This window comes from Tenrec ecaudatus, chromosome 2, assembly GCF_050624435.1.
Source record: "Tenrec ecaudatus isolate mTenEca1 chromosome 2, mTenEca1.hap1, whole genome shotgun sequence".
Lineage (NCBI taxonomy): Eukaryota > Metazoa > Chordata > Mammalia > Afrosoricida > Tenrecidae > Tenrec > Tenrec ecaudatus.
Window position 1 is genome coordinate 16,416,074 of NC_134531.1, and position 72,089 is coordinate 16,488,162.

General features: G+C 38.9%; 2 pseudogenes; one reads left to right on the forward strand and one right to left on the reverse strand.

The window, feature by feature from the left end:
* Positions 1 to 18,078: 18,078 nt before the first annotated feature.
* LOC142439764 (nucleolin-like) lies at positions 18,079 to 28,707 on the reverse strand (annotated as a pseudogene).
* A 5,779-nt stretch (positions 28,708 to 34,486) lies between these two features.
* Positions 34,487 to 51,797, forward strand: LOC142439771 (eukaryotic translation initiation factor 3 subunit H pseudogene; annotated as a pseudogene).
* Positions 51,798 to 72,089: the final 20,292 nt, after the last annotated feature.

The following is a 72,089-nucleotide window of genomic DNA, read 5'->3' on the forward strand; positions in this document are numbered from 1 at the left end:
CTAGTGAAGGCAGAGAGGAGAGAAAAGAAACAAGAATTCCCTGCTCAAAATCTACTGGGAATTATCTGCTTCCAGGAAAATTACTTCATTTGAGAATGAAACCATCAGGTTGTCACCATTGTGATAATGCTTATGGCTCAGTCACAATGCCCTGGTGACCTCTTAAGAGGGGACTTAAATGAAATCAATGTTTTATTAGCTGCACTCTGTCTCTGAAAGGAACAATTCTGCTGGAGACCCATCGCAGATATCGTTCTGAATCTTTACAGCTTTTCACCTTATGGGAGCTCTTTCTCATGACCCTGGCTAGATTCCTCACTAGCCTTTCTATTCTTTCTATCAGAGAAAAGGGCCAGTCCCTCCCAAACTGTTAAAGTCTTGATACTGCAAGGACAAGACGCCACCCTGCTCACATGCTGGCTGTTGGCATTTGGGAGTTTTCTTTAACTACAATGTTTATAACAGGCACTGAAGGGCAACAATAATAGAGCCAACATATTTTGGATATATCAGTAGCATTTTATTGATATAAAACAAAAGAGAACCAACTAGAATTAAGAAAGACAGGAGCAGAACATACATTTATTTAGATGAGCATTAGCATAGGAGTAAAATAAATTTAATTATTTAAAGTTATTCAACTCTTCAAAAAATGTTCTTACTAAAATGAAACTCTTTTCCCAGTCACAAAGGAGCATTTTAGAATTTTGGAATATATTTGGTTTTTAATGGTTGTGGTTAGTTGCCCTTGAGTCAATCCCAAATTATGGTGACTCTAAAAGTGTAGAACTATCAATCTTTAACAGCTTTAATCTTTTGTAAATTTGTGGTCATGTTTTTGATCCAGGTGTGAGCATTTTTGTTTTCTTTACATTGAGTTATAAACCATAATGAAACTCTCATTTCAGATCTTCATCTGTAACTTAATTCCCCCTCCTCTGTTCATTCAGCAAGCAAGGTCGTACCATTAGAAAATCACATACTTTTGATGAGCCGTCCTCCAACCCTGATGCCACATTCTACTTCATATAGGCCAGCTTCTCAGATTATTTGCTCAGCAGACAGAGTTAATGAAAATGAAAGGATACAACTATTATTCCTAGTTTTAAACTACACGGTATCTTCTTGGTTTGTTTAAATGACTTGTCTATTAGTTTGTGTACTGGTATCAAATATTCTAGAATTGCCATTCTTCGCAATCTTACCTATAGTTTGGTATTATTCACAGAACTGGATTCCTTTGCATAGTCAATAAAACATGAGTAAACATCTTTCTGATATCTCTACTTTCAGCCAATATCTAGCTGATGTTAAAAATGATAGCCTTCCTTACATATCTTCTTCTGAATCTGGCTTCAATTTCTGGCATTTCCTTGGGAATGTATTGCTGCATCCATTTTTGAAGAATGTTCAGCAAAATTTTACTTTCATGAAATATTAAGGATACTATACTGTTGGATAATTTCCACATTCTGTTGGATTACCTTTCTGTGGAATGTGTACAAATATGCGTCTGTCCAGTTGCACACCAATAATTATCACTGTATCCTAATTACATGTTTCATTGGTTTCAGACTGAAGACATTGTCAAAATTCTTCCATTTCTTCCTCACGAGCCTTAGAAGTTGGTGTGGATATCTCAGACACATCGCCATTCATGACAGATCTTGAAATGTTCTTTTTGACAATGAACTTGTCATTCCTCATACAGCAAAGCATCTGTCCAGTTTAAACGGCCAATTACAATAAATTTCAATTCACTAATGTCTAGGATATAAATATTTATGTGTTCCTTTCCATTTTTAAAGAATTCCAGTTTTCCTCTCTCATGTGTCATATGTTCTAGGTTCTGATTGTTAATATATGTTTGCAACCGTTTCTCTCAATTTGAGTAGTGTTCACAAGCAAATGAAAGTCCAGAAAGAGTTTCTCCATCCCCATCATCACAGTCAACTCTACTTTCAGAAGGCAGTCTCTCCTTGGTCATCTTTGGAGTACCTTTCATCCAGAGAGGCTCATCTGGCACTGCACATGATGAAATTCTCCTCCCATTCAGAAGGTTCTCAGTGGCTAACTCCTCAGAAATAGACAAGATATTTATTCAGAGTCTGTTCTTAGTCTGGAAGCTCTGCTGACCCTATTAATTTGGGTGGCCTGCCACTGAAACACCAGTGACACAACTTACAGCATCAAGGCAACACAAAAACCACCTCAATATGATAAGCTGAACAGATTTAAATCCATACAAACTAATGACAGAAGACCTGATGAGTTATTGGATGGATGACATCAAGAATATCACACCTGGTGGTGGTGGGGGGGGGGGAGCCAAAAGTTCATTGAAAATACAGAAAACAAATAAAATATAAACATTTTGTTAGAAGAATCTAAAATTTGCTTCTTATCATAGAGTAGCTGAAGTAAATGGAAGAAATTATGAAATTTAAGAACTGAGCAGAAAATTTCAAAGGGAAGCTTGAGAAGACAAAAAAATATTTTAATGAAATGTGCTAGACCTGTAGTTTGAAAACCAAAATGGAAGAACATTTTTAGCATATAACAAACTGAAAATAATAAAGAAAGAATTCAAACCTCCAGATGCAAAACTGAACTGTTCTCTGAGTAAAATATTGATCAGTGCAGGAAGCAGCAAAAGAAGATGAGAGCAATCCACAGAATCATTTTGCCCCAAAGAACAAAGTGACAGACAATCATTCCAAGAGGTGACAGATGTTTAAGAACCAGTGGTATTGAAAGAAGAAGTCCAAGCTGCACTGTAGGCAATAGCAAGAAATAAAACTTCAGAATTGGACAGAATATCCATTGAAATTTTTCAAAAAGCTGAGACACTGAGAGCACCCAATTGCCAAGAAGTTTAGAAGACAGCTACCTGGCCAACTGATTGGAAAAGGTTCATATTTGTCTTCATTCTGGAGAAAAGTAACCTCAAAGAATGCACAAATTGTAGGACATCATTGACATCACATGCAAGTAAAACTCTGTCGAAGCTCATTCATCAACACCTTATCAGGGAGTTGCCAGAAACACCAGCCAGATTCAAAAGAGGATGTATCAAAAGGGTTATCATTGTTGATGTCAGTTGAACCTTGACTGAAAGCACAGACTACCAGAGAGATATGTTTTATTGATCATTTCGATATTTACCTCTTTGGATCATAGGTAGGGATAACATTTTGAAGCATGTGAATTCCAGAATACTCCATTGTGCTCGTACGGAACCGGCATACAGAACACGAGGCAGTTGTTCCAAGAGAACACAGCTGTATCGAGTGGGTTAAAATATGGAAAAGTTGTACACTTTCCCCATACTTACTCAGTTGGTCAGATGAACAAATAATCAGAGAAGCTGAACTCCATCAAGAAGGACACGGCACCAGGGTTGTAGGAAGGTTTATTAACACAATGCCAAAACCTTGCTTTCCAAAGTGACGAGTAATGAGAGTGCTGACTGATGAACATCAAGTTTAGCTCTCAGCATGGATTGCAACCTAATGTAAAGAAAACCAAACATCCTTGAAACTGGGTCAAGGCATCACAGTTGGATCAAACATCAATCATGATAAACAGAAAAGATGGAAGTAGACAAGAATTTCACCTAGTTTGGCTTTACAAGCAATGCTCACGAAGCACTAGGCAAAAGTTCAACTGACACATTGTGTTGGACAAATCTACGGCACGAGGTCTCTCGAAAGTGCTCAAATACAAGACTGTCACCTCCAGGACCCAGGTGTGCCTGACTCAATGCATGCCCTTTTCAGAGCTGGAAAGAACCATAGACTGCCAGAAGAATGAAGAAATCCTTCTTGAAAGCAGTACAGTGAGGATGGAGAGACTTTGAATCCCATTCTTCGGGCATGCTATCAGGAGGGAACAAGCCCTGGTGAAGGAAATCTTGGTAACCTAGACCAAAACAAAACAAACTCACTGCCATCAAATCCATGTCGATTCATAGCAACCGCATAGGACAGGGTAGAACTGCCTCTGTGAGTTTCGGAGACTGTAACCATCCACAGGAATAGAAAGACCTTTCTCCTATGGAGCCACTAGGGGTTTCTAACTGCCAACCGTGGGGCTAGCAGCCCAACCCATAACCACTACACCCCTAGGGCTCCTGATAATAGAGAAGGGAAGTGAAAAATAAAAAAGGAAGCCCCTTGAAGAGATGGGTTGACCCAGACAAAAAATTAAAGTGACAGACATTACATTAAACTGGCAGGCGTTCCCTTTTCCAGGCGAGAGAAAATGTTTCACTCTCTCAATTGAGAAAAGGCATCCATTTTCTAAATACCAACTTCCCATTAACTGAACTAAACAAACCCTCTGCAAGGTCAAGCCCACCTCAAGAACTGTTCAGTAGGGTTTCCAAGACTGGAAGGAAGCAGGCTGCGTCATTTTCCTCGTGTGGAATGTCTGGGGGATTGGATCCACTACTCTTTGGGTTGCTTTCTCTATAGAGAGCACAATTTACCATGAAGACGTTCCTGTTACAAACTAATTGGTGAATCTAGCACACAGAGAAATCGGTTTTATTTATGTCATAGCATAACAAATCTATTGAGTGGCTCTTGTTCCATTAAGTTCCTGCTATCCTGCCTGGAGAAAACCTTGCCTGGAAAGGGGAAGTGTCTGGTGACTGGTTTTCTCAGGCCAGGATCATGGGTTTCTATCACATGTTCAGATATTTCCTGAAACATGTTCCTAAGCCAGGGCAGCCTCTCCAGCTTGGGCTCTCTCACTCCTACTGCTTATTTTCGCAGAAGCAGTCCTGGCATGAGGCCGGAATCACCAGCCCATTACAGTCCCCTCAGGATGACAATTTTTTTTGGGGGGGGGGCTCTTGATGGTCTCTTCACCCTTGTAGTTGGTGAAATCTCAGTGTTTTGAGGGGGAGTCTTAGTTTTCAATTGCTCTTTCTTCATCTTGGCCTTGGTTCAGTAGCCACAACGAATACATCAACTCTTTACAAAATGTGAATTTTCCATTTGTAACTCTATAATAGAGTTTGAATCATAGACAAATGGTATTACTTGTGAATCTATTTATAATTTAGAGTCCATCAAGGAGAATTTTGAGAGCGTAGGAGTAAGAAGGGGTTATGATTGTGAGGTGCAACTTTCCAAACTATAAGAAACACGGCAGTGCCTTTAATGAATTGTTAGGCGATTTTCTAAGAGCCCAAAAAGGAAATGCTCTGCTTTTCGGTGTCAGAAACCCTGGCAACCTCATCTCAAGAACTGGACATAACTTGTCAGTTATTCCACTCATCTTCGCCATGATCCACATTCGTTTTCAGAAACAGGAGAGGCAATTTGAAAGGAAATATAACACTTAATGGAAATGAAAAGGCATCGGGGGCCAGCAGTAACTGGCGAGAAGGAATACACGCCAGCCTGCTCTTCAGAGAGCCTGCCCTTTGCAGCTCCATGACGTGCTGGAAGTTGAACTCATGCTCTTTACTTCCCTGGTTGGAGCTGTAGGATTGCTGGTGATTCTTCCTCTTTAAGTAAAATGGAAATTGCGAAACAATCTAGTTCTCACCTCTAGAGACTACTAAGGGAGCCAACCGCAGATCAGAGTTTGCCTTCTTTCTACTGAGCAATAACTAGGTTTGCGAGACGAAATCTCCCGTGCAATATAGGAATTCTGTAAGCATTTCGATGTGTTACATGATTCTTTAATGAACACTAGGATATTAATCTTTATTTACTATCAAGGCTTTGGAGAACATTATTTTATAACAACTGTACAAAAAATTAAGAATATTTTAATTTCAATCTTTTACATTTAACTCAAGCTGTCATCCAAACCTGGTCTACTTCTCTTCTTCACCAAGTAGCTATGACCTTCTGCATTCATGACAGAAGCCTTAAATGAACAAATTCACGTAATTTTAGCTTCACAAGTTATACAAAATTTACACATTGATCGTTTTTCTACAGCTATTTTTCAACCGAGGTGAATTAAGAGAAAATTTTTATAGAGAAGCCACACCGTTTTGCCATTTTTGTTGTTCTTTTTCTTGTGCCCACGTTAGGAAGATACTCTGCTAGCATGTACCAGAGGCAAACACAGAGCACACTGCCCTGCTGCGATCATGTATGAGGAAAGGGAAGCTTGAGCATCCCAGATATTCTCCAAAGATATTCTTTAGAGTGCTATTTAAATGTGGTCCTCACCTCCTATCTCAGAGCTCATCTGACGTCATCACCCTTGCAGCAGGAACCTATTTCCAACCAAATTAATGTGACATCCATTTCTGCCTGTTTCCTCAGTCCCACCGGAGGAAAGACGCTCCCTGAAAGAGTCAGTCACTCAGCTCCTGCAAAGTCCTTGTCTTGTCTATGGAAGAGTTCACAGGCTGATTTTTGGAAACACTTTTTACCATAGAGTGATGTAACACAATTTCTTTTTGAAATGGTTTCATACAAAATGAGAAATTTCTAAGAAGACACTGGTCATTGTTGGGGTTCGCTAAGTAGCCAGTGAAGTTTGTGAGCTTTCTTGAGATTTTCTAATCTTTTGATGGGCTGTTGATACATTCAACATTTTAAGTCATTGAATAAATTGCTTCTTTATTCAACGTTAAACAACAAAAACATGTTAGAGCCTTGCAATAGAGACTTAGATGTGGAGGGCATATTTCCCTTTCTACAGAAAATCAGCATTGTGCTTGCCATCATTTTCTTCATGACAATTACAGAAGAAGCGATGGTTTGGGTCAACTTAAATAAAGTGACCAATGTGTTCTTCAACTTCGTAAGGAAACAGCTTTGTAGCACATGTTCAGCCTACTGTACAGCACACATTATGCTTTATAAGTTATGTCTTAAAAACACGTGATAATAATGACAATTTTGTTGGAATTCTTTGTAATCCTAGTTGTTTCAATGGTATACCAAATGAATGTTCCCAATATCATATCATAAGAAATCTCTGACAGTAGAGAGTACAAAACTAATTGCAAAAGTTTTTAGAATCAAAGCTCTTCTTTGCCCTTTACCATGTTATATCAATATGGCAGTTGATTTTCATTCTGAACATCAGCAGAAGTGATGCTCAGTAACCATTATACCAGGAGCAGCATTTGTATGTCAGGGATTCATGTACTCCAAAGTCATGAAGCTGATTCTGATTCATAGCACCCCTTTCAAACTTTATGGAATTTCCAGCAGGGCTTCCAGGGCTGTGCTCTTGACAGAAGCAGTCTAAAAGTCTTTCTTTCATGGAATGGCTACTGAGTTCAAATTGCTGAACTTTGGCGAGCAGTCAAGGTTTAACCACTGCTGTCACTAAGGTCTCTGCTCAGGAATTTAACCCCAGTAAATCCACAAACATGAAAGCACATTTAATGCTCAGACTGTCACTGCTAAAAATGTTGTTGTGGTTACACACTGTCAAGTTGGTTGTGACAAATGTCAACCCTATTTACCACAGAATGATATTCTGCCCAGCCCTGGGCCATCTTCACAATTGTTCTTATTTTTGCGCCCACTGCTGTAGTCATTGTGTCAGTCTATCTTGTCAAGAGCCTTCTTTGGTCTCACTGTCCTTGCACTTTACCGAGCACAATGTCTGCTATAGGGACTGGTCTCTCCGGACAACATGTTCAATGTGTGCCTTCCTAGCCTCAAAGGAACTTTTTAGCTGCACATTTTCCCAGATAGATATGGTTGTTTTTTTTACTCTCTGTAATCAAAGTGAATAGAATGAACACATTCTGGATACATTTAAATAAAATGTGAAGCAATTATATAATGATTTTAATAATATTATGTAAGTGAAAAACTATTGTTAGCATTTGGCAAGAAGATGAAGAAAATGCTAGATTTATCATTATTGTCTAAATGTATATATCATTTGTGATACTATATATGCTCAAGTATAAGCTGACCCAAATATCAGCTGAGACACCTAACTTTACCACAAAAACTGCATAAAAATGTGCTGAAAATTTTGGCTATACACGAGTATATACAGTAATTATATTTCTGTGTCAACTTGACTCTGCCTGAATTCTCAATGGCATGAAAATTTAGACCGATCAATCACCCATGATGTAACCTAACGTGATATAAGGAGCTCAATAATGAGATCCGATGTGAGCAGCCTCCAGCGCAGGACCTCGCAGTGTTCTGTTATGTTGGACTTAAGGGCCCTCTGGGAATCAACCGACTCCATGACACCTAACAACAGCAGGATGAGCCAATCAGGGGTGAGGAGATTAATATGGGCTGCAGTTACCTTCCTGAGACCACAACCTTGATCCAATCAATCAACAGGAAGTGCCCGTGAGTATGTGGCCTGCTTTTATTTCAAGTGGACTCTGTGGAGAAGTTCCCTTGCTTTTTGCTGGGTTTGGATATTGAGTCAAACTTCTCTTCCACCCTCTGGTTCTTTAGATTTCAGTCAGTGACCAACCATGTTACCTGCTGCTCTTGGGAGGGGTCAGAAAACACTGCCGGTATTGGTGTCAAGAAATGCTGCCAATCTGACAAGTAGGAACTTGCTTCCCTCTACAATGATGTGAGTCATTTATTTGATATAAATGCCTCCACACATATACATATGTAAGCTTTAATGGTTTAGCTTAAATAGAGAGCCCAGAGTATTACACATTTTAACCATGTCAATATGTATTTTTAAGAAAAATATTATGTGAAGAAAGTAAATAATATTTATTAATACATTTCTTTATTTTAAACTGATGAGTAAATCATGTACTGGTTAGTAGTGTAGTCTCAGATTGATAGTTTTATAGAGCACTAACACAGATGATTAAATTATTGAAAAAGATACTCTAATTTAGACTGAATTATTTATATCTCTTTATATTTCAAAGATGGCACTTTGATAACTTAGGTGAACCTCACTCAAGTCATATTTTTCAATCATCTTATGTGCATATGAGAGCTAAACAATGAAATAAATGAGGACTACCAAAGAAAAATTGATCATTTGACTTATAGTGTTGGTAGAGAATATTCAACCTAACCTGGACTGCCAAACAGTCAAGCGAAGCTGCGTTGGAAGAAGTATATAGCCAAGTATAGAAGTGGAAATGTCAAGAATTCCCCCTGAGATGTTATTAGGAGTCATCAGGACTTGGAGAAAGACATCACGGCTCTGTAAAGTAGAGAGTTAGCAAAAAGAGCAAAATCCTCAACAACATTGAATCACACAGTGGCTACAAAATTGAGCTCCAACATAGTAACGGTTGTCAATACTTTTCCGGAGTAAACAGTGTTTCGTTTTGTTGTACATAGAATCTCTAAGAGTCAGAAGCAATTTGATGGCACCTAACAGACACAAGCTACTTTCATTGGTACCAAAATATTTTCATCTAGTGTTTATTGTACAGATATTCCTAAATACTATGAAAAACTTCTTGCCCTTAAGAGTATACATTCTACTGGCATATTTATAACCCAAATAAACACATTAATGAATAAATCCATAATTAAAATATCCTGTCAGAAAGTTTTAAAACACTTCATATAATAATTTGTCACCAGGACAAAAAAAAGAAAAACACATTGCTCTAGCAAATCTTGGAGGAAGAAGTGAATAAATTTGTTTCGGTGCTGAAACTCATCTATTGGGAGATCACACGACCCTTGACTTAGATGCCATTAGTTTTGTTAGCCAGAGAGATAAGGAAAACAGAAAACAGAACTGGTAAATAGAGAAATGTTTCACTCCTGTAAGAATAGTAGGATTTTCCTCTGTCTTCAATCAACCCTTCAGTAAAATTATCCAAACCTTCTAAACTTTTGAATGAATAGTGTGTGTGTGTGTGTGTGTGTGTGTGTGTGTGTGTGTGTGTGTGTATGAATGCCAATTAGGTACTGAAGTGCTTTTTTTTGGTTATATAGGAAAATATTAGGATTCAAATGCATCAGAGACCAAGAGCATGTCAAACTCCTCATCCCTTGCAAATAATCAGTGTTCTGAGAGGAAGTTTTACATTTTTATGGTCCCTGGAATTGGCAATGAAAGCTGTGATTTTCTTGGTTTCATGAAACAAGAGGAAAGGACTGCTCTAGATGAGATCTGGATTATGTATTCAAGTGATGAACTAATTTGTTCTTACGCAAATTTTAAAAAATTATTGCAAGCAAGATGCATATTATCTTTCATTCTTAACATTATAATATGCATATAGCAAAACCAAAACATTTCACTGCCCTTGAATCACAGACTCATAGCAAGCCCTGTAGGACCCCTGTGAGTCCCTCCTGATCACAGGAAGAGAAGCCCCATCTTTCTTTGTGGTGTTGGTTGTTCTAAACTGCCAGCCTTGTGGACGGCAGCCCAGGAGGTAATCACTACCCCACTAGTGCCCCTAAGATGCATTGACATGTTTCTAAATCCATCTCTAAAGGGAGCTCTATGATTCCAATGAGGTTTTATAAAAGAGTCAAATTGCTAATCTGGATATAAAGAATATTCATTTGTTTATGCAGCACTTCTGTTCCCAGGGTGTCAAGCAAGAATGGGAAGTGACACATTTCTTAGATTCCACAACCTAGAAGAGATGTTTGTTTGTGGGAAGAAACTGCATTATCTTTTAATATGGTCTGTTAACCGGAACAAAACTACCACCTTTCCACAAATTCTATGTTTCTCTAGCAGAAATAATAGAATCCTTGCATCAATTAATTCTATAAGGCATGCTTTTTTTCTACTCTTGAAGGGATTTTGTTACAAAACTTAATTATTTAAACAGTCTAGATTTAAATAAAAACTGACAGCATTTTACTGACAGCCTAGTAGCATTCTGTTTCTAAGTGTGTCTGATACTGTCATAATTCCACGCCATCCAGTATAGACTATGTTGAACCATTATGAAAATTAATTTCCTGGATTTTCTTTAGTGACAACACGTACGCACATTTTATCCATTATCCAATATCCATGATTAGATTTTTGAAATGTGTTCAGGAAAGTGGCTAACTTTCATAAGAGAAAAATAAAACAATTTCTACTTGGTGGTCACCACTCACTGGATAAGCAGTTTAGTTCCAAAGGGGGGTGGGAGTTACTGCATTGTCTGGTAGCAGTTATCAATCAATCCCTGAATGGAACATATGACTTCTGTTTCGTTTATTATTCTTGATGAGCCCATAAAATGATAGAAAAAAAGATACAGGAAGGAAGATGTATTTACAAGGCACAAAGTGCAAGTGAACATCCTGTTGACTTCAGTTCAGTGTGAATGCAGGACAGAGTCAACCAGATTCAAGGGAGCAAGACTTTTGTGCATGTGGATGTGGGTCAGAGAGGGCATACAATATGAGGATTCTTATGCTCGGCTTATTTTGCTCAGCATATCTTCAAGCACCATTCATAATGTAACATAGATGAAGATTGCACTTATTCTACAATTATTTCATTGTAATTATGTGCCATTTAAACATTTTAAATATTGATTTAAAAATATAATCGGATTGGCATAAATTAAGGCATCATATATTTTAATCATTCAATCATATTAAGAATTGTGCAATCATCACTCAAATCAATTTCAGAAAATGTTCCTTTTACTCTTACTCATTGTTGTTAGCTCCCCATTCCTTACCCACCCTCTCCTGCCAGACCCTTAGGTAAGTATTCATCCAGTTGCTGTCTCCACAGGTTTGCCTATCCTGAATGGCATGTGCAGAAAGCCAGACATTAAGACACAGTTATGAAACAAACAAAAAACCACAGTGACAAAGTAAAACAGAAAAACCTCAATTGAAAAGAATGTAGACAATATTAAACAAACAATTTTCAAGGGTATCAAAATGTAGATCAAATGAGAAGGTATTACATTGTACAGTGAAAAACGTGAACCAATGGAGCACTGGAAACACACTAAAGAGGAGCCAGTCTCCTAAGGTTAAGACCAGGAAGCCTTTTGAGACTGAGATTTGGGGGGTTAGTAAAAAAATTAAAAAGAAAGAACATTTTCTGTACAAAGAAGTGAAGGACAGATGAAAGAAAGTTTAAATAAGCATGGCAAGATTATAAACTATAAATAAGTCCCTTGGCTGGAGTGTGGGGTTCAGAAAGTTGCACAGTAAACTTTGTAAACTAAGCTGAGATATAGCAAGTTCATCTTACGGCCCTGATAGAACCTACTTCACAAATAAGTAGGTGATGTGGAAAGCATCTTTGCCCCTCTCTGTCTAGCTCCTTTACCTTGATCACTCTCTTCCAGGTCTTTGGATCAGAGTCAACAGCCCAGTTCCTTTTGCCTGCTGACCCTGATAGCCATCAGTCCACGTTCTGACCTGCTGGCATCAGATTCATCCACTCTGCATTCATCAGCCTTGTTCTTCATGTTTTCTTGTTTGTCTTCCTACTGCCTGGTCACTTTCTGCTTCCTTGTTTATTAGAAAAAGCCTTCAATTTTACATCTGATTCAGGAAACTATACTGCACTGGACACACCTGCTGCTACAACCCTGTGAGGCTCCTTCCGATGTAAATCTCTCTCTTCCTTTATTGTCATGCTTATTGCTTTCTTTCTTTATTACACATACAAAAGCATCACTGGTCTTGCTTCTCTAAAACCCCAGCCTAATCCTCCCTCCACCACCCCCTACAGCAAATACAAATGGGACAAAAAGCTGGATTTACATAGAGTGTGACATAAAATGGTATCGAGAAAATGAGTAGTATAATGTCAGATGCAAGTAAAGTATTGTGGTTGAGATGAAAGACTTTAACATGTTGAAACTTTTTGTTAGGTTCCTTTCAAAATAGGCAGTTATCTTGGAATATTTCAAAGTAGCAGGGAAAATCCATGAACAGTGGCTACTCATTGAATGTGCTGAGCTCTGTTTTTGTCTTTCTATTTCTCTAGGTTTATTTTACCTCATACAGATTTAGATGTGAAATTTCCCACATTTTCAGATCATCGAGAATTCATCTTCTGGTACACGGACTTCAATTCCCTACTCATCAGTAACTTTGTCCTCTGCCATCTTGCCATCATTTTCGGTTCCAGGAATTGGAACACGTAATAGAGATTATCTTGGGCATTAGTGAACTGAAAATGGATTTGTATTTACCACTTTGAATTGGACAATCATGGTTTATTATCAGGAATGACAAATTTAAGAGGAATAGTATCACATTCATAGTAAAACACACACACACACACACACACAATGCGCCCACGCATGCACAATAAACCCCAAGACATTTCAAGGTTTATTATCTGGTAGGATAAGATCTATACACTTACATCTACACAGAATTCCGGCTACCACAACCATCATGCAACTTTATGCACCAACCAATAAAACTAGTGATGATGGAATTAATGAATCCTTCAGTCTGAACTTGATAAAACATACAATACAATTAGGACACATTGATAGTGACTGGCAATTGGTAAACAAAGGTTGGAACAAAGGGGAAGTAACAGTGGTTGGAAAATATTATTTTGGTGGGAGAAACAAGGCTGTAAATTGCATGATGGAATTCTGGAAAACCACCAAAATCCACATTGCAAATAGGTTCATGGAACACAAACCAGGAGGACTCTACAGGAGATAACAGTGACTCTATCGACGGACTGAAATGTAACAGTTTTGACGAAGACATGCCCTTGAGCCCTTTGTTTCAGTGTACAAAGGAAGACCGTGCGGTAGAACCGATTGTGTGGATTCTAACAGAGGATTCAGTTCTGTATGAAATTTGTCTTTCCTTGACTAGGTCTGTTGGACTTTCTGAATGTCTCTGCAAAGATGTTTTTCATTCCTTAATTTCTGCACTCCTGTACATAAGATGAACAGTGGTTTGGGAAATCTAAGGTGTTAAGATGAGTGTTCGTCATAAAGGCAATTACAAGGATACCAACATTGCACCTGAAATGTCTGAGAAATGGTAGGGCTTGTACATCCAAAAGCGGAAATTCCGGGATGGCAAAAACAAGGTAGTGCTGAAGGTTGGGTGTTTGAACTCGCTCAGATTACTTTGAGAGAAAAGCCGGGTCATCCGTTTCCAACAGGCCACAGAACGAAAAGACTGCAGTACCGAGTTGTCGTCCAAAACTCGAGTGACATCCTGGGATATTTTAGTTTTTTAATTTTATCTTTCCAAAACAATAGTGTAAAAAATGTTCTGTGCTTCCGCAGCCCACCATTCTTTGGGAAATCAGTAACTCTTTTCCCAATATGTTCTTTGAAGATTTTAACATTTTAAGGAACAAACAGTGCTCATGGAAGCAGCTGTCAGGATATAAAACAATGCCTCACATTGGCTAAATCTGCTGCACAAGCCTCTTGAAAGTGCTGAAAAGCAGGGACGTTACTTTGAGGATTCTGGTGCACCTGACTCTAATTTTAATGCCTCGCAAGTAAGTGACAGTTGGATTTAGAATAATGATCTGAACATATCTGTCTTGGGAAAATTACAGCCAGGATGCTCTTTAGAGGAAAGGCTGGCAAGACTTCATCTCATATCCTTTGGACATGTTCTCAGGAGAGACCAATCACTGAAGAAGGGCATAGTGCTTGGTAACACAGAGGGGGCAATGAACAAGAGGACGGCCCTTGATGAGATGGATTGACAACCTGGCTGCAACAATAGACTTAAACATAAGAAAAATTGTGCACATGGTGCAGGACCAGGCAGCGTTTAGTTCTGTGGTGCATCAGGTCGCTATGAGTTGGGCCTCGCTTGAGGGTACCAAACCACAACAATGACAAGGAACATTCCCAGTCCTTATGGCACCAATATTCTTGCCCTTCATCTTTGCCAAAATGTGTTGAGTTTTTACCCACATAATAGGGATTCTCTTACAGAACATCTCTGAAAAGTTCAGGAGAACAATTTGTCAATATAGTTTCAATAAACAGATAAAATTACTTTATATATTATTTGAAGAATTGAACTACCTCCTTCAGAAATTATCTTTGCTTCAATGACTTGTTCCCCATACCTATTTAATCTCCAAAGATTCCGGAAAATATTTAATTTTGTCATCATCTGTGATGCTAATCATTTCAATTAAAGTAATTGAAATTGATTTAGATCCTTAAGTTGCTTATCACATTTTTCTGGCTATATGACATATCACATCCACTTCTGTGCTATTGAAACTGCTTAAAATGTTAAAATGGGAGGAAGAGCTTTTATAAAGAGTTCTTCATTCATCATGTTATTTTCTTAAAAGCATTTTGTGCCTCCTATCGACAAAAATGGAAAATATATCTTGATAAATGAACAAGCAACACTATTATATGAAAAATATAGACAAAAAGAAAGTTTACTAAAAGGGAAGCTTAATTGGAACATTGTACTCTCAATATTCAAAAAGCACTATTTTTCATAAATATATCTTTCATAGTAAAACCAGTTATTTTAAAATTCTTTGTACGCTAAGACATTTCCATGCTAATAGCTAGTCAGGATGCTGTGTGAAGAATCTTCTTCAATATGGAGTTTATCTTAACATTAAAAAAACAACCCTCAGAGTTAGACTAATATGAAACATGGAGAGAATGCTGAGATTGTTAGATTTCATTCTATTTGCGTCTAGATTCAGCATTCATTGAAGTGTTGTAGTTGTCATTGTTTAGATGCCACGGAATCTGGCTGGACCCATATGCACAACAGAACAGAACACTGTAAGGTCCTGCGACATCCTGGCAATGGTCCCTATGCCTGAGACCGCTGATGCAGCCACAGTATGAATCCATCTCATTAAGAGCCTTCCTCCTTTCGCTGCCCCTCCTCTTTATGAAGCAGGATTTCCTTCTCAAGGTTGTGGTCTCTCTTGACAATATGTCCAAAACATGTAAGACACAATCTTGCCACCCTCGTCTCTAAGGAGCATTCTGGGCTTGCTTCTAAGACAGTTTTGCTCTTGTAGCTGTGCATGCTACTTTCAACCTTGAATTAGCACCCAAGTCAAATGACGCACACATTGAGCAAAATTCCAACAACAACAACAACAAATTTAAAGTGCTAGAAAGCAAATATGTGCCTCTGAGGACTAAGGAGCGTCTGATCCATTCTATGGTGTTTTCAATCTCTTCACATGTGGCAAAATCGGGACAAGGAAGAAGGAAGACTGAATACGAGGCGATGTTTTTGACACATGGTGTTGGTGTAGACTTCTAGAAGAATGACTATTTCCATTAAAAAAAAACATTTTATTGGGGGCTGGTATAATTCTTATCACAATCCATACATACATCCATTGTGTCAAAAACATATGTACATTTGTTGCCATCATCATTCTCCAAACATTTGTCTTCTACTTGAGCCCTTAAGATCTGCTGCTCATTTTCCCCTCCCTCCCCACTCTCCCAACCTTGTGAACCCTTCATCATTCATAAATTATTATTATTATTATTATTTCGTCATATATTACACTGTCTGATGTCTCCCCCTGCCCTCTTCTCTGCTGTCCCTCCCCCTTTCCACCCTACATTCTCTCCACCCTCCAGGAATCACCGCTCCTCATCACTGGTTCTGGAGGAGTCATCTCTCCTGGATTCCCTGTGTTTCCAGTTGCTATCTGTACCAATGTACATCCTCTGATCTAGCCAGATTTTCAAGATACTTTCCTACATACAATACATCCAGAAAGCTTTGTAAAGCAAAGGCAATGTGACTTTGTGTTTGGATGTGTTCTTAGGAGCAGCCAGGCTCCGAGGAAGGACATTGTGCATGGTAAAGCACAGGGTCAGCAAACAGAGCAAGGTCTCCAAAAGATGGATTGTCACAGTGGTGCAAACAATTTTAGGGAACAACTTCAACCTGTGCTTTCCAAGTTTTTTTCCTCCCATGATGTCTTTACCAGATTGTTTCAAAGTATTTAATATACTTTAGTCAAATGTGATTTTGATAATTATAATACAATATAGGACGTTAAGTTTGAAAGCTCAAGTCAATGATAGAATATTTTTTGACCATATAAATCTTCATAATACCTAAAATGATGAATTCTGGAGAGCTTACTCTTTTGGACACATCTGTGGACATGAATGTGGGCAATATCTACTAAATATTTTTATAATACTGTATATGCATAACAATATGCATAACTAAATGACAACTAACCTTTGTTCTAAGGAGTTTGGACAAAGAACCCTAGGGGTTCTATAGGGTCAAAAGGCCTTTCTGGTTGGATACAGTAGTATTACACATATAAAAAAGTTTTCATAGTATTTCATATTTTCATGTGATCCTACAACTAATGTTGTAAATATAAAACTTACTTATTTACTGTATTATGGCTACTGAAAATATACCCCCCAAAACATACACTAACTCAAAAAATTTTATATAGACACTTGATGCCACTGATTAATATTTTCTCTTTCTGTAATCATCCTCAACCTTGTTTTCTGAGTTGCTTGTTTCCCGTTGCTATAAAGTCAATGACCCCAAACTTCTCCTGGACCTTTTGGGTTGCTGTTCTCAATTTGAGCAGTTACTGGCAGTTCGTGAAGGAGGCATAATATTCAAGGCATACATTGTTTACTTAATATGTACACTGCTCGCTATAAAGAAGACTTCAGGTTGACTTTCTCAAGATGATGTCATGGCAATTGTTCAGGGAATTAATCAACCCTAACGGTCCTAGAAAATCTGAATTTCAAAAGAATTTGGAATTCGGTCCTGCATTTTCTTCTTTTTGATCAGTCGATAATTTTATAGTCATGTTGATCAAAATGTTCAGTGGTGGTAATCCACCACTAATCGATTCTATGGCTGTATGCAAAACTGTTTGTTTGTGGGAAGAATTAGACATGCAGTCCATTTCCTCCTCCTGTCTCTATGCTGCCCCAGGAGAATAGAGACTAATTGTTTAATTGTACCTTTAATTGTCAATTACTCTCTGTGTGTGTGTGTATTAGAGCTTAAGATTCCTTTCTTTGTACCAAAGTCACTGGAGCAAAAATCCCACCCCCATTCACACAAATGGGGGGCAGACTACCTAGGACAGAAACTTGTCTGTACAGGGCTCTGTACATGGGAAGTCTGACAAAGGTAACAGTAAAACCCACAGACCTTCTTCTTCAAACAAGCAGGAAAGACAGGGGCAGAAGACTTATTCAAATGCCCTCATCTTTCCTTGCGGCGTGTGGTCTCCTCCTCCTCTTCTTCTGCTTCCTCAGAAGCCACCTCGCGCCTTCTAAAGCCTCCTAACCTCTGCTGCCGAATCCAACTCTGCCTCCTCCACTCTTGCCACCTGGATCTCAAAACCCTCTTCTGCTGCCACCTTATCCCCAGAAGCCACCTTCACCTTTGGGCTTGGCAAGTTCAGGGTGATTGTTGCCACTGAGTTCACAGTTCCCCACGGTCTTCTTGGCTGCTTTAGCATCCTCCCCACTGGTCTAAAGCCGAACCATTCAGAAGAGCAGTTTCCTGGTCGGTGACTGTCCTGACCCTAAAGAGCCATCAAACAATTCCTTCAAGGTCTCCTCGGTGGGTTGTGCAGACAGACCTTTGACAAACAGGACTTTGGACCGCTGGCTCCATGTGTTAGCTGATCCTCTGGCTCCTTGCAACTCCAAACAGACTGTCCTCGATTTCTTTTTTATTGCAAGAACTCACAGCTTCGTTGGTATCGTCAAATGAAGTAAGTTCTAAGATTCTGGCTCTGGGTCCCCTGCAGGCTCTGGGTACCCCTTGATAGCAGGTGCCTTCTCCCACACCTTCCGCACTCTTCCTTCTGCTGCACTGGAGGAGAGGTTGCCTGAAAAGAGAGGTGTTGATTCATGGCTCCAAATGTGAGTCTTTCCCACCTCCAGGGTCCTGATATGGACCCTTCTCCCCAATGTAGTCCAGGGATATGGACTGACCATCGAACTCTGACCCCTGCTTTTCTTCCAAGGCTTTCTCCCCATCAGCTTCTGTTTTAAACTCGAGATATGCTCTCTTTACTCTTCCCGTCTTTTCTCATTAAACCAATCTCCAGGGCACAAAGACTTCTTTCAATTCATCCTGAGTGACTTTGTAAGGTAAACTTTTGCCCCAAAGTATCTTGGCATATCGATCTTTCTCATTAGTCTCTCTAGTTTTATCTCCTTGCCCCAAACTTTTAAGCCAGTGAGTCCCAAGGTATTTTCCAGGTCATCAGGAGATGCAAAATCCACAAAGCAAAACTTCCTCATTCTACCAATTCTGATGTTTTTAGCAAAAACAAACAAACAAACAAAAAAAAAACAACACAAAAGAGAAAATGTCACTGAGAGCAGTTTTCAATCCAGGAGCAGATTTATTGCGTTTTGGTTTCCAAAGACGGAATTGATCGCTGTAGGTGGTTCTATGGTTTCTACTTCCTCTTTCTTGCCTTAGGGAGCAGCTTTCTGCTTGGCCATTTTCTTCTTCCATTTTCCAGGTACTTCTTTCACTTGTCTTTCCTCTTCTTCCTCCCCCTTCTCCTCATCATCCTCCTCCTCATCATCATCCTTACTCTCAAGTGCACTCTGGGCTTTCACTGGGACTTCTTGGCTTGAGCTATATGCCTTTGACTGGTGTGACCTCCATAGCCTCTTCATCATTATCATCCTCATCTTCCTCCTCCTCATCTTCTGAGGCAGGGGCAGGGCTGAGGTCATCATGGCACACTCTGCTCATGCTTGTCCTCATCCTCTTCACTGCCATCTTCACCCTTCTCATCACTCTTATTCCATTCGATATCCTTGCGTCCTTCACCCGCTTAGCTGGTAAGACAGCTTACTGCTTCCTGCAGGTGGCCACCCTGGCTTTGCCCAGGGTGGTGTCTTTCTTTCTAGGTATTGCTACTGCTGTGGTTGGTGTCACTGTCTTCTTGGCTGGTGTGGCCGCCACTGTTGTGCCTGGAGAGAGACCTCCTTTCTTGTTGTTGGAGAAAGCCTCATCAACTTTGATGGCACTGTGGCATTCTTTTTGTCTTTTTTCTGAGTAATGATAACCTCATCCCCCCCCCCCCCCCACTGCCTTCTTCATCTTCTAACATGTTCTCATCCTGACTTCTACCTCCTTGGGAGGAGCAGCCACTTCTTGGGATCACCTGGACTTCTATGGGTCTTGGTGAGCTTCACCATGTTGGTGGCTTGGGATGATGGAGGGTGTGCAGGGAGAATGGCCCAGGTGAATCTACAGGAATTCAAGCGACATGAATGGCAGCCACAGTGCTATAAAATAAATTTTAAAAATATGTGTATTTTTGATAAAATTTTACTATCTATTGAGGTTTCTCATTTTCTGCATGAATTGTCAGTGATATTAGTTACATTTTTCATAATGGATCGACATCCTTTTTCATTGCGTTTTGTATCTTCTATTTCCTATAGCCTAGTTTCTCTGCCCAGTCTCTTCTCAAATTTGTTTTAAACAATCAATTGTTGACTCGAGGCTTATACACAGTGCACAGGCTGGTGTATATGATATGGTAATGAGTCAGAACAGACTTGGTGATGCCTAACAAGCAAAAATAATAAAAAGGAAACTGCCTCCCCCCTTCATCAGCCTGGAAGTGATAAGTGATTTCAGTTCTGGTTCAACTGGTTTGAAAATATTCCAAATATAAATGGATAATAAAAGGAAAGCAACTGGCTATCAAATATTACAAGGGGCAGTTAGATGAATAATTAAAAAAACACCCTCACTGCTATCACATTGATTTCCAACCCGTGATGATCCTATAGGACAGCTTAGTAACCCACTGCCCTGTGGGTTTCTGAGACAGTAACTCTTTATGGGACCAGAAAGTCTTGTCTTTCTCCTGCAAAGTGGCCAGTGATTTCAAACTGCTGACCTAGTTGTTAGCAGCCTAATGCATGACCTCTACCCTACCAAGGGTAATGATTATTTTACCAACTTGTTATGAAAATTTGCAAAAGAGATACTATTTTTGAGAATAGGAAACAAAGGGACAAGTAGTATGAACAATTGATTCATTTTATGTGTAAGTACTGCATTATCACATAAGGTAATAATACAGTTAATCAACTAAAGACATTCCTATTGAATATAGATTTCCTGGTTCAAATCAGGTAGAGTATGAGTATCTCCATGCAGGTGGATTTTTTACTATTAGCTCCTTATCTTTTCAAGGCCAGTAATGGATTCTTATTGGAAATCCTTTAAGTTGGTGGGAATTGAACCGAATATCTCATCATGGAAAGTGATGAAATCAATTCAGCTATAGAAAATAATCTCATTGAATATTGCTAACAATCTCTTGAGTTTCCCTTTCCAATCCAAAAATATTTCATAAATCTTGTGCTGAAACAACAGTTGATTAATTTATATACTTCTCAGCAAAATAGATTGAGTTTCTAATATGGACAAGGTACTTTATTGAATGTTGATTAGTAACTTTGTTTAGAAATCTGCTCACACCAAAAAAACAAAAAAAACAAAAACACAATCAGTATAGTTCCTGTAAAATTAATCCTGACTCTGAAAGTTCAAAGTATTTTGGAGTCTGATCTCAACCTTATTTTTGGTAAACTTGTCTCTTGCTATTGTAGATAGATATAAGTAATTCTTCTTTCTTAACAAATGCCTTCCCAAGTATTTGTCTTGACTCAGTCTTTTCTCTCCAGTCCAGTTTTCCAGCATTTTATCCCCCCAATGATCCATCCAATCCCACTTTCTGCAACCAGGCTTTTTCTGAATCTCCAATGTCTGTCATCTCTCTCTTCCTCAGCCCCAGTGATTTTCCTTCATATGAACTGCAGTCAAATTTTATTTATCGAGCTTCTGTGATGTTTCCTGGTTTCTAAGTAACAGACAACCTCCTTGGGCAATCCATCACGTAACAAGTGGGTCTTGGGGTACAATTTTATCTCTTAATTTTAAAAGATTATGTTTAATGGTCAGATTAATAAGTAACAGGGAAGCTACAACATAGTGTCATAGAAGCAGTATCACACCAATGAAAAGAGGTTTCAGAGACTGAAACATGAATTGCTAACACAAGGTTGCCTGTTCTAATCCACTGACTGTTCTTTGTGAAAATGATGAAGCTGTGTACTCCTATATTCTTGGACACCCAAAAGGGAAGCTTTATCCTGTACTACAGGTTTGCTGTGAGTTTATATCAAATAAATGGCAGTGAGTTAAGTTGTTGTTTTAAGTTTTTAAGCCTGATAAATGGAATGTCCAAGGAATCAGGTTGGAGCAACAGGTGTGGAGACGGAAGAGGAGCTGTGTGCCATAAAACAAAATCTGGGTGATTCTCCTGGCTCTCTGAGGGTAAGTTAAAAAAGAACTGGGACAAAAATCATAAAACCTTTACTAAACAAATTATAAAAATGCAAAACTATTGTTTCTCAATATGTTCTCAACCAATATCTATACACTTCTGAAGGAAATGTTTCCAGCGTTTATCCTTCCATGCATAATTCTGTCCTCTTTGATTTACATCCCCTGTGGACTCAGCTCATGTTCCTATGGAAGGTTCTTTGAGTTTTGAAGTTGGGTGGGTCAAGAGTAGGGCTGTTGGGTAGATAAGGTGAGGTTTCACCCTGAAATTCTTATAGGGCAAGTCTTGCTATCTTCAAAGGAAAAGGAAGTACATTGTTGTGGGGAAGGGGGAGGGTGAATAAATATTTTTAAGACAATTTTCCTAGTTTTTCCTCACCAATGCAGTTTGAAATTTTCTTAAAATTCTACTTATGGGACCTGTTCGAACACTTTTTGTTTGGAATAAATCCACACCTATATATATGAACTGGAGACCTATAGCAATATTTTTTACTTACCTTCATACATTATGGTGCTACCACTAAAATTTTTTTCAATAACAACAACAACAAAACCCTCATTGCTATCAAATCAACTCTCACTCAGAGAAGTCCTAGAGGAGGGCATAGAATTGTTCTTGTAGTTTCTAAGACAGTGACTCTTTCCTGGAGCAGAAAGCGTCATTCTTCTCTCTTGGAGCAGCTGGTGGTTTCAAACTGCTGACCTTGCCAACCAGTGACCTTGTCGACCAAGTCAATGTGTACACACCATGCCACCAAGACCGCTAAAACTCTTCTTTCCTACCTTGTAAACTCCTTAGGGATACACTTCTTAACTGGTGGATCTTTGGTTTTCAACCCTGTTGCAATCAGGTTTAACCATTATTTCTTTAAATAAGGCATCAGAACCTGCTTGAATATTCATGGACTGAAATGTGCTATAAAATTTAAAAGAACTTCCCAAAGCTAAATTTTAAAGTTGTACTGAAATCAAACAAAATGAGTTGTACAAATGAGGCCAAGATTCAATCATTATTCCATCACATTCTCCAGGAAGAGTCTTTGTTTCTGTGATGAAGAGGCACAATCTCAATCTTCAGAATCAATTAAAACATGCAAGAAGTCAAATCATTTTATTTTATTTCTTTAGTTCTGAATTCTAAATTGATAGATTCTCCCCAACCCCCGATGTTATAGAAAACATATTCCTATCACTCTTCAAAGGACCACATTTAGGAATGAAATGTAAAATGATATTTTGCAAAGTTCCGCTAGATAGAAAATGTTGTCCATAGTTTTGCTTTGAACTGCCATGGAATCTGTCTCCTAGGAACCCCATTCACCAGGGACACCATGAAAGACCCACAGCAGCCAACTGTAAAGTAAGTGAAAGATACAGCCATCAATAATTCATGTTATCAAGCCTATTGGCTGCAGAACCCTGCAGAAAGATAGAACAATATCTATAATAAGTATATAGAGTAAACTAGTGTACCATAAATAGATATGTATATATGTATATGTAATTACACACACATCGGAGCCCTGGTGGAGCAGTCATTATGGACTGGGCTGCAAATGGCAAGGTAAGCATTTCAGAACCACCAGCTGTTCTTTGGGGCAAGACTGGGCTTTCTACTCCTGCAAACAGGCACAGTCTCAGCAGCTCTCAGGGGCGGTTCTCCCCAGTCCTGCAGGGTCATGATGAGTCATCATTGCCGTAATGGCAGCGAAGTATATGTATCTACATAGGTATAATCATATGTATATCTATATATTGCTTAAGGTCTCTTTGGGTAATGGATTGTGTATTCATTGATGGGCCATGGGACCCAGGTGTCTGAGCACAAGATAAAAGACCACAGATCCTTCTCTTGATGTCTGGTCCCCACTTTTGCCTAGTGGCCATGCATGACTGGGAGGTCACCTAGTCTGTAACATGGTAGACTCAGGCGCAAGCTCCCGACCCCAGCCCTGCTCAGTTCTCAAGACTTGACCTTATATTTCACCAAATGTGATATTATAGAACACCAGTAGGGATGTATGTTCCCCAATCCTGGTTCGTGTGGGCCCCCTTGACCCATTTCCCCTCCCATCTTAGGAAGTTTATCACTGGTGAATTAACCTTTCAGCTGGATTGGGAAAGATGGAATCAACAGATAGGTGTAAGCTGGAAAACCAGCCACTTAAGATGTCTAAAGAGGGAGCTATCTACCCTAAGGCCAGGCCACATAGCTTTCCACAGATCAACATAACTTGGAACTGCGTGGCTTTCGAACAGCGGTCTTTACACAATGTCGAAATCACCCCGCACCGATGTCACAGAATCGATTCTGGATGGTGAGCAACCTTACTGGCGTAGTGAGAAAGACGATGCGAGCTCAGTGGTTTGAAGCTACTAGCTGCTTCAGGAAGGAAAGATGACACTTCTACTCGTGTAGAGATTCACAGTCTTAGAAACCTACAGGCAAATTCTACTCTGTTTTACAGAGTTGCTATGGGGGTCAATTTTATAGAATTGTCTTGGTGTCGGTGAGATTTTTAAAAAATTATGAATTGTGTTAGTCTGGGTACATTAGAAAAACAAATCCACAGAAACTCATATGTATAAGAGAGTTTTACATAAAGGCTAAGTGCACATCAAGAAAACAGCCAAACCCAGTGCTGCCCAGGTCCACAAGTGCAATATTAGCCCATATGTCTGACACCGATTCTCAAAGTCCTCCTCCAATTCGCAAAACACATGCAATAATGCCAACTGCAGGAGGAAAGCTGAGTCAGTGAATGTGTAAGCATCTCAGTGCTGGCAGGAGTCTCCATATGGCTGCTCCAGCACCCAGGGCTGTATTGGGATAGGTCCATGTGGCTTCTCCTCAGGGATGCCTTGCAGGAAGTGAGCCTTGCCAGCTGAAACAGGGAACTGCTGAAGCAGCTGCACCCTGGTCCGACCATCATAAAGCAAGAGACCTGTGAACTAGAAAGGTTTGGCTCACCAAGCCATTTATCCCTCTGCCCTTCAATTAACCTCACATGTGTTTATTGGCCAGTTTGGCACAATAAACTAATTACCTCATAAATGGTAAGTGATTTGTATTTGTGTGTGTATCTATCTATATTTCCAAATAAAACATATATCTGTATCTATTTATCTTGATCTATCTGTATCTACCTTTCTATCAATCTAACTTTGCATACATCTACCTATGTTGTCTTTTACTAAGAACCGATCTCTCCTGATGTTGTTGTTGTGAGGTTCCATCCAGTGTGTTCTGATGCAAGAGTAACCCTATGAACAGCAAAACGAAACACTGCTCAGGCCTGCCCATCATCACAATTGTCCCCATGCTTGAGCCCATCTTGTAGCCAGAGTGTCAGTCCATCTCCTTGAGGACCAGCCTCTCTTTTGTTGTTCCTTTGCTCTGGCAAGCATGATGTGCTTCCCCAGTGACTGATCTCTGCTGATAACATGTCCTAACTATGTGCAATAAGTCACAAAACTCTCCTCTCTAAGGAACGTTCCTGTCGTACTTCTTCCCAGACAGATTTGCTGCTTCTTTTGGCAGTCCCTGGAACTGTCAGTATTCTTGACTCCCATAGAGTCCTCTTTAGTCTTTCTCACCCATGTGCAACTTTCATAGGTCCGTACGAGACCACGGAGAATACCATGGCTGGGGTCACGCACCCTCTCCAGTCTTAGAAACTCTCTGCATTGTTGCTGTGAGTCGAAGAAAGCAGATGCGATGAAGCATAATGCACTTCCCTCCTCAATGGAATCGCATGAAAACTTTTTAATGAATGAAGACACCCTATTTTAGATTGTGTGATCAAATAGATGGAGAATTTAAAGAGCTGAAAATAATTACCTACGATGAAAAGTAAATACAAATGGAAACGCACTGTCGTGGCGTCAGTTCTGACAGTGTCCTGTGCGTAACTCTCTGCTGACCTGCAAAAGCCTGCTAAGATGAAGACAAATGAGCAACGGGAGGAAGAAGAAGTAACGACTGACTATACCAAAATGAGTCCTGTGGGAATTATTTTCGTTTTTAACATTTTATTAGGAGCTCTTACATTGTATCATTACAATCCATAGTTCCACTAGATCCAGCATAGTTGTAAAATTGCTACCATTATCATTTTCAATACATTTTATTTCTTCTTGAACTTCTTGATATCAGCTCCCATTTATCCCCTCCCTCCCCAACCTGCACCCTCCTGAACCCTTAATATATTATAGATTATTATTACTGATTTTTGCCATAATTTACACCATGGAATGTATTCATTTACCTAAACTTTGAATGATGTTTTCCCTAAAAAGAGGTTATGCAGTCATTGTTGCTATAGGTTCTCTCTCCCCAGTCACTCTCTTTCCATTCCCTCAGAGAATCATTACCCCCATGACTGTTTCTGAGGGATTATTTTATCTTGGATTTCACTTATCAAATTACCTTATTTGTGCCAACATCCCTGTCCAGCAAGATTAGTGAGGTAAAACTAATGCCATAATAGCTAAAGAACTAGAGGATAGTTATGTGTCTCATCGGTGCTCTGCTGCTCCCTGCATATATAGCCCCTTCTGAGTGGCTCTTCTGTGACGGACTGCCTAATTATCTTACAGGTGGGCCTTGCTCTCCACTTTGTCTGTGCTCCTCAATATTAATGCTATAGCTTGTTTTAAAACTTCTGATACCTCTTCTCATCCACACCTCATGATCACACAGGCTAGCATGCTTCTTCCATGTGGGATTTATTGCTTTCTACTAGAAGGCCGTTTTTTCTTAACTTTAGGCCTTCAAGACTCCAGACATTATGTCTTTTAATAGCCAGGCACCATCAGCGTTTTCATCACAATTGCTTATGCACCCATTTTGTCTTTGGCAATCAAGTCAAGAAGGTGAGTATCATACATTGCCACATTAATAGGACAAACTGTTCTTATATTGAGGTAGAATCTAAGTAGAGACCGATAGTCCATCTACTTCCTTATTGTATGTACATACATACACATACATAGATAACTACATCCATCATTTTATAATTAAAAATATACACATCTACATGTCTACATAAAATTTTTACTTCCTTGTTTGCTCTATTTTTTCTTTACTCCTGCCTGTGGGGAGGATTTAACATTATTTTTATGCCTTAAGAGTACTCAGGAAAAGAAAATAATCTCTCAGATTTTATTAGGCCACAGGAAGGGGAAATATGAAATAAACCTTTGAAGATGATTACCAGATCCTATGGACACTTATGGAAGGCCTGAGTGGTTTCTCCCTAAGGATCCCCACCATAGGACATTTGCCATGCTGAAGGACAATTGTTAATGAGCTGTTTCAACAAGTTGCAATAAATATCAATTGACGGCCGAATCTGACCATTTGTGGCTTCTGAAAGGACACATGTAGGGATCAAATGTCTGTGGACATCCTTCTTTATCAAAATGTCTTAGTCTCAGACAGGATGAGAAGGTGCCCCATCCTCTTGGTGCTGCTTCTGTGTCTCTGTGCCACAGTGCATGATGCATCTGGTCTTGGCTGTCTCCACTTCTTCAGACAGCAAATATGCTCTAACATGACCCTGAAGATTTCCCTTTCCTGCTCCTGCTTCAAAGATGATTCTTCATTACAGCCAGGGAAGTGGTAAGGAAAACGGTTCAATCCCTTCTATTACTGTTAATATGAGTATTTGCATTGTCCCACCCAATTACTTGGAGAGAGTTATAGGGATTTGAGTAGAAGAGACATATTAAGAAATTTCACTCTTCCCCTCTAGGGAAATTATTGGGAGGACTAAAGTTAATCCTTTAAGTATGAAAGAGTCAGTGGCTTTTTTTTCACTATTAACCCTTCCCCTAAAAAAAAATCTCAAACTGACTGCAATCAAGTCAATTCCAATTAAAGCAACCCTATAAGAAAGGCTAGAACTGCCCCTGTGGGCTTCCAATGCTGTAGCTCCTTACAGTTGTAGAAAGCCTCATCTGTCTCCTGCAGAACGGGGACCGGTGGCTTCAAACTGCTGGCCTCGCAGTTATCCACCCAATACATAACCATGCCACTAGGATTATTGTCCTTTATTTTGTGATATACTGCGATGTCTAGCCTTTACACTGGTGGTTAAAATTCCATTTGTCAGTGAGTTATCTGTCAACACTATGAGGCAGGATTCAAGTGAGTTACATTTGGAGTCTGCACTTCACTAGAGGGTGTCATTCAAGTCACTACCCTTCGTTTCCTTGGACCTGAGGTCTGTAGAGCAGCCATCATTTTTGACGTCTCTGGTAAAATAAACTAACCTCTGTTTTTCAGCTGTTCTCTTAATAGTAAACTGCCATCTGCCTGCTTAATGGAGAAACACCAGAGGCTGAGTTATGGAATGAGATGAAAGTAGACTCAGCCTGCCTCAGATCACCTTGTCCTCTAATCTAACCTTTTGACATCAGAAGACCAAAGCCAAATCTCCATCAAAACTCTGGACACAGCTACGATGCCCGCCATCTAGGCTACCCAGCTTTTTGTGAGCTGACTCAGTAGACGGGTGCTGAGTCATGTAGTGACAAAGACAATCAGCGGGCGGTTACCCTAAGGAAACTAATAGCCCACGACGTGGGTTGCCATTTTGATTTACACTGGGCAAGCAACTTTGCTGATGTTTGCTCTCTTCCTGTGTATCTTGCTTATGGATCACCTCCACCTGACTTCTTGGGGCTTAAACTGACGGTCCATTGCCTCACCTGAACTTCTGCAGCCTTGGGAGTCAAATGCCCAACTAAGTGTGAATGAGTATCATACTCCAGATGGAAGTCTGAATTTTGGATTTGCACTTTTTCAGCCTCCAGCACCATGTAAGCAATGTCCTTGATGGTTTGTGAATTCTGTGACCTTCAGAACCCCCACAAGAGAAGGATAAAGCTGAGAGGACCAGTGGTGGTCGCTGTCAGAAAAAAAAATGGAGTGGTATGATACTTTGGACACATTGGACATTTGAGAGATTTTTAACTCCCATCTCTTTGGGTTCAGTCTTGTATGACTCTTTCTAAATGAAATCATTTTGTTGAAACTGTACCAGGTATCACCTTATTCGGCTTCTGGTTTGTATCATTTTTGCTATAATAAAGTGATAAATTCTTGAGTGTAGTGTTTTTGGAGTTATGTGAATCCTGAAGGCACACTATGAAATCCAAAGCAGGCTTTTTAAAGGGGGTGGGGGGTGGAGGTGGACACCCTGAGCTTAGAGCAGGTATCCTGAGAGGGTAGAAGGAACCCATTACGTTTTAGCCATCAGAGCATAAGAGAATGTGTCATTGGGCCCTAAGCTTGGGCCTAGTATTAGGAAGTCTTCTTGGGAAGACATCAGGAGCATCTTCACATTATTATAAAGGGGTGATTCGGACTCGTAGCTGTCTGGGTGACCTAATGATTACTAATTGGAAAGCTAATCAAAATGCCCACAGTTTGAAACAGCCCCTCAACCCCCAACCTCCCAGTAGAAAGAAGAGGTTTTCTACTCTCATAAAGTAATACATTCTCAGAACTACTCAGGGTCAGATCTATCCTGTCCTAGAGTGTTGTTATAAGTTGATTCAGGAGTGCAATCTCCTTTAGTTTTTGACATCTGACCATGCTATTTAAATACGTCGGATTTAATGGAAATAGATATAAAATTCTGGGCATGAACATATTGCAAAAACCAACCCAAATTTTACCTTCTGTATGTATATTTGTTAATGAGTTTTAAAGTTAATCATGCAGACAGAATTGAAAAGGTCATATGCAAGGTCTCTCGTCATTAGAATCAGTGGGAATATGTGGAAGAACTGCACCTGCTATGACGAACAGCATTAAATTGAATTAATATTGAATTATAACGAGGTGTGCAGCAGCTACTGTTGAGAAGTAAAAGAGCTTGCCCAAGTAAAACAAGCTACTTGCATAAGCAAGAACTAAGTCTAAACTTTCTTTGACCACCCAAAGCTTCAGCTTTGTGTCAATTAAATAAGCCTTTTGTGATCCTGTTTGTATGATTAACTTTTAAACTTATGAAAAATAGGCATCTCAAAGGTAATGTTGATTTTGAAAAGTATTGTTAATCCCCAGGGTTTTCTATCTAGTGTCATTAAAATTTGATGAATTTGAACAGCACACCATTATTACCAAGAGAGAGGTTCATTCAATTTTTTTCTCAATGCAGGTATTACACTAAGACACTTTTTTTAGTAAATTATAAATCAGCTTGATTTAACTATAGAGACTAGGTGTTGGCATGACGAAGCATATTGCTGCTCAGTAAAATTTCACTTGTTCAAACCCAACAGATGCTCCCCAAAGAGAGTGGCGATGGTCTACTTGTCCTGGACGATAGCCTTCACATCCCTGGGGAGCAGTTCTGGTCTCTCCTACAAGTTTGCTGTGAGCTGGTATCAGCTCCAAAGTCATGGGTTTGGTTTGTATTTTGATTTATTTATTTCTATTTAATTACATTTAAGCCCATGATTTTAGTAATATAATAATATTTAATATGAATTCACCTATAGATGATATTTTTCTGTGTCCTAGTGAGAGAGCATGCTAACTATGAGTTTAAATAGGCCCATTTTCGACTTGGGTGTGGAATGTCCATTTGTTTTTAAGCTGTGTGTCCTACATAGTTATGACTATGAATGATTTTCTTTTAAAGAATCTCAAAATTAATTATTACATTTTACCTGATCTTCTTTTTTATTGCTGTGACAATTGCAATAAGGATCAGAAAGAGAAAAGAATGAATGTCGAAAAACTACAAAGGAGCAGCGTCCCATTGGGGAAATGATTCTGCTCATCAGTCTGCCGACATGCATGAAGACCAGATTTGCAGACATCCCCTAGTGGGTTGAACGAAGGTCTGGCACAGGCTGGGAGCATGGTTTCAGGGTCCAAGTAGGCCTGGGCTGAGATGGATCCTGATCTCGAGAGTCTACAGGCCATTAGCCTCTGATATAGCTGATAAGAATGGCTATCCAAGTGTGTGTGTGGTGTCTGTGAGTTAATAACTATAACTTTCCAATGACTAAAATGCGGAGCCCTGGTGGCACGGTTGGAGGAGCTCTGGTGGCATAGTGGTTACAGGTTGGGCTGCTATCCACAAGGTCAGCAGTTCAAAATCACCAGCTACTCTGAGAGAGAAATCTGAGGCCTTCTGTTCCCATAAAGATCCATAGTCTCAGAAATGCACTTAGAGCCCATCTACCCTATTCTATAGGATCACGATGAGGGGCATCAACTTACTGGCAGTGAATGTGGTTTTATTCTCTGGTGGCACTATCAACACTGCTCACTTCAAGAGGGTTGGTTCAAACCCACAAGCTGGTCCAGAGAGAAAGCAACTGCTCTGTGGCTCCTGTAACCATGACAGCATTGGAAGCCCACATAAGGTCAGGTCTCTGTGCACTGGAATTGGGTTTTAAAAATATAGCCTTTGGGGGGTGGGGTGGTATGTGATTACTGATCATAAACAATCTCAACAGAGTTATTCATGCCGGTTTATAAAAAAATTAAACAAAACAAAACACGTTAACTCTATAGAGATAGTCAACTGGATTAATGGTTCCTTGGAGGTATGGTAGGAGAGTTTGGGAGGAAATGGGGTCTTAAAAGGATGAGGACAAGAATGAATAGAATGCTCTAAAACTGAAAAGAACACACACACACACACACAATCCAAATTTGTTGTCTTCAAGCCCATAGCAACACATAGTAACTATGGCTCCGGAATCATAGCAACATCATGGGGCCGAGTAGAACTGCCCCAGAGGCCTTGAGACAGTGCTCTTACACCCACCTTTCTTCCATGAGAAACTGGTTGAAGTCCCACGGTTGCCATTTTAGTTAGCAAGCAAGTGCGTAACCCGCAGCGCTGCCAGACACCTATGCGAGGCGCATCTTTAAGCATATTTTAAATGAGTTCATGGATCGATGTACCAGTACTTTTGGGCTATAAAAAATCGTGTTTTATGAGAAAGTGATAAACGAGTAGGTCTTGAATCTGTCTTGAAATATATCCTTCATTTGTCCTAACCGTTGCATTCTGAGTGGCTTTACAACGGAAGGTATACTTTCTCTTTCTCTCAAGCACCTTTTTTTCTGATCTTCACCCGGGCAGGGCTGTGGACACAGGTGAGCGCATGCACACACGAGATAGGCGCATTGCGCGTTGTGTGCGTGTGTGAGAGAGTACAGGTATTGGACTCAGCTAATTGATAATCACCCCAGACGCTCGACTCTGCACCATTCCTGAATGGGACGGATCACATTAAGTTGAAAGCATGATGGAGATGGACAGAGAGTCCAGCTGAGCCTCACTGCCTTTGTTTAGCTTAATAGGTCAGGTTCGCATGCGGCAGATGTTGGGTTTCTAAATCAATAATCCTGTCGACGGTATCCAGCAGCCGCATCTATTAGATGAGGTAATTTGGCATTTGATTGGCATCTTGGGGGTGGGGGTGGGGTGGGAGCAAACGAATCCCGTTTGCAGTGTAAAATAGCTATCATCATGAAAATAAATCCTTCTGGTTTACTTTCTCACCCAAGGGCATTCTAGAAGGCTGGGGAAGTCAAGGGCACCGCAGAGCGGCACTCTGAAGCCCTGGGCTCCATTTTTGAAAGCTTATCTTTTGTAGCAGAGGCATCTGTAGATTTCGATTGTGTTAGGAGAAATAGAATCCCCCGATATTATAACTGCACTTTTGATATGTCATTTATTTGGGATAAATAGAGGGTGGTATGCCAGTTTCTATGGAAACTAGCTCGGCTTTCTCGCTGTGCGAGAGCTTGCAGCACGTTGGAAATTGCTTCCTTCTCATTATTTTGCAGCACCGAAGAAGGTGTAGTGTGCAATTAAATAGAAATGAAGGTTTAATTAAAAAATTAAATTACATCTCCAAGTCTGTCTTTCATGCACAAGCAGCTTCGGTGTGGAGGACGTAGGCACACGCAGGTCTGGAATGGATATCCATTTTGGGAAAAGAAACGAATTATACTCTTGCTTCACCACCACCACCACCACCACCACCACCACCACCACCACCACCACCCCCGCACCGCACTACCACACACCCTTATTTCTCTCTGTGTGTGAGCAAGAGGCTGAACATGACCCTAGCGGCTCGGTGTAAAAATGCCAGTTTCATGTAGAACATTCTGGAAAGCTTGGGAGTATGTATGCAGGGCTGTAGAAAGTGAACAAGAATTTGGGGTCTTACGTGTGGGTTAGCAATTAACATCTGGAGTAAAGGAAATATGCCGGGGGAGGGAAACAGATGGGCATATTTTAAAAGAGAATATTTTAAAAGCACACTTGTGAGATGATAGAATTGAAATATTGTCCAGATTCTGATATACAGACAATACAAAAAAAGTGTTTATGCAGGTGAAGCTGCTCAAACATGACCGTTTGACCTGAGGAATGCAAAGGACAAACTGTACTCAAACACACACACACACACAATTAATAGCAAAAAACAAAATAACAACAACAACAAAAAATACCCCTAAGCTTTATTGTTTTTAAAAGTTAAAATGTAGTTAATTTTATAGGTTGGTTATTTAAATTGTCCTCAAAATATAAATATAGATATTTATCCAAAGGAATAGGAGACAGCCTTATTAAAGCTACATAATAACACCTGTCCTCTTGTCATTTAGAAGGACATTAAGGACTTTCACATGCTGAATTGCTTGTGCTGTCTGAATACATTTGAAATAATGGGCGAGGAAGAGGCATTATCATGATTTTATGTATATGACTTGCTTAAGTTCAATGTACATCAGTGCTTTTTGGAATCTGTGCCTATGAACCCTCCATGACTACAATCATTATATCATCTTAGTCTAATTCAAAGCAGCTTTAGCAAGTTCACAGGAAAATGGAATGAAAATACAATGGACCTTTTTCCCCAGGAACTTTTTGAATGTATTTGCTAAATATAATCTCTCCAAGAAAGCTATCATAGACCATTGAAATACTGTTCATTGATACAGCAAGCATGTGACCCAGCCTGCTTTGAGATTAAGATGCCTTGTTTTTAAGATCATTTTGTTTATTGTTAATGTGTTTGACATAAATTCTCTGATCCATTCACATAGTTCTGGTATGTCGGCCTTGGATTTACAGATACGTAGGTTGTAGCATCCCTGCTTTACTGATATCCACATGTGGATTGTGTCCACTTAACTTGATGCTATTTATGTTTAGTAGCTCCTTGCTCAATCAGTCTCTTACTGGCGGCAAGCCCCGGTGGCAATGGAAGCCCGTGCTATAAAAAGATTGTATGGAGAACTGAAAAAAGATTGCTCTGTAATAACAGGAGCTACATTGGTAGCGAGCAGCTGCTGGCCCAGCAGCCCGGGGACTTTCAGGAGGCTGCTAGGAATATGTTCACAGCATGCTGCGGCTGGCCCCATGCTGCAGAAGTGCTGCGTCGCCAAATCCCAGTCTGCTGGAGTGAGCTGGCTTCCTCCTGTTTAATACAGAACCCCTCTTAAAGGGGAGACTTGATGCTTCTGTCAAATAAAAAACCGATGCTGTTCAATGAGTAATCGATGCCCTCAGATCATTCCCTACAGAAGCAAACACATTGGATACATTCACTGAGCTCTTTTCTCTTTTTGTGAGCGTTCAATTCGGAGGTTGTCCTTTACCGGTTGAAGGCAAGGGAGGGTGGAGGACCACAAGAAGAAATCCGGGCAGGAGGGAGGGGCGGCAAAGGAGAGGAGGAGGTTCATGAGAGGTTCTATGTGCTGAATGAAGAGTTAATGGTCTGAAGGATAACCCCTGAATCAATGCACAGTTCATAAAATAATAACATTTAAAATTAAATAAATTAAATTAAATGTCTCCATACAAACAAACAAAAACAGAAGGGGAGCTCTTGTTCAATTTCTTAAAGACTTACTGCCCGTGTTTCAGAATAAAGAGATTTATTAGTTTTAGAACCTGAGAAGACAGTCATTTGGCAAGCTAGAAGGCTTGGGAATTTAAGGTATTTTTGAGTTTAGTTGAAGCCTTGCCTATAGCTCTCCTCCTTCACACCACATCTTGGCTATGGAAATTGTACAGCTGGGACCCCATCACAGAATGTCAACCACTTTTATATTGATTCTGAAATAAATGCCAATGAAAGAGATACAGAAATCTATATAGGTTGTACCTTTTAAAATAGCATGAACACTTACAGAGAATAAAATTTCCACAGTCTCCTAGATCTGCCAGAAGCAAATACCACAAAGTGTGTATCTTTAATGACGAGGCATTTATTTTCTCAGAGTTCTAAAAACTGGAAGTCCACGTCCAGGGGTCTTTGGAGCCTCTGCTTTCTCAGTTCTAGGGGCAGAGTCCACCCCCCTTTTTAGCTTTGGAAAGTCCAGGTGTGATGGCTGGTAGACAGGTCCACACATCCTGACATCTTCCTCTAGGAAACGATTTGTCCATATCTTCTCAGAAGCTACGTCTCAGAAGCGATTAGGACAAGAATCCACTCACTTCCTGCACATCTTCACTAGAGCATCTTCAGAGAATGACTCTGTTTCCCTAAGCAAGGGTACATTCACACCTGTAGGAGCCAGGCCTCTAGCTTTTTTGGGGCGAGATATAATTCTTTGCATGAAAATTCCTACAAAAAGGGAACAGAGCTGGATCTGTTTGAGGGCTTTTCAGTTTTTGCTGTTGTCTTTTTTGCTTGCTTATTTGCTTGCTTTTTTGGTTTTGTTGTATTAGCTGTTGTTGATTTATTGTTTGTCTTCCTTTTTGTTATGCTTTGCTTTGCTTTGTTTTTGCACATATTATTGTCTATGCGTGTCTATCTGGATGAGATAGATGGGATGAACAATCCAGAAGGGAGAACGATGGGACCAATGATTCCGGGGGGACATAGGTGAGGGAAAGATGGGGGGAAAGAAATGGGGTGCCAATGAACCCAGGGACAAGGGAAGAATAAGTGATCTAAAATTGAAGGCAAGGAGGGCATTGGATGCTTGGTGGGGTTCTATCAAGGGCAATGTAGCCTAGAGGAATTACCAAAACCTGAATGAAGGCCAAACATGATACTGGGACAGGAGGAAAGTAAAAGGAAATAGAGGAAAGAACTGGGAGGCAAAGGACGTTTATAGAGGTCTAAACACATGCATGTATATATGCAAATATACTTAGCTATAATGACAGGGGAATAAATCTATGTACATATATTTATAAAGTATTAAGGCAGCAGATAGACATTGGGCCTACACTCAAGTACTCCCTGAATGCAAGAACAGTTTGTTCTACTAACATGGCACTCTGACATTCAACTTCCCTGACACAATGTCTACAGACAAAATGGGTGCATAAACAAATATAGAGAAGAAAGCTGATGGGGACCGGCTATCAAAAGATATAGCATCTGGGGTCTTAAACGCTTGGAGACAAGTACTCAGCCATCTAGCTGAGAAGCAACAAAGCCCACATGAAAGAAGTACACCAGCCTGTGATTATAAAGTTTCAATGTGATCGGGTATCCAGCAACAAAGACCCAAAACAAAACAGACAAACATTATTTCAATGGGAATAAGCAGGAAGGCAGAGTGGAGACCCAAAGCCCATCAGTAGTCAAGTGGACATCCCCTGTCAGAAGGGCCACAAGGAATTGACGAGCCAGTCAGGGTGCAGTATAGCACTGATGAAACACACAACCTTCCTCTAGTTCTTTAATGCTTCCTCTATCATGACCCCAATTCTGTCTTACAAATCTGGCTAGAGCAGAACATGTACACTGGTACAGATAAGAGCTCACAACACAGGGAATCCAGAACAGATAAACCATCAATACTAGGAGGGGAAGGGAAAGGAAGAGGGGGGGATTACGGGAGAACCAATCACAATAATTGATGTACGCCCCCCCCCCTCTCAGGGAGAAAGACAGCAGAAGAGTGGGTGAAAGGAGACAGTGTTCGGTGTAAACCATGAAAAAAAAGAATAATATATAAATTATCAAGGGGACATGGGGGAGGGAAAGAAGAGGAGGGAGGGAAAAACTGAGGAGCTGATACCAAGGGTTCAAGTAGAAAGAAATATTTTGAAAAAGATGATGACAACAGATGTACCTATGTGTTTGACACAATGGACATGTGTATGGGAGCTGTAAGAGCCCCCAATAAAGTTAAAACTTAAAAAAACAAGGGGACATATTGCAAGCGCACAACTCCGTGAACGTCATAGAGTGGACAGCCAGCGCAACGCAGACCCATGCTGTCGCTCCACAGCACCATCAAGAAACATGGGCTATCTGTTTGATTTTGACCACTCCATATTAGGTGTTTGAGATTTACTTATGGTAAAAAGGGGTAACCAAGGCAAGGGACACCCTCAGTGAGCTGGATCACCAGGGCAACTACATCAATTGACTCAAACAGATCAAAGGTCAGAAAGCTGGCCTAGGCCTCTACCACTGTTCTTCTTGTAGTGAGTCTGTCCACTCGATGTCAACTAGAATACTGTGCTTTCCATTTTTATAACCACTAATAACATAAAACAAATGTTGCTGTGTGGACTGGCCAAATTTCTCTTTTTGACCATTCAAATATGAAATGATTTTTAAAAGTACACACCTTTTTACTTATTTTTCAATTTATTTGGTTTCTATTCCCCACCCCCTTTTCCGGGAGGCTTCAGGGTCAACATTTGTTTTATAGGAATGTTTTCTCAGTTAATTTCTCCTCCCACTGAATGTTCTATGCTGTCTTTTTCACTTTGTATTAAATATTCTTTAAAGCATGTGGCTAGCAGGTTTAAAGCATTTTACAAAGTCAGTGAGATTGTTCATGAAATCTTCCGGAACCTTTTACAGTTTCATCTAAAATCAATCTGGAATTTACTACAAAAGATTGTTGCGATTATTTTACTTAGAGAAAATCAACTGAGCCAGTGCCTTTTATTGAAAAGACCATCTTTTTCTCGCTGAACTTCAGTGGTATCTTTGTTGTAACCTGAGCAACCCTGTATGTGGGCTTGTTTCTTAAAGCTCCACTTGATCTGAATGGCCTGCTTGCCTATCATAACAGTCTGCTTTCCTCTTATACATCCATTGCAGGTCTTCCTGAAAACAGATGGATGTCACAACTATAATGCCAAGGAGATGAGACAGAACCCCAAACAATAATTCTGTGTGAGTTAATTCATATTAATCATAAAAGTATGCAATAATAACACCTGGTTTTAGAAGTCCGAGCAGTCATCATTTAAAGTAGAGGTAAGATAAAATCTTTTGTGATGAAACTGTAGTAGTTTGTATTGATTTGAGTGGGATTATACATGTGTGTTGACGTTCAATCTGTTCAACTGTATGCTTCTAGTTCTACAATCTTCTGAAAGGATTTTTAAACTTCACTACAAGGTTAAATACTCCTATATAATTATGTATGCATTATAGAAAAATATAACTTATCTGTTTCATGCATTGCATGTAGGTGTGAGAAAACAGCAATGAGTAAACAGAAGGAATCTCAATTCTGCTGGAATATACTAGATGGATATATAAAAGTATAAAACTCAGGTGGAAAACATAGAAGCTGCTGACTCTGACAAAAAGGTCAAATGATATGATTAGGAAGGGGAATAAAATAGAACATCAACCAAACATGTATATCTATGTATTACTTAATATGTATATTTATTTCTGTAAATCACAAGTGTAATTAATTTGATATGTTATAATTCATGAGAGTAGATACAAAATTATCTTTAAAACTATGTTTTCCAAGCATTTCTGTTAAGATGGAAAACTTTCATAGAAAACATTTAGTAGAAACCCCTAACAGGTTAGACATTAGAAACTTTTCCATAATTATTTAGGATCATGTGCTACATATGGACTTAAGGTAGACTTTAATTTAATCTATATTTACAAATCTTACATGGATATGTCATTGACTGGCATCACTACATTTACAGTGGCCGCTTCCTTGGGTAAATTAAGATTGGTCTACCCCAATAAAACCCAAAATCTTCACAACTGAACTAATAGGTAACATAATGATAAAAGGGGAAAATATAAATTGACAAGGATTTTGCCTTGTTTGAAGCCACAGTCAGTGCTCATGGAAGCAGCAGGCAAGAAATCAAACAAGACTTTGAACTGGGTGAAACTGATACACAAGACTGTTTACAGTGTTGAAAAGCAAGAATGTTACTTTGAGGATTAGAGTGTGTCTGACACAAGCCTTGGTATTTTAATTGGCTCAAGTGTATGTGAAAGTTGAACATTGAATAAGGCAGACTGAAGATGAATCTATACATATGAAATGTGGTGCTGGAGCCGTCTATTGAAAGTACCGTGGGCTGCTCAAAGGACAAACAAATCTGTTTGGGTAGAAGTAAGGCCCGGGTGCTTAAAGGCCAGGGTCTAGGAACTTCATCTTACATGTTGTTAGGAGACCAGTCCCTGAAGAAGGTTACCATTCCTGGAAAAGCAGAGGGGCAATACCAAGAGACAAGACCTCAAAGAGGTGGATCGATACAATGGCTGTACCATTGGGCTCCAGCACAGGAACAGATGTGGGAATGGCACAGCTCAGGGCAGTACTCCCTTCTGTTTACATAGAGTCGCTGTGGATTGGAATGGGCATGATGGCATTTAGCAAGACCAAACCTCAGTGAAAGATGTACTGTGATCCTTTGATAGAACATTATAACCTAGCAAAATATACGACTGAAATATGAATCATATTCATAACTTTCAACTTCCACTCATTTTTATCAATAAAGTAACTTTAAATAATAACTACTTTTGAGGTTCAAATCTACTTAGCAAATTTACCCTCATGTACTAAAAGGCTTATTTTTCTTTCATTCTTCTGGGCTTTGGATTTACTTTTATAAAATGATCAGATGAAGAATCCAGATGGACTTAAGAATTTATTTAATCATTTAGGGTGAGTCACACTTAAAAATGCTCATTACCATTTTGTCCTTTGCTATATAAGAAGAAGAAAAATTAGTCCATTTTGAGCAAATAACCAAGTGACTAACCAATTACTGATCTGTTAGTTTCATTAAAATACTTGTTACAAGTATTAATTATAAAGTTCCTAAGTGGTTTTTAAATGATTAAATCAATTTTTACTTCTCAATCACTATCTTACTTTAAAAAATTCACACTGCCATTGATTCAAATTCTACACAAAGTAGTCCTACAGGATAGGGCAAAACTGTGGGTTTTCAATACTCTGTAAGGGAGTAGGAAGCCTCAGCTTTCTTCCACTTATTTTTTAAAAGGCAATAATTGTGAGAAGTCTCTGGTGGTTAACTTTCCAATGGACATTTTCTCCAAATCCAATGGAAAATCCTGGGGCAGTTTTGGTGAAGTAGTGGAATTCTGAGCTTACATATTGGAGAGCTGGGTTTGACTTCCAGATGCTGTAGCTCATGCTCAGTCCCCACCTGTCTGTCAGTAAGGATTTGCATACTGCTCTGTTGCTCAGCCAGCACTGCTCAGTTTGTTGCACTGTGGTGGGGTATTGTGTCTGTGCAGTTGGAAGCTGTGTCCTCAGTATCTCAAAAACCACCACATTCTCCTAAGGGGGCAGTTTTCAGCAGGTGTTGTCAGATGAAGGACAGACTTGAAAGAAGGAAACTGTTGTTCACGTCTGCTAACTTAGCCATTGATAACCTGAGAAAGCAGTGGAACGTTGTCTGCTGTATAGTCAGAAGATGAGCCTTTCAGGGTGGAATGCTCTCAAGTTACATTTGGGGGAAGGCTGTCTACTGAAAGTGGAGCCAACTGAAATGACATGGACAAAACAACATTTTTAGGACCTTCATTTGCTGCTGTCACAAAATCTGAAAGAACTCCCATCACCCAATGATAATAGCAACTGTAGAATGCAAAAAGTATGCATCTTTTTTAATTGGAAGTCTTCAGTCATGAAATAAAATTTATAAATATCAATATATTAGAAATTTTTACACTGAAATTTAATGGACTTATATAGGCCATTTTGAATTGAGCAAACATGATTTCTACTACGCTGGGAAAGAAAAATGGAAGAGGAATGGTGTTAATTCTCCATAGAACAGGTAAAGAGCTTTCCTAAAGTACAGTGCTATCAGTGAAAGGGTAATAGCCACATGTCTACATGAAAGACAGGTAATACAACTATTACTCAAATATACATGCTAAGAACTAAAGCCAAAGATAAAAATTGAGAACTTATACCAACTTCTTCAGTTTGAAATTGACCAAACATGTAATCAATATGCATTAGTAATTGCTGGTGATTGGAATCTAAATTTTGGAAACAAAAAGCCAGGATTCACTCAATCCCATGGAGAGGGCACTGACTCTTAGAGACCCTCTATGAAAAAAGGAGAACTGTCTCTGTGGGTTTCTGAAACTTTAACAGGCAAAGTCCCATCGTTCTCCCGGGGAGCGGCTGGTAATGTTGAACTGCTGATCTTGCTTTTAGCTGCCTAACAGGCAACCACTATGCCACCAGGGCTCCCAAAATAAAGACTAGTAGGTGTAAAAGGTGGCCCTGGTGATTGAAACTATGCAGGAGATGACAGGATAGGATTTTGCTAAACCAATGGCTTCCTCATTGTAACTAACCCTTTTTAATAACATAAAAGATAACAATACACATAGACTTCAATACGGAAGAGACGGAATACACAAGAAACCCATGAGCTACATTTGTTGGAAGAGACAATATAGAAACTTATTTTCATCAGTCAGAACAAGCCTAGGGATCAACTGAAGAGCAGTCCATTAACTATTCATATCCCACTTCTAATTGAAGCTGAAGAAAATTAAAGCACGTGTATGAAAGTCAAAATACAACCTTGAGCACATTTCACCTGAATTTAGAGATTATCTCAAAAACAGGTTTGAAAAATAGGTTTGAACCCTGATGAGGAAAGATCCAACAAATTGAGGTGTTATATGAACACCATTATGAATGACAACAGCAAAGGTCATTCAAAAGATAGACAGGAAAGTGGGACAAAACTGGATGTCAAAAGAGGCTCTGAAACTTGGTCTACAATATACAGATGCTGAATTAAATCGAAGACAATGATGAAGTAAAAGAATTGAATTCCACTTGATTAACTATACAAAGGCATTCAACACTGTAGATTACAACAGACTGTGGTTAAAGTTGTGAAAGCAAAGAGTTAAAGACTACTTAATTTGCTATTCCGGAGCCTGATTACAAGCATGGAGTTCGTTGTACGAGAAGATACTGAATGGCTTTGAATCAGGAAAGGTCTTTGTTAGGGTTCTATTACTTCACCCTCATCATTTGATTGATGTTGTTAGGCACCGCGGAGGGAACACGAAATCCAGAACCTGACCTAGAAGAAGAGCTAGCGCTGCAGGCTGGAGAGAGGCTCATTATATGAAGACGTGCTGGTGGAAACTCTTTGCTTTCTGAAAATTAAAAAAAAAAACACAAGATGAGAAGTACTGGTTGATGAAGACCAAAGACACAGCCTTCAGTTTTTATTGCAACTCAGCATACAATAGATAAAAATCCTCCCGAGGGAACAAGAGTTTACATCATGATAAATGGAGAAGCACGTGAACATGGCAAGAATTCCATTTTACTTGGATCCACAACTAACACCTATGGAAGCAGTTGTCAAAAAATTAAACAAATTTTCAATGAGTAAATATTTTCACAAGACACATTTAAAGTGTTGAAAAGCATAGTTGCTTCTTTTAGGACTAATGTGCATGTAACCCAACCACAGTATTTCTCAATCACTTCCTATACATGAGGAAATTGGACAATGAATAAAGAAGTGTGAAGGATAATTAACACATTTGAATTGTGGTATTGGAAAAACATATCAACTTTATCATGGCCTTTAGGAACAGTGTATGCATCCATGTTTGAAAAAAGCACAGCCAGAATTTTCTCAACCAGCAAATATAATGAGTCTTTGCCATGTCAATGGAAGGAAAAGTCACTGGAGATGGACATAACACTGGGTAAAGTACAGGTTCCATAAAATTGAGAAGGATCTTCAAAGAGAACATAATGGCTGATAAAAATGGTTTCAATCATAGGAACACTTGTTGGAAAGCGCAGGATTGGCTAGGTTAATTCTCTCAACCATAGTGCCACTAGCAGTCAAGACTACTAACACCTGTGATAAAGGTCGGAGTGTCAATTCAGTTGGGCCCAGATTCTCAATTCAGTTGGGCACTCAACATCTACTTGTCCCTTATATTGTGATTTGCCACAGTGTAACCACCTTAACAATGGTTGCAGCAGCACATGGACAGGGAGTTGCCCGAGATTTACACCAGATTCAGAAGAGGACATGGAACAGGGATACCATTGCTGCTGTCAGATGGATCTTGGCTGAAAATAGAAAATACCAGAACGATGTTCACTTGTGTTTTATTGACTGTGTGTATCAAAAAGAACTATGAACAATCTTAGAAAGAATGGGGATTCCATAATACTTCATGGTGCTAATTTGGAACTTGTACATGAATCAAGAGGCGGTTGTGTGAATAGAAAAAGGGGATATTTCATGTCTTAAATACAGTAAAGGTAGGTATTATTGTTGTATCCTCTCATCATACTTATCCAATCTAGAAGCAAAAAAAATCATGAGAAAAAGCTGGCTTATATGAAGACGAATATGGCATCATGATTTGAGGAAGACTTATTTACAAACTAAGATATGCAGATGGAACAACCTTGCTTACTGTAAGCAAAGAAGATTTGAGTCACTTGTTAACAATATTGAAGAATTGCAGCCTTAAGTATGGATTACAACTTGATGTAAAGAAAAATTTAAAAAAAAATCTTCACAACTGGACCAATAAATAATAGCACAATAAATGGAGAAAAGGTTGAAATTGTCAGGAATTTTGTTTTGCTTTTATACAAAATCAAAGCAATAGTCAAGAGATCAAAAGATGTGTTGCACTAGGTGAATGTGTTGCATAAGACCTCTGTAGACTATGGAAAACAAGGATGCTACTGTGAGGACAGAATGGTGCCTCACTCAAGCCATGGCATTTTCAATTGCCTCATAGGCATGTGAAAGTTGGATAATGAAAAAGGAAGATTGAAGAAGAACTGATGCATTTGGATGATGATGCTGGAGAAGAATATTGAATGTTAACATGTACTGCTAAAAGAAACAAAACAAAACACCTGATGATCTCTATTGGAAGAAGCATAGCCAAAATGCTCCTCAGAGGCAAGGTTGGTGAGACTACATTTTACACAGTTTAGACGCGTTGTTAGGGGAGAGCATTCCCAGGAAAAGACATCATGTATAGTAAAGTGGAGGGTCATCATAGCTCTGGTGGAATAACTTTAAAGAAAAATATCTCAGGTGTGTGCCCTGCGTTTGTGTGTGTGGAACATTTTTACTTGAGTTTTGCTAGGTCTGGATCCTGCATCTATGCTCTAGTTTGAACTCTGGTTCTTTGGACATGACCTGCCATATGGAATGCTCTCCTGAGAGTCTTCAGCAGTTTGCCATCTGACCTGCCCGCCTTGGGTTCATTCGCCTCTGCAGCTAGGAACCTTTTCTCTGAGTGTGTTGACTGTGAATCCGAGTATGTCTTAGTCTAGGAGTTCTTCTGAAACTTGTCCACCACAGATGCCTTTGCCAGGAAGGGACATACCCTGGTGCCACTGCTTCTAGTACAAGACGAACACATACACCAACACCAACACCAACACAGCTGACAACTGCCAGGTAACTAGTGGTAAAACTGGTATAAGAAGAATCAATAAAGCACTATTTGCTCATTTGATGCGCTGCCTGAAAATTTTCTGAGATAGTTATTTCTTGAAGCCTTAGATGAAACAGATTAATTTTCCATAGAGGTTTTATTTGTATGCCTGGTTTTGAAGTAAATATGGACAGCAGTGAAAGATTATTTTATCTCAGTGTATTCCAATGTATGATTCACAGTTTTCCTCCCCTATAATTACTATGAAAACCTCAAAATTACCAATGAGTGAATAAACAAGAAAGATAGAATAACCATGAAAACTGGTTTAATAACCTTAGCTATCAAACTAATTGTGAATAACTGGAAACACTTCATTCAGAACAGTTTTACAGAGTGATTAAGCATGATTTGCATAATTTCCTTTCAGAATAAAGAAAGATCCAAATATTTTTTGAAGTGGAAGTTCAAAAGTATATCTGAACAAAATATTCTGTAGTAGTTATATTTTCATTTTTTATGGTTTTATGTGAATGAAGCCAGACAGAATTTATTCAATTATTTATCCATCTAGAAATCATCCATTCATTAATAATTCAATAAATATTCTGAGCTAGATCGCTGCCATGTTTCATAAGGCAACTTCTCACAGACTTGCCAAATAGATCTTGTTGAAAGAGATAAAAGCGGGATAGCATTCTAGATGAAATCTCCCAAAGCAAACAATACACTGAGTAAACCATTCAGAGGAAATAACGTATTTAGTCTATGGTATGAAAATAAAAGCCCTAAATCATCGTTGTCTACATTACTTAATTCTGTTATGATATAAATATAACACAAAATTACAGTGGAAAACTTTAACAAATAGAAATGTATTCTATCACTGTTTAAAAATCCATAAGTTTGAGTGTAGAGAACTTGTTCTTAGGGAAAACATTCTGACTTTGTTACCTACAGAGACAGCATAGTAATAATAACCAAGTCATCTTTTTAAAAGAGTTAATTAATTACTTTTAAATCATTTTATTGGGGGGCTCTTATAACAATCCATACCTCCATTGTGTCAAGCACTTTTGTACATACGCTGCCATCATCCTTTTCAGAACATTTTCTTTCTCCTTGAGCCATGTTATCAACTTCCCATTTTTTCCTTCCTCCCCAGGCATCCATCCTCAAAGCAAAGTCAACCACAAAGACATGTGGACCAAAGCATGTGGAGTCCAGTCTTCAGGAACGTGAGTTGCTGAGGAGGCATGATGAAAACGAAAAGAAGCAGCGACGCCATCAATTAATAATTAGAACACGGGATGTACAAAGTATGAGTCTAGAAAAATTGGAAGTCAATAAAAATGAAATAAATGCATGAAAATACATATTTTAGGTAGTAGTGAGCTGAAATGGACTGGTATTCCTGGGAATGATACAATCAAGAGGAATGGCTTTTCATTCATTATCTAAAAGGGAATTTCAAGACCTACCTCAAAGTAGCATGCTGCATATAAGGAAAGCAAATCAGTACAACTGTACTTACATTTGTGCACTAGCCACAAGAGCTCGGGTTTGAAAAATGAGGAATTTTACCAATACCTTCAGTCTGGAATTGATCTAACATGCACTCAAGACACATTGATAATTACTGGCAATTGGAACGCAAAAGTGGAAACAAAAAGGAAGATCCAATAGGTGAAAAATATGATCTTGGTGAAAGAAGCAAAGCTGTCTCACATGACCAATTCATAGCAAATGCCTTTTTTCAATAACACAAATTCATGTGGCCTTTTCCAGATGCAACACACACAAATAAACCTGGCTACATTTGTGGGAGGACACAATGGAGAAGCTCAATATCAGTAGCTGAAACCTAGCCAGGGGCTTACTGCAAACAGATCATTCACTGTTCATTGGTAAGTCCAAATTTAAATTGAAAAAAGAATTAAGAATCCACAAGAGTGGAAACATAATCTTGAGTATATCCCACACAAATTAAAAAAAACATTTCAAGAACACATGTGGTGCATTAAACATTAATGACAGGAGTCCTACTGAGCTGTGGGATGACATCAAGAAAATCAGGCATGAAGAAAGTAAAAGGATTTTAAACAGGAAAAACGAGAGTGGATGTCAGAAGAGACTGAAACATGCTCTTAATTTTCAAGTAGTTAAGGCAAATGGAAGAAACTATGAAGTTCAAGAGTTTAGCAGAAAATTTATAAGGGCAACTAGAGAAGACAAAATAAAATATTATAATGAAATGTGCAAGGACCTAATGCCAGAAAGCAAAAAAAGGAAAAATACACTCAGCACAAATATCTTAAACTGAAAGAACTCTAAAAACTCAAGCAAAGAGTTACAATAATGAAAAATTCTATGGGCAAAACATTGAATGATGCAGAAAGTATCCATAGAAGGTGTAAAGAAAACATATTGTGAATTATGAGAACGACAAGTGCAATGAATGTATAAGGGTGCTTTGCTCAATTGATGTATGCATGGATTATGATGAGAGCTGTATGAGCCCCAATAAAAATATTTATTAATTAAAAAAAGAAAACATTTTCACTTTACCAAAAAGGATTAGTCAACATTCCAGCTCAGGAGACAACATAATAGAAAGCCTTTATGGTGATTATGGAGGAAGTTAGGCTGAACTGAAATCATTAGCCCCAAAGAAGACACAGCCTTGCTTACTTAAAGTGAGGTGTACTTGAAGCACTTGCTCTGGAAGATCAACGATTGCTGTCTTCTGTAGGTTACAACTCAATGCAAAGAAGATCAAAACCCTGACAACTAGATTGATAGGTACCATCTTGATAAATAGAGAAGAGGTAGAAGTTATCAATGATTTTTATCTTCCTTGTATCCACAATTAATGATCATGGGAGGCACAACAAGACATCAAGAGACACATTGCATTGGGTAAATTTCCTTCATAATGCCTTTCTGAGTGATCGTGTTGGGAAAGTGAGCATCAAGGAATGCCAGTTTGATGGAAAAGTGTTGTGCATTGAGGGAGTACTTGAGTAAAGGCCCAATGTCCACCTGCTACCTTGATACTAAACTATAAATATACACACATAGATCTATTTCCCCATCATTATATATAAATATATATACATATATACATGGCTACATTTGGACCTCTATAAATGCTCTTTGCCTCCCAGTTCCTTCCTCTATTTCCTTTCACTTTCCTCTTGTCCCACTATCATGCTCAGCCTTCATTTGGGTTTCCGTAAGTACTCTCAGTTATATACCCCTGATTATGATTGCTGAAGACAATGCGGATGCATAAGTGAATGTGGTGAAGAAAGCTTATGATGTCTAGCTATCAAAAAATATAGCATCTGGGGTTTGAAAGACTTGAAGATAAACAAGCAATCATCTAGCTCAGAAGCAACAAAGCCCACATAGAGGAAGCACACAAGCCTGTGTGATCAAGAGGTGTCGAAGGGATCAGGTATCAGGCATCAAAGAACAAAAAATATTTATCACTGTGAATGAGAGGGAGTGCAAAGTGGAGACCCAAAACCATCTGTAGACATCTGGACATCCCCTTACAGAAGAGTCACAGGGAGAAGAACCAGTCAGGGTGCAGTATAGCAATGATGAAACATACAACTTTCCTCTGGTTCCTAAATGCTTCCCAACCCTCCGCCCCCACTATTATGATCCCAATTCTACCTTACAAATTTGGCTAGACCAGAGGATGTACACTGGTACAGATAGAAACTGGAAACACAGGAAATCCAGGACAGGTAAACTCCTCAGGACCAATAACGAGAATGCAGATACCAGGAGGGTAAGGGTAAGGTGGGGGAGAAAAGGGGAACTAATCACAATGATCTACATATAACCCCCTCCCTAGGTAAAGGACAACAGAAAAGTGGGTTAAGGGCGACATCAGACAGTGTAAGACATGGAAAAATAATAATAATTTATTAATTATCAAGGGTTCGTGTGGGAGGGAGGGTAGAGGGAGGGGGAAAATGCAGAGCTGATACAAGAGCTCAAGTAGAAAGAAAATGTTTTGAGAATGATGATGGAAACAAATGTACAAATGTGCTCAACACAATGGATATGTGTATGGATTATGATAAATTGTGCTAGCCCCCAATAAAATGCTTCATAAAAAAAGAATGATGATGGCAACATATGTATAAGTATCCTCGATACAATTAATGTATTAATTGTTATAAAAGCTGTAAGAGCCCCATTACAGCTTATTATTAAATAATACAAATAAACAATACACACAAATATATAAATATAAAATTAATTTATAAATTAAATTATATAAATAATAAAATCATTATTTAATGATAATAATTTTTAAGACCCTTTTGGTATTGAAAAGTAAGGATGCTGCTTTGAGGACTAAGTTTCACTTGACCCAAACCCTAGCGTTTTCCATGGCCTCATATGTGTGTGAAAGTTAGACATTGAATAAGAAAGACTGAAGAAGAATTATGGGGTGTTGGAGAAGAAAATTGAAGGTACCGTCGACTGCTAAGGGGGAATCTGCAAGATTTCTTGGAAATCTGTGAAAATCTGTCAAATCTGTCTTGGAAGAAAGATTGCCAGCCAGAGTGCTCCTTAGAGGCAAGCATATTTTGGACACCTGGTTAGAAGAGACTAGTCCCCGGAGAAGGAAATTATGCTTCAAAAAGTTGAGGAACAGAAAAAAATATGATCGCCCTTATCAAAATAGATTGACATAGCAGCTTCAATAGTTGGCCAAGCATAGGAACATGTGCGAGGATGTCCCAGCCCAGTCACTGTTTACTGTCTCTTGTGCAGTGTTTCCTTCTCTTGGGAGGATGGCCCAGGACCAGGCTGTGTTTCCTTCACGATGGGTCGGACCCACCTCAACGCCCCCCCCCCCCAAATAACAAGAGCAATCCAGTAAGTATTGAGAAGCATCCCATGGGTGCTTTGATCTTCCTTTACCTAATGAAGAAGCCCTGGTGTTGTAGTGTTGCACATTAAGCTAGGAAAATCGGAAGTTTGAAACCACCAGCTACTCTGTGGGAGAACAGCAGGGCTACTGTTCTGCTCTCACAATGAGTTACAGTGACAGAAATTCACAGGGGCAGTTCTACTCTGTCCTATATGGTCACTATCAATCGACACTGACTCAATGTCAGTGATTTTGAATGAGTAATGACCTTGAGCATCTTTTATATATGTGGTGCCCATTTGCAATATGTTTTTTGGGGAAAATCCAGTCCTTTGTTCATTTTTATTCTTTGAATTGTTGTGTGGCAAAATTTATTCTTATACTCTGTATATTAGACCTCTACTCTCCAGTCAGAGAAGCTAGATTATGTGAAGAAGAGTGTGGCATCAGGTCTAGAGGAAGGCTTGTTAAAAACCTGCAGTGTGCAAATGACACAACCCTGCTTGCTGAGAATGAGGAGGAATCAAACCACTTGCTGATGAAGATCAAGGATCATAGCCTTTAGTAGGGACTACATCACAATGAAAAGAAGACCAAAATCCTTATATCTAGAACAATAGGTAAGATCATCACAAATAAAGCAAAGTTTGAAATTATCAAGGATTTTTTTCTTCCTTGTATCCACAATCAGTACTTATGGAAGCAGCAATCAAGAGATCAACGGACACATTGCTTAAGTAAGTCTGCTGCACAGACATCTGTATAGTATTGAAAAGCAAGTATGTTACTTTGAGGATTAAGAGGTGCCTGACCCAAGTGGTGTTATTCTTCATTGCATCATAGGCATGTGAAAGTTGGACATTGAATAAGGAAGGTCATAGGATTTGTAGAGCTGGGGAATAATATTGAAAGCCCGGCTGGAAAGAGGGCGTCCGCAAGGAAGGCACTGGACCAGCAACCACTTCCTCCACCTCTGCGACCGGCGCTGCAGGGAAGGGCAAAGGCAAAGGCGGCTCCCCAGCCTCGGCCGTGAAACAAGTGTAAATCGATGGCCTGTGTATTAAAAATAATCAAGCATTATCAAGAAGGACGAGGACCTGAAGTTGTCCAAAGAGTGCTTCTGGGACTGGTTGTCGAAGATCGGCTTGAAATCTCCAACTGCTTTCCTTTTCCCCGGCACACGGAGGATGATGCCGATTTTGATGAAGTCCAGTATCAGAGGGAGATAATGCGGAGCCTTCGCCACGTGAACATTGATCACCTCCACGTGGGTTGGTACCAGTCCACGTTCTATGGCTCGTTCGTCACGCGGGCGCTCCTGGACTCGCTGTTCAGTTACCAGCACGCCATCGAGGAGTCCGTGGTGCTCATTTACGATCCCATAAAAACTGCCCAAGGATCTCTTTCGCTGAGGGCATACAGACTGACTCTTAAACTGATGGAAGTTTGTAAAGAAAAGGATTTTTCTCCTGAAGCATGGAAAAAGGCAACGATCACCTTTGAGCACATGTTTGAAGAAGTGCCGATCATAATAAAAAATTCACATCTGATCAATGTTCTGATGTGGGAACTTGAGAAGAAGTCAGCGGTTGCAGATAAACACGAATTGCTCAGCCTTGTGAGCAGCAACCATTTGGGGAAGAATCTACAGTTGCTGATGGACAGAGTGGATGAAATGAACCAAGATAGAGTTAAATACAACACGTACATGAGGAACACTATCAAGCAGCAGCAGCAGAAGCATCAGTACCAGCAGCGGCGCCAGCAGGAGAATATGCAGCGTCAGAGCCGAGGAGAGCCACCGCTTCCCGAGGAGGACTTGTCCAAACTCTTCAAGCCCCCCAGGCCCCCGCCAGGATGGACTCGCTGCTCATTGCAGGCCAGATTAACACTTACTGCCAGAATATTAAGGCGTTCACTGCCCAAAACCTAGGCAACTCTTCATGGCCCAGGCTCTACAAGAATATAGCAACTAAGAAAAGGAAGCTCTCCAAACCGGAGTTAACATGGAGTCTTGAGTGCAGCTGGGGCAACTGTTGGATTGAAAAGTACAGAAGACTTGTCTAAGGCCATTGCTTGCTTTGGCTGTAATGTCTCTTTCAAGCCAAAAAATAAAATTAAAGCATGTTTTAATAGAAAATAAAAAAGAAAGTGCCATGGACTACTAAAAGGACAAACCAATCTGCACTGGAAGAAGTAATATCGGATTTCTCCATAGACACAAAGATGGGAAGACCTGTCTTACATATTTTGGACTAATTGTCAGGAGAGACCCGTCCCTGGAGAAGGACATCATGTTTGGCAAAGTGAAGAGTTAGAGGAGAAGAGGAAGGCCCTCGATGAGATGGATTGGCATGGTGACTACATCACTGGGCGCAGGCATGGAAACAGTCGTGAGGATGGCAAAGGACTGCACAGTGTTTCTTTCTGCTGTGTACACTGTCGCTATGGGTCAGAGAAGACCTGCTACACCTAACAATTCTTTAGGCATGTTTCTGTCTACTATTTAGATATAGTTAGACTATTTTCTTAGATTGGATTTATATTGCTTGAAGGAGTTTTGATAATTGCCTTTGAAAAAAACAAACTATGGTGTTTATATTCTTAATGCTATTGTGTCGATTCCCAATAAAAGTGACTATATTGGACAAGGTATAACTGTCCCCATGTATTTATGGGACTCTTACTCTTTAAGAGAGTGGAAAGCCCTGCATTTGATGACCTTGTTATCAGCCAAATTTGTAACCACTACAACATCAGGGCTTTTATGACATTTATATTGGTTAATATATAATTCTTCTTCTTCTCCTCCACCTGTTCTTCTGTGTCGTTGAGTTGGTTCTGACCCATAGTGACCGTATGCACAACAGAATGAAACATACACACATTCATATAGTTGCTAAAATATGACTAATGGATTGCTTTGGACTTTGCTGTGTGTTGATGTAATATGCTATTTTTGGTGACTATTTTTAATCATGATTATAACATCTAAAAGTACTACAGATAATTATTTATTTTACAAGACCCATGTTAAGGATAAAGACAGGAAATTTTGAGATCTCTAATTTTATCCAATATGCTCACTTGAATTCCCTGCTTTAAAAAATAAATAATAAATAAAGAATAGACTTCAACAGACTATTTAACAATGATATTAACAAATTTTGTAGTAAAAATTCAAGTCAGCAAACATATAATTTATAGGATTTTTAAAAAAGCATTGGGTTATGCTTCCTAAGAAGCTATCTCCCCATAGCCACTGCCAACCAGTCAATTACAACTCATAAAGACCCTACATAGGACAGAGTAGAATTATTCCTTGGGATTTCTGAGACTGTAAATCTTTAAGGTAACTGACAAGCTCATATTTCTCCTGTGGAGAGGCGGGTATGTTTGAGTCACCGAACTTGTGGTTAATGGCCTACTGTTTTGCCCATAGGGCTATGCGAGAGCCTGTCCAAGAAGAGGGTCATGTTGATTATATGTTACATGTTTATTTTGGTTGTCTAGGGCTGCTGCAAAACTAATTCCACCAGTGGGTGAATTTAACAAGCAGCCTTTTGTCTCAGAGTTTGGAATCTGGAATTTAGCATGCTGGCTCTAGGGCGAGGCTGTCTCTCTCCATCAGCCCTGGAGGAAGGTCCTTGTCTCTTTGAGCATCTGCCCACAGGTGACCTTCATTTGACTTTATCTCACTTTTCCCATCTGTCCTTGCTTGTTTATTTTATCTCTTTTATGTCCCAAAAGAGATTTCCAAGTGGGATTAATACCACAATCACAGGGGATAAGTATTTTCAACCTCTATTCCTGCAGGACACAATCTTATCTATAACAATGCTACATTTTATTTTTAGTTATTCAACACTTTTGATTTCACTGAATCTATGTTCTTAATGCTTACATCCTCCTTTTAGTACATAATACACCTGCTTAGTATGGATGTCTTTTTATAATTATGGGCCATAAGAGGTTGAATTATCTGTCAGATATTTAAACATCTACAACTGTATTTTAATTTAAATTTTTGGGGTTTCACAGAATATGACAGCATTAATATATTGTGTGCCGGTCCAAAGAAACCATGAGAATGGCAATAAAGCAAATATTTGAAAGTAAACTATACTTTGGATTAATGTGTAGCTCACTTTTCAGCCTTGTTGCAGGCCAGGTGCAACCTTCTGCCATTAGACTATGAGACAGCTGGGCTCAGGTCGCAAACCTCCTGGCATTTGACACGGGACACAAGGTAAGCTAAATGGTTATCTATTAATTTTCTGCTTCCTCTTTCTAGAAATATTGGTTTGGATAGCACATTAGATGTATGTAAAAATCCAGGAAGGCCATCAGAATTAATTAATATGGGGATTTAAATCTGCTGCTAGACAGGTGCTACAGGAGGGGCTGGTACTTGCTGAGGTAAAAATGACAGCACCTATTCCCTGTCTCTCCTCTAGATGCTTGAAGTTATAAGTGAGTGTTCTTTTTGGAATGATATAAGACTTAATTACAGAGAACATGGTGAATGAGAAAAATCTCCCAGCAATAGTAGGTAAATGATGATGGACAGATAAAAATGATCTAAAAATGTGAAGTCCAGCATGTGTATGAGTTTAGAATAGGCAAGGCCTGGTGTCTGTTGTCATTTGTTGATAGAGGCTAATGTTAAAATAATAAAGATAATAATTAGGTTTTCTGACTGCGTACTGACTAAGAATTAGAAACTTCCAGAGCACTGTATATGAAATAATCACATTACACTTGATTCAGCACTCTTAAGATACTAGCATTGCACCCCTTCATGTGAGAATACTGAGGCACAGAGAAATTAAGAAACTTTCCCAAAGTTATCCCTCAAGTTCCATGTAGAGCATGGTTTGAAGAAAGGTCTCCAATTCCAGAGTTTGTAGATTCACACTGTAATGAAAGGTCTTCTCAATGGAGGTAGGTATCAAGAAACTAGAATTATACTTTAACCATAGAGGAAGGCATGGTTACTTATGAAAAGCACAGTTGTAATCAGTTAGTGCATCTACTAAGCGTGGCACTTGGATGCTCAGCATTTGGAGACGTGGAGTTCTTTGGATGGATTGTCTAAGAGAAGGTGCATGACTTCTAGATTAGGGTGGGGAAAAATGGCATATAGGGATGGAATTTCAGGGTGTTGTTATTATAGGAACTCAAAGAAGAGGGGACGCACATGATTCAGATACGCGGCGAGCATCCTTTGAATGTGGTCCCTGGCCTTGGCACCTTGGATGGAGACAGTGTTCTTGCATGGTGACAAGGCCAAGGTAATGATCAAGAATAATGTCATCTGAGAGCTTCAGACAGCTTACCTGGCTTCAGCCAATAGTACAGAATGGAGCAATGTGTGGTCTGCTTCACCCTGAGGAAGAGACTGTCGATCTACTGGTGCCCAGGGATTGAAAAGCTGGCCCTGGAGCTTATCTTAGGCATTATTTTCATATATTTGGGAACTTCAGACAGGAATGTAGTAATGCTTCTTCCAGTGAATGCTGAGCTGAGTAGGCAAGTTTCTGCTGAGGGGACCCATTCTGCAGGCTGTCTTTTGCACTGGTAGTGAGCTGGGCCATGGGGTGGGGATAGAGAAACTCATTGAAGTCATACACATCATGATGCTAATATGCCCGAAACTCTTCAAACTCAAATAATGGGAAGGAACATGACGTATTCACAGTGTCTCTGACTGCTGTGGAGTAAGCATATCATTCAGATAGGGCACACAGGACATGCCTGCTTAGCTGAAGAGACCATTTTGGGATCTTTTATTCCTCTTGTCACGATAGCCATAGGCTGTAAGGTAGTATAGTAATAAAAATTGGTACATAAAACATGAACCAATGATAATAGCAAAGGTTTTTAAGGTTAAAAATTTAAGAATTTAAGTACTCTGATGAGGGAAGAAATAAAGAATCTGAGAGAGGAACATGGAAGAAGGAGCAACTAGCCAGCAGGTTGAAGTTAAACATACTAGCTCCCAGTTCTCATCCTGACTTATTTCCATTGGTATTTTGAAATGTCAAACTATGTATATTGTCAATACTTTCTTCTTAATTTAATGAGGTGAAAAATACATTCTGTGTGAATTTTTAAATTTCTGTGCTAGTCCATATGATTGAAAAATATATGTTGGTGGTACCTAAAGATGAGGTCTTGGGTTTAGCATTTTGAATTAATCATAATGGTAGGTATGCATTCAACTCATTAAATTCAAATAAGTGTCCTCTAAAGTGGCTTAGTGGGTTACACATTGGGCTGCTTACCCCAAAGTCAGAAGTTTGAAATCACTGGCTGCTCCGCAGGCGATAGAGGAGGCTTTCTACTCCTGTTAGAAGTCACAGTCTCAGAAACTCACAAGGAAAATTCTACTCAGTCCTATAGTGCAGCGGTGAGTCAGGATCTATTCGATGGAAGTGAGTATTTGAATAGAATTCTTCCTTATTCCCTCCCTCTTTTGTTGTTGGTAGGTGTCCCCAAATAATTTCCAACAAAGAGTTATCCTATGGCAGATAAAAATGGTGCTTGCGCTTGCCCCATCGTAACAAATACTCTCATTTTGAGCCCTGTTTCTAGGCACCTGTCCATCTATCTCATTGAGGGACTGCCTCCCTTTTGATTAACTTCTATGTTACAAATTTGATGACTTACAAATACCTCCTGATAGCAGGTACAAATTTAGTGATATGGAATTTTATCATTCTTGCTTATTTTTATTCTCAATCATTTTATTGGGAGCTCTTCCAGCTATCATAACAAATACTTAGTTTAATCACATCAAGCACCATTGCACATTTGCTACTACAAAAGTTTCAAAACATTTTATTTCTGCTTGAAATCCTTAAAATCAGCTCCCCTTTAATTTTTTTCATAACATCAAAGTTTTTCCCCAGATCGTACACAATCCAATATATCCATTCACATACAATTCTATTGTTTGATCCCATCAAGTGGGGGTTATATAGTCCTCAATACTATCAGCTCCCTATCCCCAGCTTCCCCTACTCCTAGGGAACCATTACTCCTTTTACTGTTTATGAAGGGTTATCTATCTTGGATTTCATGTAACAAGCGATCTTAAATATACAAATGAACATACATAAATCTAACATGATTAATGAGATAAAACAAATAAAAACCATAACATTAAGATGATGAAATATTAAAGAACTTATAGCAGGCATCCTCAAACCACAGCCCACGGGTCACATGCAGCCCACTGACCACATTTTTCTGGCCCGCTGGGTGTTTTTGCCTCATTTTGTTTTTTACTTCAAAATAAGATATGCGCAGTGTGCATAGGAATTTGTTCATAGTTTTTTTTTTTAAAACAATAATCTGGCCCTCCAATGGGTCTGAGGGACAGTGAACTGGCCACCTGTTTAAAAAGTTTGAGGATCCCTGAACTAGAGAATAATTACATAGTTCATCAGTGCTTTACTACACCCTGGAAGTTTCATTCCTTCCGTGTTGTCCTTCTGAGAGTGACTGTCCAGTTATGGGTTTGGGTCTTCACTTCATCCGTGCTGCTTCACATTGATTTGGTTGTTTGTTTTTGAATTTCTGATACCTCTTCCCATTAACAGCCAATGATCACACAGGCTGGTGTGTTTTATGTGAGCTTTGTTGCTTCCCTCCTAGATGACTGCTTGGTTAATTACAAGCCTTTAAGATCCCAGGTGCTGTATCACTTAATAGCCAGGCACCATCAACTTTCTTCACCACTTTTGCGTGTGCACCCATTTTGTCTTCAGACATAGAGTCAGAAAGGTGAGTATCATACAATGCTGTATTACTAGAATGAAATGGTCTTGAACTGAGGTAAGGTTTAAGAAATAATCATTTCTATAAATCATTAAATCAACACTAATAAGCAGAAGAAATCTTATAAACATAGTAGAATCAGACACTAAACTCAATTCTTAAAGCAGTCATATACAATCCTTATATAAACTTATCTTAATCCTTATATAAATTATTCTATATGGCCTTACGCATCTGGCTGATTTGCCTCAAGGACCTTCTGTCACCATTTTAACCCCAGTCAGCCATTTTCTCTAAGCACCCTGGTCTCTGAAAAATCCAAGGGATGGTTTCTATCCCTTACCTCAAAATATATTAACCACATTTACTATCACCATTTCAAACAGGAATAACCAAAGACAACAACCAAACAAAATAATCAAAACTTTAACTTCCTATATTCTTTCCAGAAAACAGCATAGTAAAGAGCATGGACATATCGACCTGTGGCTCGCCAAGGAAGAAAAACTACCATGAGGCAGAGGTCAAACAAGCCCATACTCTCCATCTTCATGATTTGTTTCTCTAGCACCCCACTCCTGGTACCATAATGTGTTAGCCTGGGCAGACTAGAGAAACAAATCCATAGACATGCATATGTGTATAAGAAAGAGCTTTATATAAAAGAGTTATTGTATTAAGAAAACATCTCAGCCCAGTCCAGATCAAGTTGATAAGTCAAATATTACCCCATATGTCAATATTAGTCCATAAATTCTTTAGACTGATGAAACCTTACAATGATACTGAAAGCAGGAAGATTACAGGGCAGTGGGTGGAAAGTCTCATGGATCCAGTGGTGGTGGAAGCATCTCAGCACTGGCATGGGTCCCTGTGTGACTCTTCTAGCTCCAAGGCTCAATATCATTAAGTAAAGCCAGTTCAGGAACTCACTTCAGACCAGACCATGGATTGTTTATATGTGTGTGTGTGTGTGTGTGTGTGTGTGTATATGTGTGTGTGTATATATATATAAATGGAGAGAGAGAGAGAGAGACAGGTTTGTGGCAAATGAGAAGCTAACAAGTATGATAAAGAAGAAAATATTCTGTAAGTTATTTTGCTGTTGATTATGCAACTCTTTTATGTGACTTAACTATTTAATTTTATGATATATTAATTATATGCCAATACCAACTCTTTTTTAAAATTCATGATTTCTTTTCTTGCTGAAATATCGAAGGTACTTTATGAATCTTGAGGTTTACTTCCACGAAAATGCTCTTGTACCCTTCATTGTGTATAACAACTCCATTAAAAGGGAGACCAAAATCCTCACAACTGGACCAATAGGCAACAACATCATGGTAAATGCAGACAATGTTGATGTTGTCAAGGATTTTGTCTTACTTGGATCCACAAACAATGCTTATGGAAGCAGCTGTAAAGAGATCTAAAGATGTATTGCATTGGGCAAACCTGTTGTAAAAGACTTCTTTAGAGCATTGAAGAGCATGGATGCTACTTTGAAGACTATGATATACTTGATCCAAGCCATGATACACTCCATGCAGTGTAGGCATGTGAAAGTTGGACACTGAAAAGGTAAAAATGCCTTTTAATCTGAGGGGTTCCTCTTATGAGACTATCTCTGACAATGTTGTGGTTTTTTTCATTGTTTTCAAGTATCTGACCATGTTTTCATGCTCTCCATGTTTCACCTGTATGCTGAAATAATTTGATAAACTAGACTCTATGAAGAAGTATGTAGTATCCTAATTGGAAAAAGACAGATGAAGAATTTGTCATCTGCCTATGACTTGGTCTTGTTTACTGAAAGTTAAGAAGACATGTAGAACTTTCTGTTGAAGATATAGATTGCATTTCAATATACGAAAACAAAATTAATCTTTAGATCAATAGAAATAGCATGATCATTGGAGAAAATATTGAAATTGTCAGGATTTACTTTTTCTTGGGTACACAATTAATTCTCACAGAAGCGTTCATCAAGAATACAACTGCCTCATTTAATTGGGCAAATCTGCTAATAAAGATCTATTGAAAAATTAGATCAAATAACAAATATGTTTCTCTCAGGCATAAGATATGACTGATCTAACCCATGATATTTCAATAGCTTCATATCCATGAAAAACTGTTCAGAGATGATGGAGTTTTGTATTTCATTTCAGTGTTGACAAAGATTATTGATAAAACCCTGGACTTCTCTAATTGTTAAAACATCTGTACAGAGCGAAGTGCAGTCAGATTGCTCCTTAGATGTGAGGATGGTTAGACTCTATCTCAGATGCTTAGAACATGTTTTGCAGGAGGAGCCAACTCTGGAGGCTGGAGGAGGATATAATAGGTAATGTTGAATGGGTCAGAAAAGAAGATCTTCAATGAGATGTATTGATGCTGTGGCTGGAATGATGGTCTCAAACCTCAGGATTCTGAGCATGAGAGGCTTTGTGTCAGATAGCAGGGCCAAGATGCTTTCACAATGTGATCTAAATATTCAGCCTATCACAGCTTTGAGAAAAGTAATTAAAGGGAAGCCTTCTGGGGGTGTGTCTCACCCCTATTTTAAGCTGATTCTGTGGGGAGGCTTTCTGTTTTTATTTCTTGCTAGGTCTGGATGCTACTTCTGTCTCATCTAGCTTCTATTATTTGGACTTGACCCAATGACCCATTACATTGCCTCTCTTCTCTAAGAGTTACCAATACCTTGTCATATTGTCTGATAAACGGGTTTATTAGGTTCTACAGGCATGCCTTACCTGCTAAATTTGGACTCACCTGCCTCTGCCTCCACCAGCATTTGACCTTCCCGTGTCTGGGTTCCTTTTCCTGTCTCTGGGTTCCCTTTCCTGTTTCCTGGTTGTTTAGCACCAGCACCTGTGTGAGTCCACAAAAGCCTTCCTCTAGCTTAACATCATTTCACAGACTGAACATGACTGACCGAGCCACTTCTACAACTGTATGGGTCCCTTTCTTGATATATATTTCTTTCCATAAATGCATATGTAAATATCACCACTCTATTTTGACTATGAAATATTCCATATGACAGTGTACATTATTTGGATGTAATCTGTCCAGTGATATTTCATGAGATAGTTCTAGACTGTCACATAGACTCTCTATAAGCCAAAAATACACTCTAGGCACCTAACAGCAACCTCATCAGGGGATGACCATTAACCATATCCAACACTAGAATTTAGAGTGCCTAAACTTAATGAATTTCAGGTTTTTAAATTTTCCCTTAAACAGAATCCTGTTATTTTGCATAACCTGCTTTATGAAAATTCATAAATATTTAACCTTACCTATAACTTTTAACTCCATGATTTCATTTTTATTCTTTCTTTCTTGTTTTTAGTATCAGAGAGGAAAGTGACATAGAAGAATGGACATCTGAAAGTAGGACATGGAGGAATCAGATGAAGAAACGCATGTTTTGAGTATCGACCCGAATATAAATGAAGTCCAAGAGATGACCGAGTGATCACAACCATCGTTTCATTTTTGCAGATATTTTCAACACAGTATTTTAAAATATTATTCTAGCAAGTTATATTTTTTGCTTAGGAAAGTGTTCACAACCTAAAGCCATCCATGGAGGAGCACATTTTTAAAATTCAAATTTGCATAAATAAAGCTTGAAGAAGATTCCCTGCTGCTTTTTCCTCTGATAATCTTACAGTAACAAGAAGACCACTGAGGGCTTTGAGTAAACTCCGGCATGAGGTATGAACACAAGGGAGAAAATGTATTGGGAACTTCTATTTTCAAACGTTCTCTTTAGTCCTACTGCTTGCTCAATCAAGGAGTTAATATATCTCAGTGGTAGCAATGGCTTGGTAAAATTTAATCCCAATTTTACACCACCAAGAAGCAACTTGAATCAATTCCGTTTGAGTGAGATTTTATGTCTTTTGAGTGGAGATAAGGCATAGAGCAGTATCACTGGATCCAAAAATAGAAAGGTAGATACAGTTAAATAGGAACAACAATAAAAATGCATATCAGATTATTATTGTTGCTGCTTCGTAATGCATGATAGTAACAAGATGAAATATAAATGGTGTTCATGCTTACTTATTTGTTCTCTGATTTAATTTTTCATGGTGCATTATTTTTTTCCAAAATTATTTTATCAAGAGTTAATACAGATATATTATTGTATAATTCAATGACATCAGGCAGTATTGTACAATGGCTAACACAAGCAGTGTCAAACTCCTCTTTTTCATATTGAACTCCTTGACTTCAGCTCCGGTTTACAAGTATTCCCACCACTGTACCTTTAAGAAACCCATAGCTTACTTGTTGTCTCTATAGATTCACTAATACTAGGTTTCATATACAGAAAAACATAACAAAAATCAAAGAGGGTGACCCCCAATGACATAAAACATATGAGATAAACCCCAGTGTGAACAAACAAAAATACAAAAAATATTGAAAACCAGGATAGGCCTAACATGCATCAAAGTGTGGTTCAAATGACTAGGTTTTAGCTGCTCAATTCAGGTTGATCATTGTGATCTTCTGTAGTCATCTCTCCAATGCACTCTGTTTGCAACCCCCTTTCCTCTCATCCCTCTATTAGGGATTGAGGGAGATCACTGGAGGCTTATTTCCTATGTGGATCCCACAGATGCATCTTGTGCCCCTACTGTCATCCAAAGCTTTCTGCAAACCAGATTCTCACAATTTAGACTCTGATTCTATTCCCTCCTTTGAATTAACATTTTATGATTTACAATCTTTTGGTCACTGATATTGGTGTGCTTCTTCCATGAAGACTTAATTTATATCTCACTTAGGTGGCTTCTTGGGAAACAAGCTTTTAAGACCGCAGATGGTATTTTATCTGATAGCCGCTGCATCTAATTTTTTTTTTACCACTTCGCTGTAGCACCCATTCCTTCTGTTTTCCTATCCTGAGAGCAAATTTGAACAGGGCCATGATGTAGGAATCGGTTGTTCTTAAATTGGAGCTAGGATTTAGTGCAAGCCCCCAAACCATTCCTGGATATGTTTTGTTTGTTCGTTCTTTTATTTTGCCTTTGGCTCACTTTCAAAACCTAACTGTTAGACTTATCGATCATCTACCTGTGCCACAGAGATACTCCATTACTATCATCTTTGATTAGACTTTGATACTAATTTTTACAAGTCTTATTGATAGAGGCATATTGGGCCAACGTAGGGCAATGCTATATTGCAGTATCTGAGTTATTTGCATTTACAGAATCAATCATTTTTGGGGGTTGGGTGCTATTTATGGTAGTTGATTGTCAGGGAAAATTTAACAATAATCTTCACTGGGAATGTCAGCCACAGGTTTCCCTGAATAATATATACCTTAATGTAGCATATAGCACACTGAGCTAGCAAGAGCATGTTTGTCTGCCTACCAAGAGTTCAACAATCTTGGTACAGCTGTCTCAGGCTTTCTCAGACTAACTCTTTGAGTTCAAGTGTGTCTGTGGTAGAGTCCAGTTCAGTCAGTAGATTTTCCACGTTGGATCTTATTGATGCTGCCCCTGGAGTATGCCATGAACTTTGAAGACCCAGGATTCAATGCCCCAGCATTCCACAGCTCCTGGCCTGGTTCCGCAGGATGTGCCCAGATGCCTGGGTCAATGTGGCTCAGGGATACTCCCTGCCTATGATCTTCAGAAGCCCTTTCAGGCAAACTTTCCTGCACCAGGAGGTCAGTCCTCCTCCTTTCCCTCCCAACAGTCATGCAATTGTGCTCCTGCAGATGCGTTTGCTCTCTTTGCCCCCTCCTGACTTATTTTCCCCATTAGTATCCCTCATCCCTCTGAATGGGCTGTTTACCTTTCCTGGGGGACTTCATCATAGGTTTGCATGGCAACCACTCAATAGACAAGATCCCCTTCCCTTCATTTAATTTCTTGATCCCAGCTGAAGGGAGGCACCCTCCGGCTAAGTGACATTCAAGATTCACATCTAGAGAGGGTGGTGTTTGGTTTATTGGCACCAGTCCAGCTATCTACCAGGCTTCCTGACCACACTGGCCAGCAAACTGGATGTTGTTCAAGCCGGAGCTTGTTACCATCTTGTTGCTTGTTCCCACAGCAGTGGATTTAGACCGCATTTGTTCTTTTGTGATTGACTGACTTCACTCAACTTAATGTCTTCCAGATCCCTCCATTTACTGAGGTGTTACATGGTTTCACTGTTGTTTTTAGGAATTCATAACTTGTTGTTAGGTCCTGTGAACTTGGTTCTGACATGGGATGATCGCGTTTAGCACAGGATGAAATAATGCCCAATCCTCTGTCCTCCTCACAGTTAGTACCACGTTTGAGTCCATTGCTGCATCTTCTATGTCAAACCCTACCCTGAAGCAGCTTCCTCTTTGCGATGGTAAGCATAAGGTCAGCAATTCACACCTACCTATAAGATGAGGCTGTCTGTTTCCAGAAAGATTTACAGTCTTTGTGCCGTCAAGTCCATTCTGACTCATGACAACCCCATGCACAACAGAACAATACACTGCTGGTCTCATGCCATCCCCGACAATTGTTATGTTTGCACACCTTGATGCAGCCACTGGGTCAGTCCCTCCTGTTGAAGACCTTGTTTTTATCTCCTGCCCCCCTACTTTACCAAGCATGCTGTTCTTTTTCAGGCACTGGGCTTTCTTGGCAATATATTCAAAGTATATGAGACGAAGTCTATATCCTTGTTTTTAAGGAGCATTCTGGCTGTACTTCTTCCAAGACAGATTTGTTCATTCCTTTAGGAATCCCTAGGACTTGAAAGAATCTTCATAGACAACCTAATCAAATAAATTGGTTCTTCTTCCTTATGCCAATGCTTCAATGCCACATGCATATGAGATGATTGAAAATAGCATGGCTTATGTCTTCTGAAGTTTATAGTCTTCTTGTTCTTGTTGTTGTTGTTAGGTGACACTGATGACATTCTTCCCCATAGCTACCCAATGCACAATAGAATGAAACACTGGTCAGTCCTAAACTGTCTCACAATTGTTCCTACTCCTGAGTCCATTGTTGAGTCCACTCTCTCAATTCACCTAATTGAGGACCTTCATCTTTGTCATGGCCCTTCTTCTTTTCCAAGAATAATGCCCTTCCCCAGGGACTGGTTTCTCCTACCAACCTACCTAATGTCTGTAAGATGAAGTATTAGAAGTATCCAAGAAGTATTAGAAAACCTTTACAGGGTTCCTATGAGTCAGAATCAACTAGATGGGTTTGTTTAGCTCTTGCTTTTGTTTATTTGCAGAGGGGTTGGGGTGCAGTTAGAGCTTAGGAAGCAAGTTGTCCTTATTCCAGGACTGATTATTCATGATAACATATTCAAAATACATGAGCCAAACTGTTCTCTTGCAGTTATAATTTGTAAGGACCCTTCTAATTTTGCCTCCGAGACAGATTTGTTCATTCTTTCAGCAATTAGTGACATCTTTAATATTCTTTTAGTTGCTGTTATTGTTAGAAACCACCCAGTGTGTTCTGTTTGATCGCAGCTAACTGTACAACAGAACAAAATCACACTGCGCTAGCCTCAAGATTCTCATATGTTTGAGCCCCGCGTTGTAGCCACCATGTTCATTCCGCCCCCGAGGCCCTTTCTTCGACTCTCTTCTTTTTCCAATTTCTTTTACTAATATCAGCTTTATTGCATACCATGTATTTCACTCATTTAAAGTACATTTTCTTGGATTTTTGTACATTCATGGGGGCTTTCAATCATCTAAATTCTGTTTAGAATATTTGTGTCACCTACCAAGTAAATACATCAGCAATAACTCCCCATTTCCCGCCAACCTCGCTTGGCCTCAGCCAGAGTCAAACATCAATCTACTCTGTGTTTGTGAATTTTTCTGCATCAGTATTTTATCTGTTTTAATTGTCAAATATAATTCTACTCTATCAGTGGAATATTATTTATTTCCAGTATCTTGGGTGTTATCATATTTTGAAACAATGCTATTAACATTCATGTACAGTTTTTTGTAGATATGTTTTCTGTTCCCTTGTGTATGACCCTCTTCTTTACCAAGAATGATGTTGTTTTATAAGGACTAATGTTTTCTGATAACATGTCCAAAGTACTTGAGGTGATGTCTTGCCATCTTTGCTTCTAAGGAGAATTCTGGATGTACTTTTCTCAAAGATATGGTTTTCTTCTTGTCAGCCCTCAGTATTAAGTTTCACCATCCTTGCCTCTAAGGAGCATTCTGGTTTCACTTCTTCCAAGACAGATTGGTTTTTCTTTGGCAGTCCCTGGCACTTTTAGTATTCTTCACCAGCACCATCATTTAAACATATCGATTGTTTTTTGGTCTTCCTGACTCAATGTCTGACTTTCACATACATATGAGGTCATTCAAAATAACATTTCTTGGGTTGGGTGAACCATAGTTCTTAAAGTAACATCCTTGCTTGTCAACACTTTAAAGAAATCTTGTGCTGCAGAGGTACCCAGAGCACTTCATCCTTTCATTTCTTGACTGCTGCTTGCAAGAGCACTGACTATGGATCTAAGCAAGATGAAATACTTGAGCAGATCCAGCTTTCTTCTGTTTATCTTGATTTTAGCTATTGGACCAGTTGTGAGGACGTAAGTCTTCTTCACAATGGGCTGTAACCCACATTGAAGGCTACCATTTTTGATCCAAACCAGCAACTCCTTCAAGTTCTCCTCACTTTTAGTGAGCACAAACATGCCCTCTGAGAGGCCTTCCTCCAACAGTGATGCTGCGTTCCTCTTCAGGTAATCCACCTTCTCTGGTTATTTGCTCACAGACAGAAAAAGAAAGCAAGCAGATTGAAAAATCAAGGTAAGAACATACAACCCTGGCAAACATATTTTCCTGATTTTAAACTATGTACTATGTACTCGTTTTGTTCCCATACTGCTTCTTGAAATATATAGAAATTGCACATGAGCACAATAAAATGTTCTGGAATTCCCATTAGTCTCAAGACTATCCATAGTTTGTTAAGGTCTACATGGTCAATGCCTTGGCTTGGAGAAAAAACACAAGTAAATATCTTTTTGGTATTCTATACTTTCAGCTTTGATCCATCTGATATCAGCAATGATATCCCTTGTTCCATGATATTTTTTTTAATTTAGTCTGAACTTCTGACAGCTGTCAATGTACTATAAGAACCATTGCTATATGCCCTCCAGCAAAATTTTACCTACATGTGACGTTAGTGATATCATCCCAAAACTTGAGCATTCTTTTGGGTCACTTTTATTTGGAATTGGTACAATCATGAATCTCTTCCAGTAAGCTGGCCAAATAGCTGTCTTCCAAATTTCCTGGCATAGGTGAATGAGTGCTTCTAGTTCTTCATAAGGTTGTTGAAATATTTCAATTTGTATTTTACTAACTCCTAGCACCTGGTTTTCATTAATGCATTCAGTTCAGCTTGAATGTCTTCATTCAGTATTAGTTCTTCTTGTTCATAAACTACTCTTGAAATGGTTGAATGTCAACCAGGTCTTTTTGGTTCAGTGACTCTCTGTATTCTTTTGATCTTCTTTTGATGTTTCATACATCATTCAATATTTTGCCTGTACAACATGTCAATATTGCAACTTGAGGTTGGAATGTTCTCTTCAATTCTTTCAGTTTAAGATATGCTGAATGCATTCTTCCTTTTTGGTTTTCTAACTTTGGTCTGTTGTTGCAACTTTCATTATAATATTTACTATGCTTTCTTGAGGTGCACTTGTTTTTCTAAAGCTTTCCCTGAATTTATAATTTATGCCATAATAGATGATTTTATGACCAATCAAAGCCAGTCCAGTCATTGGCAAAATTTCTTCTGTAGTGGAGTTTTGGTAGGTTGATTGTAATCCTTTTAGCAAATCTATATTTATGAAATGAGATATTTGAAATATATTTCTTCCTCTATCCTTTTAATTTAAGTAAATAAACTATTTACCAATTTGATATGTGATGATTTATAAGAAAAGGATATTAAAAGTGAAACATCTTTAAGATTAAACAGAGTTTTATTGTTTTTCCTAAGCAGTTGCAAAGCTGAAAATAAACTATAAATTCTATGCTTTGGCCTAGAAACAAGCTTATTGGTTATAAATATGTATGATACTCTTACATAGTCATAAAATATAATAACTTATAGAAGCCAATTGTTTCTTTCCTGCAATTGTGGATCTCCCTCTAGATATTTAATATTTCCTTAAATAGCCTAATCTCTTTTTACACTATTAAAATTTGCAGAGATAATTTAGCTGGATGAAAAATTGAGCTATTAAATATTATTTAAAAAGTAAATTAGCACTGATACCAGGAGGCAAGTATTTATTGTTTCTGAATGATATATAACTTTTAATAAAAATGAAAGTATTCATTTTCAAGTCAAATTAGGATTTCCTATGTAGAGAGCTCTTGTTGACATTCAAGGTTTGGCTTTTGAGTGGTGTGATTCAGTCCCTTTATAATGTCCAGAGCTTCCTCACAGTTATTTCTAATTTATTTACATAATTATTTCACCACTTATAAGGAAAACATTGAAGTAAAAAATAGTCCATTTAGAATTATGTCTCAAATTATCTAGGTAGTGTACTTTGTTCACTATGTAATCGTGAACATAATGGTCCATTTACAATTATGGTTCAAATAAGGTAATGAACTTTGTCAATTTATTCTAAGAGACTTTGGAAAGAAGACTCATTTAAAGCAGATTCCAAGTTACAGGTAGAGCTCTACTATGACATATGGACTCTCTATGTGCTTGTGCATATGGACACGTTAGCTACATGTGTTTTGCAATGATGTAAATACTATGCATAATAATTTATTTAATAAAGCATTGCCATATACAAAAATCCCTTACTGGTGTTTATGTATATTCTGTATCATTGCTTATATTAAATCATAAAAATTATAACTAACAAGAAATCCTGGTGGCCCAGCAGGGTGAACATGGCACTGTTAACCACAAGGTGAGTAGGTCAAACTCACTAGCTGCTCCTTGGGATAAAGATGAGATTCTCTGTCCCTGTAAATATTTATATTCTCAGAAATTCTAAGGGGTGGTTCTCATTATGAGTCAGAATCTATAGAACAGCATTGAGTTTATAACTTGCTATAAATAATTTATATCTGATCTAGATAAATATCTTGTATAATGAATAGGTTCCCCATGTATGGTTGTAAAGAAAGCAAAATCCTTAGAACTGAAGCATTTTGTATGTGTCCACAATTCATGCTCATAGAACCAGCAGTCAAGAAATCAAAGTATGAATTGCATTTGGGCAAGTCTGCTGCACAAGACCTCTTGAAAGTGTTGAAGGGGTTGGATTGATTAACCTATAGAGACAATGAGTAGAATAAAGGTTTCTGAGGGTACAATGTGGGGTTGGGGTGGGTAAAAGGAATCTGATGTCAAAGCATTCAGGAAGGAAGAAAATGTTTGGAAAATGATTGTGGCAGCAATTGTACAATACTGCTTGATGTGATTGAATGATGGAAAGATATATCTGCATTATTTCCCAATAACATGGTGTTGGGAAAAGGAAAGTGATTTAACACAATGCTGAAATTATCCAGGCATAGCAATAATATCACATACAAATAAAATACTGCTGATGGTAATTCAAAAGAAGTTGCAATAGTATACCCACTGGGAAATGACAGAAATTCAAGCTGGATTCAGAAGAGGACATGGAACCAGGAATATCACTGTTGACATGAAGTGAATCATGGGAGAAAGCAAAGAATACCAAGAAGATGTTTACTTATGTTTTATTCACTATGTTAAGTCATTTGGCTTTTTGAGTGATAGCAAACTGTGAATAACATCGTTAAGAATAGGAATTCCAGATGACTAATTTCTGGTCATGCAGACCCTTAACATGAACCTTGAGACAGTTGTTCCAATAGAATGCATGGTTTAAAATCACAAAATGTTTATGTCATGATTCTATCCTTCTCCTTCATTTATTCAATTAGTACACTGAACAAATAATGCCAGAAGGTGGCTTATATGAAGAATGAAGTAGCAAAAATGTTGGAAAAAGGCCCATCAAAAGCAAAGAGAAACTTGGAACACTTACTCATAAAAATTAAAGATTGCAGCCTTCAGCATGGATTATACCTCAAGATAGAAAAAACAATGTCTTCATAAATTAACCACTTAGGAACATCGTAATTAACTCAGAAAATACAGAACTTTCTTTCTTTCTTTTTTTTTTTAAACATTTTGCTTTATTCCCATCAATACTCATGGAGGCCATAGCCAAGAAATCAAGTATTTGTCATTGGGCCAATCTGCTGTAAGGACTTCTTTAAAGTGTTAAGGGCCAAGATGTCAAGTTTAGGATTAAGGTGTGTCTGACTCAAGTCACGATATTTTCAATCACCCCATATGCCTGGGAATGCTGCACAACAAATAAAGAATATTTAAAAAGAGAGTGATGCATTTGAAATATGATTATAACATGGGAAGTATTTTGTTTCATTGTACATATTCTATCCTTAGTTGGAAATGGCCAGAAAACATCAAAGAAATAATATATTAAAAATTAAATTTCCCACTGAGACAATAACTAAGAACGGGCTTTCTCTTTTGTAATACACAGATTCTGTTTTGTGCTATGTACTGGGAATCTTCCATTTACATAATACTCATTTACTTCATAAAATTGCCTTTTGCTATGACTTACAAAACTACTTTTTTTCTATTAGTTATTCAAAATGTCAGATAAAATATAGTATTTATCATCCATTTCACCCCCAAATATATGAAAGCACAATTAGAAATGGAGAGTGCAATTACAACAGTAATCTCAAGAGCAAGCAATCAGATGATCAAATAAGATGGTATATTTCCAGAGCAAAAAGGGAAAGGCTATAGCATTGATAAATTTGACAGAATACAGAGAGAAACAGCCTGGAATAGTTATAGGATAACATAGGAAATAGAGTTGTCAGGACTATGGAATAACTCCAGCATCAAAGTTAAGAGAAAATGAGAGCCTGATTTTATTATTAAGCAAATTAATCAGAAAAAGGGGTTTGTGTTAGGATGGGTTGACTAGAGAAGCAAATCCAAAGACAGTCATATATGTGTAAGAGAGAGCTTGTGATAGTTAGGTTTATTAGGCCAACTTGGCCAAAAGGAACGGTGGGCAGAGATTAATCACGTTGCAGTTTGATTGGAGGGCAAAGAAATTAGTGACTCTGCAAGGCCCGACCCCTCTCTCTTGCTCTCTGGTAATTGATTGTGTCACCAGAGCTGGAGGCTCCTTGGAGACCTGTTTTGCCAAGTTGCTAGTGTGTACAGCCCTTGAGCTTGAAGCTGGTGTCTGTAGTCTTGCATTGCTTGAGTTCCATATCCCCTTGGGGCCTGCTTCACTGAACTCCCATGCTATTGACTGTTGCTGATCTTGCTGACCCACCCTGCTGTCTGCTGCCTGTGGGAAGACTGCCTGGTTTTCCTGAGGGAAGACTTACTGTTGGCTTCCTTGACCTTCAGCTAAAGCACCCTCCATGAGTTGAAGGACTTGAAATATATTAACTGTTACACAAAAATAGGTTTAACTGAGCCCTCTGTATTGCTGTGTGGACTAATTAGGTCTTATATTCCTTCTCACTGTATATATATATATATATATATATATATATATATATATATATATATATATATATATATAGTGCGTGTGTTTCTCTAGTAATCATATATATATATATATATATATATATATATATATATATATATATATATATTGTGTGTGTGTGTGTGTGTGGATTTGTTTCTCTAGTAATCCCAAACTAACACAGAGCTTTATATCAAGAAGTAGTTATATATTAGGTGAGGTAGTTAGTTTACTGTGCCAACCTGGCTGATATACACGTGTGGGATTAATTGAAGGGCAGAGGTATAAATGGTTAGTTCTTGGGTCTCTTGCTTTGTCATGGTAGGACCAGGGTGCAGCTGCCTTAGCCAGTTCCATGCTTCGACCAACAAGGCTAACTTCCTGCAAGACATCCCTGAGGAGAAGCCACATAGACCTACCCCAATGCAGGCCTGGGTGCTGGAGCAGCAGTGTGGAGACCCCTGCCAGTGCTGAGATGCTTACACATTCACTGACTCCGCTTTCCTCCTGCAGTTGGCATCATTGTGTATGTTTTGTGAGATGGAGGAGGACTTTGTGGATTGGTGTTGAACATATGGGTTAATGGTTAATATTGGACTTGTGGTTTAGGGCATCACTGGGTTGGGATGTTTTCTAGATGTGCACTTAATCTTTATACAACATTCTCTCTTGTACGTGAGTTTCTGCAGATTTGTTTCTCTAAAGTACCCAGAATAACACACTAGGAAAACACTGCAACCCAATTCAGATCAAGTCTACAAATCTGATCCTAGTCCATAAGTCCTATACTGGTCCATAAATTTCTCTTTAGACTCTTGCAGATACATGCAATGGTGCAGATTTCAGGA